Below are 70,815 nucleotides of genomic sequence, written 5' to 3'. Positions count from 1 at the left end.
GAAAAGTTCCCCGGTGTCCCTTTGCAGTCAAGTGCCTCCCATCCCCCCTCCACATTCCTACCTGCTATCTGGGAGCCAGGAGGATAGATGTGTACTAGCCCAGATAAAGGACCACAGCCCAGTGGGGTCTCCTAACATGAAGCTTATTTTCGTTTATGGTTTTCATCATTATTATTATTAATTTAAAAAATATTTGGGGTCACCTGAATGGCTCAGTCGGTTGAGCATCTGACTGCTGGTTTCGGCTCAGATCACAATCTCATGGGTGTGTGGGATCGAGCCCCACGTCAGGCTCTGCGCTGACAGCACAGAGCCTGCTTGCAATTCTCTCTTGCGCCCTCTGTGCCCCTTCCCCATGCTCACTCTCTCTCTGAAAAGAAATAAATATATATATATATATTTTTAGCGATGTACTCTAGGTCAGTAGAGGTCACAGAGCACCGCAAGTGTAGGCAGGTTTCCAAGGGACATTTCCCCACCTGCCAGTCCCACCCAACAGCCTTGCCACCTGTTTTGGACTTCTGGCCTCCAGAATGAGAGATAATAAACGTGTGATGTTTTAAGCTACTAAGTTTATGGTAATTTGTTACAGCAGAAGTAGGAAACAAATGCAGTAATTGATATGAATATATTCATTATATTAATAGTGTCTCACACGCATATTGTGCTCCACTAATTATCAAGCATTTTACATCCTTGTCTCCCCACTTAGATAATAAATGCCTTAAGGGTGTGTGTCACCTTCTACCCTTCTCTTGCACCCCAATAGCGCCTAACACTGCTCTAGGAACTTAGGACGTGAGGAGGAAAGGAAGGAAAAGAGTAGTGTTTATCCAGTATACGTTATGTCCCAGACACTATCCTAAGCATTTCATATGCTTTATCTCATTACATCTTCACACTCCTTAAAAAAAAAAAAAAAAGAAAAAAGAATCTATTTTACAAATTCAACATTTTATAAGTCCTCATGTTTCCCTTGTTTATTTCCCTTTGGCTTTGCGGGTTGTCAGTAAAGTTCCATTTTGAAAACCCCTGCCGGTGTCCTTTAAGCCAAGGAAAACACAGAAACGGGAACCACTTTGCCCATGCTTGGCCAGAGAGAAGAAGGAGCCGGGGGCCGGCGTGGGGCTGAGCCTGGGGCTTTGAGCAAAGAGAGCTGGTGCAAGACCGAGCTCTGCAACCTACTGGCTCCAGGACGTTGGGCAGGTCACCTCCAGTCCCTACATCTAAATCTCTTCCTCTGTCAAACCCATGCAACAGTCCCTCTGCGGTGTTTATTGAACTATTGCATGCCAGGCACTGTCTCTGGCCCTAGAGATACAGCAATGAACCAAAGAAGCCAAAGTCGCAGCATTAAGGGGGCTGGTCCTCCAGAGGGGGTATGGGAAATAAATAAGACACATGAATAAACACAAAGTCTGTTTGTCAAAAACGCTAAGGAGAGAACAATAAAGCAGGGAAACAAATGCCTTTTGATAAGTGAACGGATAAATACACTGTGGTACATCCGATATCATGGAATACTACTCAGCAAGAAAAAGTATCTATACTTACAACCTGGATGGATCTCAAGGGGATTATGCGTCATTCGCAAATTCTAGAGATGGGAGACAGGTTAGAGGTTTCCAGAGCTTGAGGGGGCGTGGTTGTAAAGGGTGGCATGAGAGAGATGTCTGTGATGATGGAATAGTTCTGTACCTTGGTTGTAGTGGTGAATACACAGATCGACACATGGATAAAAATGGCGCAAAACTACACACACACATTGGACCAACGTCAATTTCCTGGCTCTGGTATTGTATTATCATGACGTGAGATGCAGCCATTGGGGGATACTGGCGAGAGGGTACCAGAGACCCCTCTGTACTCTCTTGCCACTTGCTGTGAATCTATAATCATTTCAAAATTAAAAGTTTTTATTTAATATGTAAGAAAAAGTAAACTAAAGTAGGGAGGAAGTATAGGCACTGTCTCTGTGGGCAGCCAGTGTTGAAATTTCATCTAGGGCATAACATTATGTGACCACTACAGAGGGCAGGTAGGTGGTTTAAATGAGATATGATGTGAATCCAGAATGCTGCAAATACTGAATGCTAGTGTATTATTATTCTTGTTAGAGAATGTAGTGTTGTGTTTGAAAACCTCCATTCATATTGCTGTGGTCGCGTTTCTTTTAAAAGTCCCTAACTTTTGGAGATGCATACAGAAACGCTTACAAATGACATGACACACGGTCTGGGATTTCAAAATGAAAAAGAAGAGAAGCGGATGGAGAATGGATGCACACAGGGTTGGCGATGGCTTGGGGCTGGGCTGGGCTGGGTTGTGAAGACAGTGGTGACCTTCCTTGAATTCTGTCGCAAGGACACAGCAGCCTCCCTTCCCGATCCCAATCCGAGCCCAGCAGAGGTCGTGTCTTCTGCACGCCCGTGAGGTCATATCGTTGGCTCCCGGTGTTACTCTCATGGACTCCCAGTGGACCCACATCTTTGTGGGGGGTCGGTAGAGGTACATCTAAAAGGGCCCCTCTTTCTCCTTTTCCAGCTCAGGCCGTTTCTTTGGTTCGTTGTTTGGAACTGTTGTCAGTTCATCGCTGTTTTCTTTCTCAATGATCTGTTCACTAGAAAGCCAGAGTTGGAGAGGAGGCAGGGCAGCGGAACGGTGTTCCAGCAAACTTGTTCTAGCAAACAGAACCTTCCCCACCCCGCAACGAATCCTCATGAGTCATCCAAATGCCAGAAGCAGACAGCCTTTCGATATTTTTGTTGTGTGATCTTGGGGAAAGTGCTTCTTCTGGGTTTTGGTGTCTTTTGCAAAGCACTTTATAGTTTGGCCCCAAATGCAAAGAACTGCTCAGCTCCAGATGGCAGGCAGTCTGGGAGGGCACGCCTGTCTTGGAGCTGGGAAACTGGGCACAGAGGGTGCTGTTGTTTGCTCTGAACTGCATGGTAGGTGATGGTGAAACCACATATGTCTTCCACCACGCCCCACGGAGGGCAGACGGGCAGCCTCGCCCCTGCAGCCCCAGGCGCCAAGTCCAGTGATGCGGGCAGGCATCTGCCAGTGTGCCCTCGAGGCAGTCAGAGCCTGACAGCCCCCACATGGAGAGAACCACCTAGTGTCAGACTTGTCTGCCCCCTGACCACCCAGGGGATAGTCACAGCACCCCAGCCAGGTATCTTAAGGAAAAGGGGGTTTCCGCTTCCTGCGGCCCTCTAAGGAACAGTGGCCTAGGTGAGAAGTCTTTATTTTCTATAATTTTTTTTATGTTTATTTCTGAGACAGAGAGAGACAGAGCATGAGCGGGGGAGGGGCAGAGAGAGAGGGAGACACAGAATCGGAAGCAGGCTCCAGGCTCTGAGCTGTCGGCACAGAGCCCGACTCGGGGGCTCGAACTCACGGACCGCGAGATCATGACCTGAGCCGAAGTCAGCCGCTTAACCGACTGAGCCACCTAGGCGCCCTAAGGGGGCTTTATTAATAACGACAATGCTAACGATACTTTGTGGGTCATGTGCTTAGTGCATTTCTTACTCAATTCTCCCAACTACCCAGACTGTTTGGACGTCATTATGATTATTACCTTTATTTCACAGATCGGGACACTGAGGTCTGTAGATGTAAAATAATCTACCCAAAATCATCTCGCCAGCAAGGAACACAACCAGGACACAAAGCCCAGGTCTGTCTGATTCCCTAGGCCTCACTTTTTTTTTCTTTTCTTCTCTTTTCTTTTTTCTTTTCTCCCCTCCCCCCCCCTTTTTTTTAATTATCCCTTTATCAGTGGAGGACAGTTGTTATTTCTCCTGAAGCTCTCCGGAGATACTCTCTGCATACGTATTCCTATCTTACTCAAAACAGGGGCTCTGTAGACACTCTCCACCCGGCTTTTCCCCTTAACAACACACTGTGAAGACAGATCCGTACCAGCACATACAGATTTGCCTCTTCAGTTCTCATCTGCGTGGTGTTCTGTACGTACGGGCATACAGATTCTTTCCATCAGTCTCCTATAAATGACCACTTAGGTGGGCTCCAGAGATTTCTGACCCCAACACCACTAATGCCGACGCTCACACCCTGCCCACCTTGCGAATGCCTCTCGTCAAACAATGTGGCCGCATCTTCTCCCTGGGCTGGGTGTCTACAAGTCCTTCCAGTCCCCACTGCAGCCTGTGATCCTTCCGTTGGAGAAGGGCTGAGTGCCTGTTCTCAGTCCCTCCTGGTTTGGGGGGAAGGCCCTCCAGGAGGGCGGGAGGGCAGTGAAGCATCTGCTGGTCCCTTTGCCCTCCTCCTCCAGACAGGGCCCTGTGCAGACCCCCCCCCCCCCCCAGAAGACCCGCCTGCTCCCTTGGAAGAAGAAACCCACTTGGCACTTTGTGCCCTCATCATCCTTTCTTACCCTTCCTACCTGGGCCTGAGCCTCTCTCACTTTTTCCTGTTTTGTAACCTCAGGACAACTTTCCTCCCTTATGCTCCCTCTGCAGAGAGCTGATGCTGTCACAGGATGGGGTGGACGGAGACCGGTCAGGGTCAGCACCGCCTCTCCGGGGAGGTGGCCCTCGGATGGCGTGGGGACTCTGTGTTGGCAGGCAGCAGGCCCGGGGCCTGTGACAGGAGCCGCCTGGACATAAAGCCACGGCAGGACAGCAAGGCCACAGTCAGGCTGGTGAGTCACCCCAAACCCAGAAGTGCCCCCTTGTCCTGACCAAATCAAATTCATCGCTGATTGAACCGCACCAAAGCTTCCAGTAGTTTCCCTCTACTCTTACAAGACTTAAGAGAAAAGCAGGAAGGGGAAGAGAAAAGAAGCGTCAGGGTGGCACTAAAGAATGTGGGCCTTGGGAGCCGTGAGAACTGGCTTTGAGTCTGGAGCACAGCAGCGACATGACCTGGGAATTAGTTACCCACTCTAGGCCTCAGTCTTATCAGCTGTGACATGGGGGCAAGAGTATCCACCTCATGGGGCACCTGGGGGGCTCAGTCCATTAAGCATCTGACTCTTGATCTGAGCGCAGGTCATGATCTCACGGTTTGTGAGTTCGAGCCCTGCATCGGACTCTGAGCTCATGGCTCAGAGCCTGCTTAGAATTCTCTCTCCCTCTCTCTGCTCCTACCCTGCTCATGCTCTGTCTCTCTCTCTCTCTCTCAAAAAATAAATACACTTTAAAAAAAAAAGTGCCAAATCACACATGAGTGAGCCCACGGTTCTGTCACTGACAGTCATTCGATAAGGTCTGCCAGGAAGGGCTGTGTTTTCCAGTAATACAAAACCAGTCTCGAATCTAAACCTACACAATTAAGTCCTTGGATTTTGTTCATTTCCTCTTAACGTATGTTCAATTCTTTGGGCCCCTTCCATTGTTCTCCAGGTGGTGTACAACATGTTTATTACAAGATCCAGCTTTGGATAAAGAGAGAGAGTGGATCATGGCGTTGCCACGTGCTAGCTGTGTGACCTTGGGCAGGTTACTTAATTTCTCTGAGTCTGTTCCTTGTCTGTTAAACTGATCGAACGGCAGCTGTCCCAAATGGCCAACATGACATTTGCTGAGGTAGGAAGCATCAAGCCCTGAGTACCATGCTTGGCAGGGAGGTTTGTCCCAAGAGGAAGAAGTGTTTCTGCAGAAGGGGGACCTCCCAGCCCGCTAAGGACACTTTGGGAGTAAGAGAGGCTGGTGTGATGGCCCCCAGGGGCTGGGAAGGGTGGGGCCACCCAGGCTAACTTCTCTTCCAGCTTGCTGGCCGTCAGGTATCTACTACTGCCTCTGAGATCCGAGAGCCCAGCCCCCAGCAGGCCATGATTTTAATCACTCAGCAGTCAGGTAAGTCTCTGTTTCCTCAGTGCTCACAGGGCTCCTGAACCCTGAGGGAGGCTCTTGGTACAATCCCAGACCTGGTGGGGGCTTGGCGAGCCGGGCAGAGCCTGGAGGGTCACTCACCCGCTGCTGTCCCAGTGAGAGGGACTAGGGAGGCAGCCAGACTTGCTTCTCTCCGGGAGGTGCCCAGGAGTGGGGGAGAGGTAGTGATGGGGGGGGGGGGGGGTGTTAACGATACTTTGGGGGTCATGTGGGCTGGAGGCACCCCTGAGCCTCTAAGTGCCCTACACCCTTCCCAGTGGCCTCTTGGGATGAGGAGGGGTGGCTGCATTCATTCTCCAAACTGCCTCCACCCCCCAGGATACATTCCAGGGTCAAAGACTCCAGAGACCCCACCTGCCTCCCCGCCAGCTGCTGGGAGGACCACTGTCAGGAAGGGCAGGACCAGTCCAAGAAAAGCCTCAGTGCCTCCTTCCTTCTCCATCCCACAGTCTGTCCTGCTCTCTTTGTCTCTGTCTGGTCTGTCTTTCTCTCCCATGCTCTCCTCCGGCCCCACCTCCCCTCAGCCCTCCCCTCACTCCTGGGGTTTTCTCTCTCTGAAACGAAGCCCGTTCCCTGTGCGCCAAAACCCCAACCCTCTGAGGTTTCGGGACTCAGGCCAGGCCCCCAGAAGCCGAGCAGGGAATCAGCAGCTCCCCGAGAGCTGTGGCTTTGGCCACCCTTTCATCTGGTCTCTTTAACTCATTTCTTTCTAACACATCCCACATGGAGTGACAAACAGCCAGTGCATCCTCTCCCCCAGGGCCCCTTCCTTCCAAGGCACTTCGTCATCCACAATTTCTTGTCTCCAGAGCAGGAAGAGATGAAGGAGCCTGACCCCCGCCAGCAGGGTCTGAGGGCAGCGAGCTGGGCTTTCTGGGTGTTTCCCACAGCCCATCCAGTCCACCTCGGTTTGGAATCAGCTGAATTTGCCACACACTGGGCTAGAATGGCGTAATATGTGCGGAAGATGCCCGGGGGCCAGGAGGATGGGTTATTGGGAGACCCTCTTCATCTGCAGGAACACATCTGACACCCTGGCTGTCACTGGGACTGGGGACAGAGGGTGGTCCCCAGCAGAACGTGTTGCTGGGCCCTCGGGCCCTGGCTGATGGCACAACAGGGCTCCAATTCAGTCGGTGGGATTGAGTCATGTCCATTATTACCTCTGCACCACCCTGTGGCATCTGGTGCCACCTGGCACAGCAGACCAGTGCCTCGGGCACCTCTCAGCAGCTGGCCAAGCTCTTCTGAGTTCACCCCTTTGCAATCGCCAGGCCTCCAGCTGTCCAGCCCTATTTTAACTGGAAGTAGGTTGGCACAGAGCAAACCCAGTGCCCTCTGCCAACTTCCTCACCACCTAGCTTCTGACTGCACAGCCATCTTTACGCCCGTCCCACAAAAGGGAGCCCAAACCAGCAACAACAAAGAGGAAAAAACAGCAATAAAATGGGATGGACTCGGTGGGTTTTTACACCAGGTGTTTTGGGGTGGGGGTGGGGTGGGGTTCAGAGAGGTCCTTCTGTGCAGCCCGGCCTGGGCCTGAGACAAGGACTGAGCGTCTGGGCCGAGTTACTGGCCTCGCTACAAAGGCCACCCTTCAGTGGCCCGGGCCTCACCGAGGACGCCAAAAACAACACGAGGGTTTGAGGTTGGAAAGTGTAGTTCAGGGATTTTGCTCATGTTTTTGTAAATGATACACAAGTATTCACCCAAGTGAATGGGAAAACCTTAGGTGATTTAAACATAATGTAGCAAGGAAGGCGGGGCAGTGGTGACGCCCTTGGGCTCTGTTCCTCTGGAGGAGGGGGACGGGCAGGCTGTGGGCGGTGTTTTCAGAAAAGGCTTTGTCCTCTCAGCAGCTGGTCTCGAAGTTGGGTGTTGGGGCCATTTCTAGAGGGCCAGGAGGGGTCAATGACACAACACCTCTTTGCAACCTAACTTGTGGAAATTCTGAAAAGCTGAAGAAGGAAATGAGTTTTAAGAATAATCTTTTTAGGGGCGCCTGGGTGGCTCGGTGGGTTAAGTGTCCGACTTCGGCTAGGGTCACGATCTTGCAGTCTCTGAGTTCAAGCCCTGCGTCGGGCTCTGTGCTGACAGCTCGGAGCCTGGAGCCTGCTTCAGATTCTGTGCCTCCCTCTCTCTTTGCCCCTCCTCCACTCGTGCTTTTTGTCTCTCTCTCTCTCTCTCTCTCTCTCTCAAAAATAAACATTAAGAAAATTTTTTTAAAACGATATTTTTATCTTCTAAAGAATTGATCTGAACTTCATCTCTGTCCTAAATCTGCTTAATAGGTGTTTCTCTGTTCATTTCCTCCTGTTCTTCACTGACCACTGCTCTGTTCTGAGTTCACCGCTTCCCCGTTTTGTCCTATTTGCCCGTTGCCCAACGGAGGATGTGTTTCTGTCCTACGAATGAACCCCACCCCCACCCCCGGGCCTATGAATTAGATGGGTAGGTAGATAGATGCTAGATAGGCAGCCCTATCTATGAGAGAGAGCACCTGTGCCTGGGAGTGCTCAGTGATGTGCTGATACGTGTTTAGCGACAGGTTCTTCGGGGAGGGCGGCGAAAAGCCCTAACACCGGCCATCCCTGGGGTTAAGTATTCCCACCACAGCCGACTGTACCACCGACGTGATGTCCCGGAAGGCGGCCCTCAGAAGACATGCACGTGATTGGCTCTCACGGGCTGTATTAGCTGCATCCAGACACCACATGGGACATCATTATGGGATGGATACACATGGCCTCTGGGGCCAGAAGTCCCCCTGGTTCCTTCTTCTGTCCACCATAGCCCACCGGGGGGGGGGGGGGGTGGAAGCACTTTCCTCTCAGCTAGTTTTACCCTTTCCCCTCAATTCCTGCTCCACTCTATCCCCCAGCAAGTGCAGACCAGAAGGTCAACAATCTTTATCAGCCTGTGGACCAAAGCCAGCCAGAATAACACGGCCTTTATTTGTTTAAAAACAGAACTATAAACCAAACCAAATAAATTTATTTTTTTCCAGATATGTAAAAAGGAAATATATGCTTGTTATTGAAAGTGAAGAGTGAGGAAAAGGAAATGGGTGGTGGCCACTGAAGGAACAGACTCCCGCCAAAGTGGCCAGGCTGGCGTTGGCATGAGGGGCCCCAGCCCCAGAAGGTCATGGCCTCTCACTATGCAGTTTGTGGTTCATGGGGCCTCAGGAAAGGAGGAGGGAGGCATATCTGGGCTGAAAGAGGTCAACTCGGAGCCTTAGGAAGGAAGAAAGAAGGAAAGGGAATGTATGTATGTATGTAGGGTCAGGGCTGAGGGACAGGACCCCAGGCATCATCTGAGAGCCACCGAGTACAAGATGGTCGCATCATTTTTTTATTATTATTTTTGAGAGAGAGAGAGAGAGAGCGCGCACGCACGCATGAGCAGGGGAGGGGCAGAGAGAGAGATGGAGAGAGAGAATCTCAAGCAGACTCCATCCTCTGCGCGGAGCCCGATGAGGGGCTCAAATTCACGACCGCGGGATCACGACCTGAGCTGAAATCAAGAGTTGGACACTCAACCGACTGAGCCACGCAGGTGCCCCAAGGTCACATAATTTATATGACCATTTATATAGTTGAGGCAATCCCACACCCCATCCCATGCAGGGAGGCTGGCTCCCCTGAGTAAGAGCAAGGGGGACACGGGAGTCTGATCAGCTGGCCCCACTGCCCCGCTTGGCGAGGTCATCTTGCCACTGGGTGTGATTCTGCTGTTTAAAGATGCGTATTTTTCACCAGGCCCGGGCCCTCCATCGAGGCCGACCACTCCGCTGGGCACTGGTCCTCAGACCCGGGAATCTGTCCCACCCTGGAGGGAAGCAAGACATGTTGGTCTTCAACCCAGCGCCCTCCCGGGGGGTTTCCACGGGAAATTCTGACCCAGCACGATTTTTTACCTGAGGCAAAGGAGCAGGGAGAGGGGGACGATGAGGCTCCTGGAACCAAAGGAGGGCAGACTTAGGGGTCTATCGGGTCTCGGGAACTTGAGAGAATAAAGCTGCTTCCCTCTGACCCAAAGTCTCCTCAGGCTGACCTCGCCTTGTCCGTAGGAGGCTGGACAACTACTGCTACCAACAGGTCCCCGTGGTGATTCTGGGGTGAATCCCGGGCACTTCCAGGGGTGGCCACCCCCACCCCACCTCACCCTCGCTGAGGTCTTAGCCCCTCCTCACTTTATGGCCTTAAGCCTCTGGTGAAATGGGGCATAAAGTTCTCCCCTGGAAAATTTGGGGACCCCCGAACTAGATGTCCAGCCACTTCCCCAACATAGGAGGTGCTTGTGGGTAGCATTCAGACCCAGACTTAAATAACATAAATTGACATCCTGGAAAAATCATTTCCTTTCCACGGATTTTTAAGCTTTCCTGTTACTTTACCGGGAAAGCCTGTATGGGTCCACTAGAACTGCCACCGAGTGCCACAGAGTGGGGGCTTAAACAGCAGAGATTTATTCCCTCACGGTTCTCCAGAGCTGTGGAGGCCAGAAGTCCAACAGGATGTGTCAGCAAGCTCGTTTTCTCCTGAGGCCTCTCTTCCCGACTTGCAGACGGCCGTCTTCCCCCTCAGTCCTCACGTGGTCTTCCCTCTCTGTGCCTCTGTGTCCCCATCTCCTCTTTCCGCAGGGACACCAGTCAGAACGGATTAGGTCACTCTCAGGACCTCATTTTCACTTACTCACCTCTTTAAAGGCCCTGTCTCCAAATACAGTCCCACTCTGAGGCCCTGGGGGCTGGGACTTCTACCTATGAACTTGGGGCGAGGGAGCCATAAACATTCAGACCATAGCATTTTGAGAACATGGTCTTACGAGTCTTGACCCCCCCCCCCCCCCCCCCCCGCTTCCAGGCTGCGACAAGCCAGGCAGGTCTCTTAAATTCTGTGGGCTTCTGTCAGTATCTCACAGCAGGTGGTGAGGATTAAGTGAGCTAATAATATACATGGAGTGCTTAGCCTGGTTCCAGGCCTGCAGTGAGTCCTTGATTAATATTAGGTATTGGTCATGACCAGAAACAGAACCACAAAACAGCTGAATCCAAGTGTGTGTGTGTGTGTGTGTGTGTGTGTGTGTGTGTGTGTGTGTTTCTTTTTTAAAGGAAAAAAATCTAGAAACCAACAACCCACACAATTCCAGCACAGCTAAGCAGTCACTCTGTGGAAGGAAGGGAACGTGTGCACAGCTCTCCATGGGCTCTTCCCGGGGCCATGTTGAAATGCAGGTCCCTGGGCCCATCCCAGAACAGGGACTCTCCAGGCAGGGGGGGACTTGGGAATCTACTTTAACAAGGGCTCTGGGAAATTCTGACGTCCTCTACGTGTTAGAGTCACTGACCCACAGCCAAGCTTGTCTTCCTGTAGGGCCTGTAGTCCGGTCAGCCTTTAGACAGGCCCATCGTCCCCCCTGCTAGCTTCTGAATGAAACAACCTTTCTCAAGAACATACATTGTCAGAAGTATTTCCCCATCTGGACTGTAATATGGAGACACAGGGAGTTTTGTTGCTGTTATGTTCTGTTTGTTTGTTTTTAATATTTTTAATGTTTTTATTTATTTTTGAGAGACAGAGAGGGAGCAGGGGAGGGGCAGAGAGAGAGGGAGGAAGACACAGAATCCAAAGCAGGCTCCAGGCTCGAAGCCGTCAGCACAGAGCCCGAGGTGGGGCTCCAACTCACAAGCCGTGAGATCATGACCTGAGCGAAAGTCAGACACCCAACTGACTGAGCCACCCAGGCACCCCCGCTTCTGTTTGTTTTTTAAGTCAACTTTTTTCTTTGGAGATCACCGCAGATTCATAGGCAGTGTTAAGAAGGAATAGAGAGAGATTCCATGTACCCCTCACCCTGTTCCCCCCAATGGTGGCATCTTACAAAACTCTAATACAACACCACAACCAGGATATTGACGCGGATCCAGCATACAGAGGACATCCATCACCACCAGGGTCCCTAATGATGCCGTTTTATAACCACCCCCTTACTCATGCCCCCCCCCACTGCCTCCTTAATGCCTGGCAGACACAAAGTAAGTGGCAGAAAGGGAGGCCACTGCAGAGTGCCCGTGCTTGGAACAGAGCTACCGGTCCAGAGGTAGGAGAATGCCGAGGGCTTGGCAGCATGAGCCAAAGGGGCTCATTGTTCTAGAAAAATACTCCAGAGACAAGTCTGCTAAACAAATCAGCACTGATTGAGGGATTGAGGGAAGCTGTAAGGGGGGTGTGCGTGAACTTGACCTCTACAAAGACTCAAAGGGGCAGCGGAAGGGATACAGGACGGGGCATCAGGGCTGCATGCTCTCTGCCAGCTTCTGTTGGGGAGTTGGGGGCACAGCCCATGGTGGGGGGGGGGGGAGGGTCACGGGATTTCTGCCTCTAACCCTAACCCTGCATCTGGACTGACACCAGTCAGCCCCTTCCCACTCTAGACCTCTCTGATACTTCAAGTAAGTTTCGTAGGGTAAATAGCATCTTGGAACCTGTTTTTTCTACAATACAATAAAAAATAGGCCAGTGAAGTGGTTCCACCTCTGAAGAAACTGTGTGGTTTCTTGAGCTTGAGCAACCCTGGAATATCAGGAAATTCTTTCCTTGTGGAAAGAATGTGGAAAGATGTGGCGGCTTCTCGCTCTTATTCCCTCTTCCATTTCATGCAGAAAGCAGGGCAAATGAGTTGTCTCAAAAAATACATTTTATGGTCCCTTTTTCTCATTCCTGTGCACCCTTCCAGCACCCTCGCCTCCGCTGGGACCCACAGAAGGAGGGTCTCGTGGGAGGAGCGGCACACATCCCCTCTGAAATAAGCTGCCGAAGAACCACTTGGCAGCTTATTTTGACTTAAAAAGTCAAACATAAAAAGTTGACTTAAAAAACAAACAGAAGACCCAGCACCTGCCGTCTTCCCTGACGGATCCTTTGAACTTGTTGCACGTTAAACCATGGAAGGTTCCATTTCTCAGTGGCCTTCCCCCACCCCACTGGTGTCGGAGAAACACCCTGTTCCTCTTTTTCTATCCCCCCCCCCCCCAGCAACAACAAAAATGGAAACACAAGCCTCCACAACGTGCTGGGCTCTCTGTAAACACCCGGGAGAAACCACAGCCTTGTCTCCCTTGGTCCTCTGCCTTTCACGTCTCGGCTGAGAACATCATAAACAGTAACTGTGCTGAGGGCACACGGGCGCATCCAGACGGGACAGATGTAATTAGCAGCATCGTTCCTTTGTCTGTGCAGAATAGATAGCAGAATGCCACCACCCACATGATGCTTTGGCAAAAGTACTGTCACTCATTTTCACAAACAATTCGACGGGCTTTTAAAAAATGCCTACCACAAGCAAAGAACGGCCTGGGGAAAAAAAAAAAAAAAAAAAACAACAAAGAAGAACAATTCAGTCTTGCGTTCCAAAGTTATTTGGGAGTTGTCCTGGGGACAGAGAAGCCAAACCAACTTGGTGACTCTTCAGGCCAAAGTTTGGATGGAGAGAGAGCCTGGTGCTCACAGGGCAGGCAGGGGCACAAGAGCCAGATTCGCAGTTAGAAGTGAGTTAAAACCCGGGTGTTCCTTGCACCATGATATATGCCTCTGAGCCTTGCTTTTGCCATCTGCTTAATGGGCACAGCGATACCTGTATGTTATCTCCGGACTTGCAGTGGGGCTCAAAGGAAATCATTTGGAAGAGTGAGTGCTTTATGGGGTGGGCATTGTTGGTCAGGGAGCTCCTAAGACCGTCCCGTTGCTAAGGTAAAGCAAGGGAGCAGAGCCTCCCTCACCACACCCTACAACACCAGGCACTAACTCCTCCACGGTGGCAGTGCCACCAGCCTCTCCTCGTGAACTCCAGAGTTAATGAAGTAACCTTTAGAAAACCCAGAACCTACACGGCCCAGACTCAGAGCAGAGAAGAAACACAGTCCAGTGCGTTTTCCTTCTGTTCCCCCAAAACGCTGAAGGAGCTCAAAATACCAAGTTCCCGGAACTTAATAAAATCCCTTTTTCTCTCCCACCTTCTTCCCTCACCCCTCCTCTCCCCAGTCCCCCACCCCCAGCCCTCCCCAACAATGTTTGGCATCTCCCCCTGCCCCTCCCTCCCTCCCTCTCCACCTTTCTGGGTCGTGTGGCTCAATCTAACCTCTCTGGGCCAGAAAGAACCCCTTCTTCTTTGTGTGCGGGATGGACCCAGCTGGCAAGGATGGGGTTCTTGTGGGCAGCTGGTAACCGAGGAAGGCTCCCGGGTTAATATTTATTATTCTATTGAAATTGTTTCATTTCATGGTACCCTCAAAGCTCTCCAGGGCCCAGACTTAAGAGCCTGTACAAATGTTGAAACAACTCTTGCCACTTGGGATATTTTTTCTGTCCTAAATCTTTTAAGCTCACTTCCTGCTTTCCCTCAGGGTGAAAATGAAGATGTGATTCCTGTCTTTCTTAAGAAGCATCTTCCAGGGGTGCCTGGGTGGCTCGGTGGGTTAAGCAACCGACCTCGGCTCTGGTCATGATCTCACAATTCGTGAGTTCAAGCTCCGCGTTGGGCTCTGGGCTGACAGCTCGGAGCCTGGAGGCTGTTTCGGATTCTGTGTTTCCCTATTCGTGCTCTGTCTCTCAGAAATAAATAAACGTTAAAAAAAAAAAAAAAAAAAAAAAAGCGTCTTCCAGAACATAAATCCATGGCCTCTCGGAGGTGAAAGAGGCTTCAGGGCTCAGCTAGTCCAATCGCAAGGGACGTCTGCACATTGCCACGCCACGGCCCACAGGTGAGTGCCAGGCCCCTGTGCGAATATCTCCAGAGTCAGGGGACTCTCCTCCTGCCTCCTGAGGCAGAGCAGGTGATGCCTGGCTTCTTCCCAAGCAAACCCCCCTGAAGGGTACTCTGGCCTTCGATGCCCGACTCTGCACCTCCCCTCCCCCCATCCTGGCTCCCTATGGGGGCTGGAGGAAGTCAAAAGAGATGACCCGGAAGCATCTACGCGGTGCCTGGTGGATAAGAGGTGCCCCCAAATGTTCGAGCAGATGACAATTTTGAAGGCACACAATTTCACCTCAACCAATCAGAATTCCGATGGCTTCTTCTCAGATTTGCCAAGAAGGGGACAGGAAAGTTGCTGCAGTCAAGGAGCCGCAGCAGGTCGTGGGAGCAGCCCGGCCAGCCACCAGCCACCTTTCTACCGGGGCCACATTGCTTTCCATCTATAAGATGGGGCTACCGTTCCCTACTCCTCTGGCCTCACAGCCTGCTTTTACCTTCGGTGGAGATAATGTAGGTGTATATGGGATATAAATTTATGAAGGAATGAAGAAAGAAAACCTACAAAGACCCCCGATATTTCCATTTAGAATTTTAAATAATTCACTCTGGAAATGTTAATAATTGCATAGAAAAAGAGCTCCCAGGGGCACCTGGGTGGCTTAGTCAGTTAAGCGTCCGGCTTTGACCCAGGTCATGATCTCACGGTTGGTGAGTTCAAGCCCCGAGTCGGGCTCTGTGCTGACAGCTCAGAGCCTGGAGCCTGCTTTGGATTCTGTCTCCCTCTCTCTCTGCCCCTCCCTCACTCGTGCTCTCTGTCTCTCTCAAAAATAAACAAGCATTGAAAAAAAAGAAAGAAAAAAGAAAGAAAAGAGCTCCCAATCCCTCCCCCAAGTACTGAGATTTGGGGGGAATGGCCTTATTTGGTATGGAATGGGAAGGAGAAAACACAGTGTGACATCAGTCAATAGCCCTGAAAACTGTAACACCACTGTTTAAAGCTGTCCGGACACTAAGCTGTGCCTCGAAGACACATTATCTCCATCCCTCTCATCTTACTCGGCTGGGGGACCTCAAGAGCTGAGCGGGCTTGTCCACCTCTGGGTCCCCTGCTGCCCAGAGCTCAGGAACTGCCACCTGAGATGTGCTTAATCAGTGTGCAGTTCAAGAGAACAAGCGAGTGAGAGGCATTCCCAAGGCCATGGAAGTCACTCTGTTGGCCAGAGCAAGACCCAGGCTTTGTTGGCTGACTTTCCTTTTCTGTCTTTTCCCATTTTCTTCTCTGAGAGTGAACTCTGTGTCAGTGATGAACGGGACATGTCAGTGCCACATGTGACATGTCACATGTCAGTGACATCTCTGTGTCAGAGATGAACGGGAAGTCTTGTCCTAACACCAGGGTCTCTAGATTATTTAGACCACTGGGGGGTTGCTCCCTTTTTAAACAGATACCTGAAACCTGGATCGGCTCCTCTGGGGTGGGGCTCAGGAGTCTTAGGTGGGGTCAGGAGTTTCCCAGATGTTTCTGAAGCAAAGCCGACTTAAGACAACAGCTCTAGGTTACAAGGCGGTGTTCTCTGTTCACTTAGTTGAGACAAACCTGTGCCGTTCACTGGGCCTTCAAACAGCTTAAAATCCTTGCAGAGGAAGTTACCAGGGGCTGTAGTCACACCATAGTCCCCAGCTGCCCACTGAGGCACCCAGATGCCACAGCAAACCAACAGGAATGCCCTAGGATATTTTAAATTTTCAAGGGAAATACAGTGACAGTTGATACTGTGAATTAGCTCAAGTCAGTTCACAATTTCAACATCACTTCATGCTACGTTCTTTCTGTCTTTGCAGAGCTGGGTTTTTGTGGTTGCTGTGACAAAAAAATAAGTACCACACAAAAATCACTGTGGGACGGGGGCCCCTGGGTGGCTCAGTCGATTAAGCATCCGACTTTCGGCTTCGGCTCAGGTCATGACCTTGTGGTTCCGTGAGTTCGAGCCCTGTGTGGGGCTGTGCACTGGCAGTGTGGAGTCGGCTTGGGATTCTCTCTCTCTCTCTGCCCCTCCCCTGCTCACACAGTCTCTGTCTCTCTCAAAATAAATAAACTTAAGAATTTTTGTTAAAAACCATTGTGGGACGAGACGTAAGGCTGGTGGCATCGATCTGATTCCATGGTCTGAGAAGCTGTGTGGTGCCCACAGGGGCACACATTCCGTTAGTAGTATTCTTGGTTATTTTTAAAAAGATTTTTTTAATGTTAGTTTATTTATTTGTTTGTTTGTTTATTTATTTTTGAGAGAGACAGAGTGTGAGCGGGGGATGGGCAGAGAGAGAGGGAGACACAGAATCCGAAGCAGGCTCCAGGGCTCCGAGCTGTCAGCACAGAGTCTGACGCGGGGCTCGAACCCACAAACGTGAGATCACAACCTGAGCCAAAGTCAGATGCTCAACTGACTGAGCCACCCAGGCATCCCTAGTATTCTTGGTTATTTTTGAATGAAAAAAAAAAATCTTATAAATTTTTCAATTTATGTTAGGTTTCCTTTTCTGTTTTGTTTTGTTTTTTCTCAACTAGCTACTAAGCTGTTAGAAATACTTGTGAAGTTCTGTGGACCTGTTTCATAAATGTAACAATTACATTTTTGTTTGTTTAACCTAGGGACGCTGTGAAAAATTTCCTGAGACCCCAGTGGCATCATGAACTGAGAAAATTCAGAAGCATCTGGACTAACGGGAAAGGTCAGCAGAGGTAATGTTATTTCCTTTTCAGAAGCAAAGGAGCGGCACCTGGGAAGCTCAGTTAAGCATCTGACTCTTGATTTTACCTCAGGTCATGATCTCACAGTTTGTGAGCTCGAGCCCCACATCAGGCTCTGTGCTGACAGTGTGGAGCCTGCTTGGGATTCTCTGTCTCCCTCTCTCTCCGCCCCTCTCTATCCCCTCTCAAAATAAATATATAAACTTAAAAAAAAAAAAGGAAAGGAAATATAAATTAAAGGACACAATGAAGAAACAAGAAACCAAACGAAAATGTAGGGCATTTTACACTATATTTAACCTGGTTTGTTCATTATATAAAAATTAAAAAGATTGGGAGAGTGGTCTAAATTGAGAGACATTATAATGCCTGCTCCTTGATTGTCCTGGTTTGAAAAAAGGACAATTTCCAAGTGTGCTCTAACTTGGAAAGTTTGAATATGGAGTAGGTGTTAGATGATATTGGGAATAATTAGTCATTTTATTAGATATGATAAATGTTCCTCTTTTAGGTGAACCATCATGTCTAACTTTTTTAAATGTTTGTATTTTTTTATTTTTGAGAGACAGTGAGAGAGACAGAGAGTAAGCAGGGGAGGGGCAGAGAGAGGGAGACCCAGAATCCGAAACAGGCTCCAGGCTCCGAGCTGTCAGCACAGAGCCCGACGCGGGGCTCGAACTCACGAACCGCGAGATCATGACCTGAGCCGAAGAACTCGGACGCTCAACCGACTGAGCCACCCAGGCGCCCATCATGTCTGATTTTTCAAAAAACAGTTTGGCAAAAAAAATATGAACAGATCTAGGAAATATGGCAGAGGGCCAATAATTGTTAAATACAGACAATAGTTTTATTATAATCATAATTTAACTTTTAAATATTTTGAAATTATTCCTATAAAAAGTCTTTTTTTTTTTTTTAAGTAATGGTTTAGTGGTAAGCTGAGCAAGACAACCTGTCAGCCCTGAAGAAGCAGGGGTCTAAAGACATGGACAAGTTCCCTGAAAATCCCTCCCAAATCCCACAAGATTGTACGAGGGCAAAATGGCACCTTGACTGCTAAAGATTTTGCCAAGCGGCTAATTTCCCTCATGGAAAAAAATCAGATGAAAGTCTCAAAGAGCTCCGTGCATGAGGGAGAGGCCACTTCGTTCTCGCTCCGCACAGCTGGACAAGGAGTCGGGGACGGGGGACGGACGGTCCCCCTCTGCTGAGATGCTGGGAGCGGAGACGTAAAATGGGAAGGTAGAAGGATGACAAGCAGAGTGGGAACCCTGGCTTCCTCAACACCCCGCCCCTCAGGTCCCAGGGTTCAGGTTATTGTTCCTTAAGAAGACGCCCCTTAAAAACTATACTCCGGATGCCGGCGGTATTCTGTAGCTGGACCCAGTGGTGGCTCCAAGTGTGTAAACAAACATTCACATTCACTGAGCTGCCCACCTGAGATTTGTCTCCTTTACCGAACATTAGTTTTATCTCACTTAATGCCCCCTCCCCAAATAGCGCATCCCAGAGAACAGGGTTGGAAAGAGTAAAATTTTAGCCTTTTATCTTAGAAGCTTCAGAAACAATAACTACATTTCAGAACAAACACCAGAGATGAAAGATGGGGATTTAGAGAAAAATGTTAAAATCCAGCAATGGGAGAGGCAGAGATTTAATATCTCTACCATTTTAAACCTTTAAGCCTCTGTGCACACAGCCAGTCATTTCTTGATCTCGTTAATATAACTTTTAGTACCGGGCAGTTTATTGCACAAAGTCCTGCAGGTCTTTAAGTAATAAACTCACATCAAAACATTGTTACCAAGTGTTTTTAAAAAATTAGCAGTGGGGCATCTGGGTGTCACAGTCTGTTAAGCGTCAGAGTCTTGACCTTGGCTCAGGTCGTGATCTCGCAGTTCGTGAGTTCAAGCCCTGCATCTGGCTCTGCGCTCACAGTGCAGAGCCTGCTTGGGATTCTGTCTATCCTCTCTGCCTCTCCCCAACTTGTTCTCTCTCTCTCTCTCTCTCTCTCTCTCTCTCTCTCTCTATCTCTTTCTGTCTCTCTCTCAAAATAAATAAATAAACTTTTAAACAATTTAAAAATAATTAGCAGTGACTTTAGAAATGAATGAAATGAAGACAACAGTCTCTCACTGATGGCCCGGTGGGATATCTGGGGTCTCTGGAGCCAGCAGAGGTCAAGGGCAGAGGTCAAGGTGGCAGGTGAGGGGGACAGGTGGGGGATCAAGAACCAGTGAAAGGAGAAAGAAGACCTCAGAGCAAGCCCAGAACTGCCTCGTCCTCCTGCCTGAACAGCCATGGAACCATGGGGGCTGGGAAGGATACGGCAGCTGTCCCACCATCCTGCCCAGTCCCAGCCTCGGTGCCACTCACACCTGGAAGCCTTGGTCAGGTGGCACAGACCTCGTAGTGCCAGGACTGCCCCATCCCTGGGCCCATGCTCTCTGAAGCTGATTGGCACAAATACACCTTTACAACTGGACCTGGGCAGGAGCCACCCCAGTGCACTTAGACGTCGTGATGCCCGGGTCTTCAGAGGGTCCTGTGCTGCAGGGACCCAGCCACTCACTCCCTCTACAGCTCACCAGCTCCCCCGTGAGCCCGAGACAGGAACTTCAGGAAGGCTGTCCCGCCAGGTTCCTCCCCTTGGAGGAATCTGGGGTGCCCAGGCTATCCTGCAAAGCACGAGGGCAGGTCCTCCCTGGCATGCCTGCCAAGGGAAAGTCACTGAAGATACGACGGGCTCCCCAAAGGATGTCTGGTCCCAAAGGACCGTTCCCTATCCTTCCGATGCAAAATAATGCCTCCAGAGGAGACTACTGGCTCCCTATTTTCACTGCTTTTTCCTTGTGGGGTGGGCATCCCACTGCTGTCAGTGACCCCTCTCAAACTTCCTTCCCTTTAGCTTGGCCACTTGGCTGGCCTAGGAACCTGGCTCTAGGTTAGCAGTGGAGCTATCCCCCGGCCTCGTTACCAAATCCCAGGCCGGCTCAGGTCTCCCCCCACCTTCCTGGCTGCCGTCTGCTAGGACCTCCTCCTGGGTCCTCACCCTCTCCTGCTTGGAGACCCACCTACTTCAACTTCAGTCATTTTAAGGACGTTTGGATCCTGCTCCCTGACCCTGGGCCTCCTCTTGCTGCCAAACAGCAGGGGAAAGAGCCCCAGCCAAGGAGTTAGAAATCAGCCCAGCCTAGGAATCTGGTATGCCTTCCCTGTGTGACCTTGGACAGACCACACAACCTCTCTGGATCACCAATATTTATTGACCTGCTAGGGACCAGGCACTGTGTTATGCACATTATGTGTCTTATCTCCTTGCATCTTATGTCGGGACCAATGTTATCCCCATCAAACAGGTGCAGACACAGGCTTGGAAAGATATGTGACTTTCCCAAGATCCCACGGCTAAAAAGTGACAGACCTGGGTTAGAATTTTGGTCGTCAAATTCCAGGACACGACCTTTTTTTAATTTTTTTTTTTTTTTTTTTTTAGTAGGCTGCATGCCCAATGTGGGGCATGAACTCATGACCCTGAGATTGAGAATCCCATTCTCTACGGACTGCACCAGCCAGGTGCCCCTTCATGACATGATCTAAACCAAAATTCTCATGCTAACCAATAGTAAAAAAAATAATAATAATAATTAGAGATAACTGAGAGAGTTTCTTCCACTGCTAAGATTCTGGGGAGAGCTACACATTTAGTAAAAATGGGCCTACATTTCACATCTCCGGATCATGGACAGTGACCTCACCCGCCTAGAAAAATTCAGAGAAATACTCCCTCCAGGAGCAGCAGGGTCAAACTTCCCAGGGGACCAGGGTCTCCCCTCTACCATCACCAGGATCTGTGATATTCACAGATATTCACCAAGCAGCCTGCAACACTATATCTCTTTCCCCTTTTTCTTAGGAGGGTTTGGGGGCGGGGGGCGGCTTGTGGACCAAAAGCCACATATTTGCAAAGGCATCCTTCCTCTGGAGACCGAGAAGCAGCAGATTCTTTTCCTGGGAACATCTCTATCAAGCAGACATCTGTTACTCTTAGGCGATCTGTATGCCATAACAGTTTAAAAAGCAGAGTTTAAATGCTTAAATAAGAAGAAAACAGTTTGCCCGTGTTGCAAAACAGCATATAAACTGTACTGGAATTAGCACAAGGGAAACATTTATCTTCCCTAGATAATCTTGAAACTGGACTTTTTTGGAGGATGGTGTATAATTATGTTTACTGGCACAGAAAGATGGTCATGATACATTGCTAAAGAAAAAAAAAAACTGGTTGTAAACACAAAACCAGTCTATTTAAAGGAGCATTTTGACTCTACCTCCCCAGATGGGGTGAAGCCCCCTCTGCATGTCCTAGAGAAGAAAAGAAAGAACGGGTCAGGAGTGGCTGGACGGCGGCCTTTTCCCTGGGAGAACCGAGAAGAAACTCTATTTTCTAGTTGGAATGGCCAAAGATTTCCCTGAGCTGAAATCTGGCCCCACTCGGTAGAGCGAAAGGTGGTGCCCTGTGGGGTCTGAAAGACCTGTGTTCTAATCCTGCCAAGGCCAGCCGTGAACCGTGGCCACCTGGTACAGGATGGGTTCCTCTGCAGATCATTTCCGGAGGGATCCCGGGGAAGTGCGCCACTGTCTGCAGTGGGCCTCACACAAGCCCAACATGTGGGAGACACTCAGGAGATGGTAGGTCTCTCCTGTCCCTCCCGATTCTGCGCTTTTATGACAATCACAAGCTTTGGCCATTACAAGGGGCAACAGCAAGGTGCCAGACTATGCATGAAATCAACCAAAATTCAAGACATTGACCCATTTGGCATTCATGCGCTCACACTGGAAACATTTACAGAGGGCCCGCTGTGAGGCTGCTCCGGGCCAGGCACTCCAGGAACACAGTGAAACACGCCGGGTCCTCATCCTTGGGGAGAGGGGGACACACATGGGCAACAGACGAACAGTCGTGTGCCAGGGCTCCCCAGGGACCAGGAATGGACCTAAGGTGGGGGGGGGGGGCTGCTTAGCGAGGTCCTCGGGAAAGACCTCTCCCGGGAGATAACATGTGGCCCGAGACAAGGGAAGGAGCCATCCACACCAAGGTCAACGCGTGAGAGGCTGTGGAAAGCAGCGTGTGTGCCCTGCTCGCGAATCCGAACCGAGTCCCGGAACGGAGATCCTCGGAGGGGCAGAAGGTGAGGTGGGGCTGGGCTCGAATGTTTATTCTGAGGGCAAGGAGAGGCACGGCGGGGGCTTATGCAGGTGAGCAGCACGGACACGGGGAGGTCTGTGCTTCTACAGGATGAATGGTGACACGGTGACATGGTGACAGGCAGGGGAGTGCAGTGAGGAGGTCGGACCATCGGGGAGGCTGGTGTGGGGACTGGAGATGAAGAAGGCAGTGTGGCTGGGCCCCGGGCTGTAGAGATGAGGGGGCGTGGGCACCTTCGTGCTAGCTTTTGGAGAAAATCTAGAGAACCAACTGATGAATCAGACAGAGAAGTGCAGGAAGGGGGAGGCGCTTAGGCCACTGCCAGGTGCCCCTACTCGGTGGCTTTGTGGGAATTGCCAAAGCTCCCCCCCACCATCCCCAGACGGATGCAGCACCGTGAACACCCTCCACCCAAGCACCCAGGGAGGGCACGACCCGCAAGCCCCTCACTCACAGGCCCCAGGAGGGTGCCCCCCGCCCCAGGTTTGTGCTCGAGCAACTTTGGACTTGCAAAACTTGCACAGCCTATGGGAATCCGAGCAGAGCCCAGCTCCTCTGCCCAGGGTTTGGGAACCATTTGGGCAGCTGTCTCTCCCCCTCTGCCCGGGCGCCAGCCCCTCTTACTGTGCCCGCTGCCTTGTGTGCAACTAACCTTGAGAAGAAACACAAATTTTAAAAAACCTGGACGCTAATGGTATCACAAGCCCATTTAGCACTTAAATAAATGCAAGTTCTAGAACACGTGCAAATGAAGGTAAATAATGAGAGAATGCGGGTCGTGACCGCCTGCATAGCAGTTTACAAAGCTTGTAAACAAAGCGCGCTCCCAAATTCAGAGCTGGGACCTGGCAGTTGGTGCCAATTCATCAGGCCCCGACTCTGTCACACAGGAAGGGACATGTGTCCCCGTGAGCAAAACCACAAGGGGAAACTGCACCAACTAATTCTACATTTCCCAGAATTCACCTGACACTGAGGGAAAGCTTACGCTCACAAGGACAGAGCAACCGTTCTCATGTTTCTGAAAGAGATCATTTCACCGGCGTGAACATAACACTGGATGTCCTGATATTTAGGGGGAAGACAAGACAACTGGGTTTGTAACCTTAAAAGATGAACACAAGCAGCCAATCACATGCCATTGGCCCTTCTCCAGTCACTTCCTTGTAGCAGGGTTTTTGGGAAAAGACTCCACCTCATCTCGTGACCAGCTGTTCCCCGAAGGCAGGGTTTGCGCCTCATTCTTTCCTCTCCTACGTTCCTGTGTCTCGTATTTGGTCTGGGGCATAGTGGGTGGTCATTAAGTCTCTGTCCAGGCACAGGGTGGGCCTGAAAGGGAGCTGGGGGCAGGGAGCATGTGCCTGTTTGAGTCATGTCATTGGTTTTGGTTTTCCCATCTGGAAACTGGGAGACATAGCTGTTCTCCCACTTTTTAAGCTTTGGTGGGTGAAGCAGTGGGAAAGAAGCAAAGCCCCCGCCCCCCGCCCCCACCCCTGCCTGAGAGGGAGAGCTGCCATTCAGAAGGCAGGGTAGGCAGGACGGTGTGCGGGGGACACACAGACCACGGTCTACTCTTAGAAAGCCACATAGGTCAGGGGCAAGTGGGTGGCTCAGTCAGTTAAGCGTCTAACTCCTGATTTTGGCTCATGTTCTCATGGTTCGTGAGATCGAACCCCGCATTGGGCTCTGCACTGACAGCGCGGAGCATACCCGGGATTCCTTCTCTCTCTCTCTTCCCCTCCCTCTCCTTCTCTCTTTTCTCTCTCTCAAAATAAACTTTTACAACAAAAAAAAGAAAGAAAAGAAAGAAAGAAGGAAAAGGAAGGGAAGGGAAGGAGAAAGAAAAGAAAAGGGAGGAAAGAAAGGAAGGAAAGAAAGAGAGAGAAAAGAAAGAAAAGAATGGAAAGAAGGAAGGGAGGAAGGAAGGGAGAAAGGAAGGAAGGAAAGCAAGAAAGAAAGAAAGAGAAAGAAGAAAGAAAGAAAGAAAGAAAGAGAAAGAAGAAAGAAAGAAAGAAAGAAAGAAAGAAAGAAAGAAAGAAAGAAAGAAGGAAAGAAAAAAAAAGAAAGGCAGGTTGGAGAGTGGATCTGAAGTATCTCATTAAGGCCTAAGAAGTCACCGAGACAATGCTCTCTGCACAAGGGAAGTGGAGTTCGGGGCCCAAACCATGGAGTGACCAGAGAATATAAATATGTGAGTGGCCTGTCATAGGCAACAGGGAGCGACAGGTCCTACAGCCAACTGGAGGGGACTCTCATGCTCTGCCTCAGGCATTTGCATTGGAAGATTTAAAACACGTGCCCCATCAGACACATCTACGGCCTGCAGGTTGAGAGTCTGAGACCCCACAGACTGTTGTGTTAAGCATGGTTTTGTTTTGTTCTGATGTCTTGACATCCAGGGCCCTGCTGGCCCCGGAGGGATGTCCTTCCCAGGGCTCACCAATTCCTAGACCTAGCAAACAACCGGGGCTAACTCACCAACCCAGAGCTCATACTCCAACCACCTCCTTTATCAGGTTGTCACAGGGCTCTCACACTCTGGGCCACCTGCCCTCATCACCTAGGCCCAGGTACCAGGCAGCTAGGGACAGCCCCTGGGCCCCAGAGCCTGCGGGGGTTATTCAAACGGGCCAATAATCCCATGCCTGCTTACCTTGCTTTGCTTTTCCCAAGGAAACCGTAATAAGTGCCCCGGTCCACAGTTTCCACTTTCTCCCTCTGTCTCCTGACTGGCCCCCAGTGGTTCTCCACGTCACCCTGGCCTGCCCCAGCTCTTAGGACCTGAAACAAACTCTGCAGTGTTCATCATCTCCTGATCTCCTCCCCATACCTGGATAACAACAAAACCTACATTTTATAACACTTGTGAATGCCACGAGAGCACGAGTCCTCGTGGCTGCTCTATTCCCCCACCCCTAGCCCCATTGAATCTTGGCATATAACACAGTCCCTAGCACGTTGCAGACACGGTTGAAATACTCATCAACAAATGGAGGGATGGTCAGATAGATGGGGTGAGAGTAAAAGCTGGGCAGAAGCATCTTTCTGGCTACCTGGTTTCCCCGGAAGTTCCGGCTCGCTTGTGCAGGGGCTTCAGGAAGCTGAATGCTGTATGCGCCTCAGTTTTGCAGCTGGCAGAGACGCGGGCAGCCGGGCAGGAGCAAAGCCAGAGGAAGTGGCGTGAGTTCATGCTGGTAGGAGTGATCTGTGGTTAAACGTACATGGCTCACATCCCACTGGCGCTCAGTTTTCCGGGCAACTCCTACGTGATAGGCTTTTCTTTTGGTAGATAATCTTCTGGCTAACTCGAGCTGTTTCCTTTAGTCAAGCACTTACAAAGAGACCACCACTCTTAAGGGGTTCTGAGCCCAGTGGTAAAAGGGTAAAAAGCCAGAAAGAGGGTTCCCAGCCCACCTGCAGTGCCTAGGACCAGCTCTGAAGGGAGCACCGAGCTGGTTGCTCAGCTCTCTGATGCTCCCCAATTACCTTACATCAGCAACGGTGGGGTGGGGTGGGCTCGCGTCCCTGCACCTTTCTGGTTAAGAAACTGCTCGTTGAGGATGGCCTGTCCCTTGGGTGTCTATCTCAGTGTCACTACCTCGTCCCAAGCAGAGAGAAGGCCTGTCTGGGATGTCCCGGTCCCAGGGAAGGCAGAGAACCCCATGTAAGGGGATCAAGCATTTGCTGTTTCTGATGAATGCTGAATGCTCAGACTTCGTTCTCAGCAGTGAATGACTCCCTGAAGGCATCCCTTCCCCAGGCCTGAGATGGAAGGACAGGAAACATTCCGACCACAGTGAATGGACAATGATATGAGGGAATCTGGGGAAGAGCAGAGAGGTCACACTAGGGGAGGGTCACCATTGCAAACTGGTTCAATCAGAAGAGAACCAGTCTATGTCTATTATCCCAGGCAACTGCTAAACTGACTTCCCTTCTCTCTCAAAAGTTTCCTGGTTTGCTTAATAAACTACACAGCCACCCTCGACATCAGGGAATTTTGCAAATGGAAAAGTCTGAGTCGGAAAGCTCACAAGTAACAGTGTCTGGTCGCTCTGTTTGTACAAACATGAGTTTAAGGTTTGGCAAACATGCTGGAGAGGCCTGACAGCAGCAGATGGCGGGAGCAAGTAGCAGAAGGGAACTGTGTCTGACCTTGGGCTTTGTGGGCTCTGCTTGCAAAAGCGGGGGTGGGGGGGGGGGGTGGGAGGGGAACCTGGGCTCACTGGGACAGCCCCAGCCAAGCAAGATTTCACTCAAGCTTCTCTACCCAAGAAGAAACTTTCAAAGAGGACTTCTTTCCTCTCGTTGAAGTGTCAAGCCCAGAGTCAACAAGTCTAGCAAAAGGGTAGGCACAGAGAAGCAAGGGTTCCAATGTGCCCTCAGATGGGCTATGGGGGAACAGAATACCCGTATCCCACCAACTCCAACATCGGCACAGGCCACGGGCCACGAGCCCATTCAACACCACCTTGTGGTGTCACGGGGACCCTGAACAATTTCCCATTTGTCTTTCTTCCTGGTCGAGATCTTGTTTCTGTCAAGATGAACTGTTTATCTGTGTGGCATGAAATGTCACGGATTATAGGCAAAACCGGGACAAATCCCCACACAAGGAGCAAGAACCCTCTGAGGATGCTCACATACAGCTCCCCAAATCTGTACAGGCTGTCAGTGATGAATTTTCTTTTCCCAGCACTGAACTCATTCCCGAGAAGTATTCAACCACAAAGGTACTTGACCACCAGCACCCCCGGGGGCCTGAGTTTGTCAGATCAATTCTTTCTTGAGCTGATTTGCCCAAGTGAATCTGTGGACTTGCATGACCCTTCCCACAGAGGCCGGGCAATGACCTAAAATGTAAGAGGTGGCTCTAAGTTCACCTGGTGGCCTCGCAGGACATTTAATCAAGATGCTCAAGGTGTCCAGTGTTTAAGGATTCTTCTGCGCGTGTGTGTGTGTGTGTGTATGTGAACTAAAACTTCAAAGCTATTTGTTTTTTTATGTAAGATTAGCCATCATGCAAAACTTACTGGTCAAGCAGTTAATAAAATACACATATCCCACGGAGGGGTTTTGCACATTTCAGTCCTTACAGATAACAAAGCAATTATAAACCCTGCATGGTCCTGAGAGCAAGTTCCTTCGCTTCTGAAAGCCAGTCCTGCCAGCTCTTTGGGGACTCATGTGTTATAAATTCTCGAAGCCCTTTTAGCTGCAGTTTGGGCATCGGGCGGATCTTCTTCCTCTTCCTCGGTTCGCTTGTGTTTTAAAAACAAGTCAGACTTCAAGAAGCGGCTGTAGCTGTCATACTTCATGAGGTTGAAGATCTAAGGGGAAAATGAAAAAGAGTCTAAAGGAGGAGGCTAATCGGGCCGCGAATCATCCTATCAAGTGTTTATTTCGTACCTATCGGGTGCCAAAGAAGACACATTCGTACAAGACGCACAAAGCAAGTAAGTCGTGTCCTAGACCAGGAGGATTTCCAGGGTGGTTTCGGTCATTTTCAAATAGTCTCAATGGACATTTAAATAACCACACGAACAAATCTACCCTTATTTTCCACGGAAGTGTAAATGCACACAGCATTGACTCACACCCTTGTAGCAGGAGGTCCGTTAAGAACTTCCACTTTATTTGGATAGGTAACACAGGGATGCCTTTTTCCAGAAACCTGAGATGGCAGAGCACAAACCGTTTCTGTAGAGATGGTCATATTGTAAAGGCCGCTTTTGGTCATTGTCAGATGATGCCAATATGGCAAGACCCCCAGAAGTCTGGAATCCAGGATCTCAAACAAACCTATTATTGTGCCAAGAAGCAAAATGGGGCTTGTTTAATGCAAGCAGGGGAGTGAAACCACAGCCCTAGCAAGGAGAGGCTCTGGGAACAGGCTCTAATTTAAAAAAGCAACAGCTGGCTGCAGCCTGCGGCCACCTGCACACTCACATAGGCCCAGGAGCCTGTCTCTGGGAAAGAAACAACTCTCAGGACCCCCGATAGAGCCTAAGTCCTCGGATTAGAGTGCTGCCTCCTGCACCACAGGGCAGAAAGTTGCCCTCTCTTCTTAGCCACGGCCCCTACTCCTGGTATCCCCTCTCCTATCCTCCCACCTGATCTTTCCCCATCCTCCACCCTTGCACTACAAAAAACGGTGGGGAAGAGAGAAGCAAACACAAAAGCATTTTCTGGCTGTCGAGGAGTACAGTCTCTTCAGAAATCTCCCTCATCATCTCTCTCTCAAACCTTTCAACCGAATTTTCAGGACATTCTGCCGATGAAAAATCCACACCACGTACCCTGGTGTCTTCACTGACTGCACTACCATGGGCTCAACAAGTGGAAAGTTCCAGAGGCATCTAGAATGTCGCTCACTGCCAGGCGGGGTTATAAAGTGGGTGGTAAAACCCTGACATCTTTTAAATTCGACCTCCCCCAACACACACACACACACACACACACACACACACACACACGAACTATTTTGAAAACTAAATGTCTGATGGAGTCTCAGGACTCAGAACATCTGCTTGGGGATGGGAGAACTGGACCCTTCCACCTTTACACGTTCATTTTCCCAAGATGGCTTCGCTCACAGGAGAAGCGCCTAAATCATTTTTGCTATCCTCAGAGGCCACGACTCGGGCAAGATTTAGGACTTTGTGTTTTCCCGAAACTCTTACACTATTGCCTGCCCTTCCCTGGGTGTCCCCTCTGGTCTTGCCTCAGATCTGCAGCTGTTGAGGAAGAGCACGCCTCCCGTAGGTCCCCACCTGGTGCCTCTCCGTAGCCGTCACCTATTTTAGAGCAATCTTGCAACCCTGGACTGATTTTGCCAAGGTTTGGAGACATTACTCCTTTTAAAACAACAAGGACAACAAAATAGCTCCCAGAAAACAACATAAAAATCATAGCCAAGGGCAAGGCAGGGGATGAGGAATGCCGCTATCTATGCTATCTATTCGTGGCCTCTCACAAAGGCGCCAAGCAGGTGTTACCATCCCTCACCACCTGCATTATTCAGCTTTTCCAGGCATGGAGCTCCCAGAGGGAACCCTGTCATGCCCACCTTGCTGGAATTCTGGAATGAGGCTCAGAGTGACTAGCGAGAACCCCTTCGTGAGTACCCCTCCTGGCACCCAGCCCTGCACCCCCTCCCACACCAGGTCCGCGGCAGATGGGACCCACCACTGCCAGCAGGATGCGGTTCGACCCAAGTGTCTCGTCTGAAGTCTCTGCGTGTGGGAGGGGAGCATCCTGTTTGCCTGTCGTGCCTCTGAGGCTCACACTTCAAAGAAGAGAAGAAAAAAGGCCAAGGCTGGAGGCACCCAGGGATGGAGGAGGCGGGGGCAGAGGGCAGGAGGTCGCTGCAGCTGAGGGGAGTGCTCAGGGGCTGGCAGGACTCAGCCTCCAGGAGAGGCCTCGGGCTCCTGGCACTCCACCAGTGCCCACAAGCTCGAGGGGAGGGGAGGCCACAAACTATTTAACAGGAGCATAATGGCCACTCCCTGACATGGGCAGGTGTGAAATGCCCCTGAAGGCTTTCGGGTGAGGGCTTCCTCTGCCAAGAGCCTCCGCCTGCCTCCTGGTGCAGCTCCTGGTGCCATAAAGTCACCAGGTGGCGGCTGCAGCCATCAGACCCTGGACAGGTTTGAAAAAGGAAAGGGACGTCGCTCCCAATGACAACATTTTCCGGGCATGTGAGCTGCCTAATGGTTCATCACTGCCACCGGCAAATGGGTCCCCTGGGCACTGGCCTAGGAGCGCATGGCAACAGGCTGCTCCCATCACAGGGCCCCCCATGGGAGGTGCTCAGTGAAAATAGCTTGGAGGATAGAGCAAGCACCTAAAAATCCCTTCCAGGGGCACCTGGGTGGCTCAGTCAGTGGAGCGTCTCTTGGTTTCATCTCAGGTCATGATCTCAAGGTCTTTGACATCGAGCCCCACGTCAGGCTCCGCATGGCACACAGAGCCTGCTTGGGACTCTCTCTGTCTCTCCCTCTGCCCCTCCCCTGCTCACACTCTCTCTGTCTCTCTCAAAATAAATAAATAAACGTTAAAAAAAAAATCCTTCCCAAGAAAGTAGCCAAAAACAGTGTGCTCAGCTGCTGACCACAGGCCACAGCCTCATTTATCACAGGGCAAATGGCCACGACCGGGGTCCAGTAAATATTCGCCCCGTGCATGGACAGAAAGCACCCAACGTGCAACCACAGAGGGCGGGCAAATTCGACCAGGGCGGTACCAACTCTGCCTGGAGCACCTTCCAACAAGCCCCAGGGAGCACGCAGAGTATTCTCTCATTTACTCCTCACGAGCCCCTAAGAGGACCTGACTGTAGAGAAAAGGAAAGAGGCCTCAGAGGTTCGGGGCTTTGCCCCAGCGGTCAGGGTACCCATCTGCCGGGGCTGTGACGCAGACTGCGGGGCTGAAACAACAGAACTTTCTCTCCTCACGGTTCTGGAGGCCAGGAGTTTAGACGACTTCTCTAGATGGCCTCAACTTAATGATTTTTTGACTTCACACGCTGGGCAGTGGCCATCACAGCTTGCAGTCATGCCCGGGACCACGAGAGCCGACAGCTCCTATGCCGACAACCGTCCTACAGCCGTGCAGCTGTCCTGTTTTCACTTTCGGCACAGTCTTCGATGCACAACATGTGATAATCTAACACCGCATTGTAAAACAGGCTTTGTGTTCCATGATTTTGCCCAGCTGTCGGCTCCTGTAAGTGTTCAGAGCACGTTCAAGGGAGGCTGGGCCAAGCTACGAGGTTCGGCACGTTAGATGTGCTAAATGCCATCTTCAACTTGCAATATTTTCAACTTACTGTCAGAAGGTACCTCCATATCGAGTCGAGGAAGATCTGTACATGGCCGTCTCTCCCCTGTGTCCCCACACAGCCTTCTCTCTGTGTGTGGCTGTGTCCTCGTCACCTCTTCTTAGAAGGACACCAGTCATATTGGATTAGGGCCCACCCCAATGACCTCATTTCACATTAATTGCCTCCCCATCGTTAAACACAGTCACATTCTGAGGCCCTGGGGCTTAGGACTCCAACGTCGGATTCTGGAGGGGGCCGTAGCCCTTCACAGCCCAAGACAGACGTGGGGGATGCAAACGCTGGCCACCTCGATCTCCAGCCCGCACTCCTAACCACTAGACTGTCCCGCCACTCACCTGGCAGACCAATAGGACAGTCACTGAAAATGAAATCTGTAAAGAGTTAAACATGAAAAAAAGGTAATAATATGTGAATGTTATGTGACTGAACACTGAATTTTAAAAATTCAATAAAACAAAACACAATGACCCCAAATATGTTCTTCAAGAGTGAATTTGTGGGGGAGTGGGAGGCACATGGGTGGCTCTGTCAGTTAAGCATCCAACTTTGGCTCAGGTCACGGTCTCACGGTCTCACGGCACGTGAGTTCAAACCCCACGTCAGGCTCTCCGTCCTCAGCACAAAGCCCACTTCAGATCCTCTGTCTCCCTCTCTCTCTGCCTATCCCCAGCTCATGCTCTCTCTCTCTCTGTCTCTGTCAAAAAATAAATAAACATTTTTTAAAAAAGTATTTGTGGGGGCACCTGACTGGCTCAGTCAGAAGAGCATGTGACTCTTAATCTCAGGGTTATGAGCCCAAGCCCTATGCTGGGTGTAGAGATTACTTTTAAAAAATTAAAAATGTTTAAAAAAAGACATGTACTTGTGTATATAAATGGGAAACAAATATCCCTAAAAGTCAGTGCGGTGGGTTGAATGGTGTACCCCCAAAGTGTACATCCACCTGGAACCTCAGAATGTGACCTTATTTGGAATAAGGTTCGTTGAGGATCTCGAGATGACATCATCATTCAAGGAGTGGTATCTTCATGAGAAGGAAGGACACCACGGAGGGACACAGAGGGAAGAGACCATAGGTCTGAAGACAGAAGCATAGATCTGAGTGATGCTGCTATAAGCCAGGAACACCAAGGAATGCTAGCCCCTGCCAGGAGGAGGCAGGAAAATATTCCTCCGTAGAACCTTCCAGAGGGGCACAGCCTTGCCGACACCTTGATTTTGGATTTCTGTCCTCCTGAACTTAGAAAATAGATTTCTGTTGTTTTAAGTGACTCAGTTCGAGATAGCTTGTTAGGATGGCCCTTGGAAACTAACAGTTGGCTTACTGATTTCAGCTCACTCCTACTTGAGCACGGAAAAGGAGATGGCCCTAGGTGTTCCAGAAGGTTCTACAAAACAAGGACTCTCAGATGGGGAGAACCGGCCTCACCGGGCCTGAACTGACAGCACACCTCAACTTGTCTGCAGGGAAGAGAAAGTAAGAAGGTGGAGACAAATCGAGCAGGGGGGGTGAGGAGGGCTCCAGGTAGGCAGACGGCATCAGAGCAGAGCTGGACAGCAGACAGACGGTCCTTCTCAGAGACAGGCGGCCGATGAAGCAGAAAACTTGAGTTGGCAGCTAAACTGCATTCCGTACTTTTTTTTTTTTTTTTGGCCAAGGCAGCTGTGGCTCAGCAGGTTTCAGGTTTTGGCTGCCCCACATCTGTAAGTGGCATGCCTGGACTGTAAACTATTTAGCGTCGTCGTCTTGGGATCCATTCCTGCAGGCGACTGGAGGTGGAACTCTAGGTGATAAAGGCAAGGGAGCCTTTCCACCCGTGGGCATCCTTGCACAAGGTCCCATTACACAGCCACGGCACCCCCCCCCCCCTCCAGATCCCAGGGCGATGATTGATTAGGATTTGCCTTTCTGCAAGGGAAAATATCCACGCGGTGCTCCAACTGGAGGTTGTGCCGAATCTGCGGCTCCAGGAAAGGACACGCTCCCCGAGGCACCCTCATCTGTGCAGAAAATGGGACGCTTAACTAGGCTTGAGGGCTTCTCGGTGAAGATTACGTCCCTGTGTCGATTAAGTGGGTTTCAAGCCTAATTTTTTAACGCTTCTCAGACGATAGGAACATTAAAAGACCAAAACAAGCATCCTCCCTCCTTTTCAAACCTCTCTGCTGTGTTATTTCAACTGGGTCCTTCAATGCAGCAGAGAGTTTCAGTAATGAGTTTTCATGTTTGCTTCAGGAGCTGGGTTCAAGAAGGTGGCCAGTGCTACGGTCTCTGAGCAGCACTTCTAGAATGTGCTGTCTCCCCCCACACCCAGACCCCAGACATGCCTTCATACCTACACGTACAAAGTGTGAAAAAAGCAAGCCCCCTCCCTCCAGCCCTCAAGCCACGAAACGATGCAGAATCAGCTGGGCGTTGCAGATGCTGTCGGGCAGGGCACACACAGGGATGTCCCACCCCCCAAGTTCAAGACCATCTCCCCATCTTCTGAGTGGGAATGGGGTGAAATCAAGAGAAGGTCTGAGGGCAGCCTGCAGACAGCAGCTGAGGTCAGCCCTCGTCCCAACGTGCCAGGCTGGGCCATGGAAGTTTCTTGTCACCCTGGACAGTGCTTCCTGGACAGGCTGCCAAAGACGGATGCCATGCTGGGTGGGATCAGAACTCCAGAAAGAGGGTGGACATGGACGGAAAAGGAGGGAGGCCTGCCCTCACAGGCCCACAAGGCTGTGCTATCTCACTGAGCAGGGGACAATTGGTCAAATGCTCAAATCCCAGGCCCAAATGACATGCTTTCTACATGAGGTGAAAGTATTTCACTTTTGCCTTTTGCCATAAAGAAGAGAGTTAAAAGCTATTCTAGCACCCACCCACCTTCTTCCCCTAAATACCTTTTTAGAGTTACTAAAAAAAAAACTTTTTTTTAAATCTCAAAGTATTTAAATACTACCCTTCCTGCCCCTGCCCCGCCCCTCATAAGGCAAACGGCTGTGGTGGACGCAGGGAGCCAACTTTTCTTCCATTTGAATGAAAACCCACGACCTGCCCTCTCTGGCTTTGCACGCTGGAAAATGCCGACTTCGGGAGTGGACAAATCTGAATCTTTGGGGGCAGAGGTCAGCTGGCACCCACAAGATGGAGGCGCCCAGAATCCCCGCTCCAGCCACCACCGCAGACTTGGAGGCGCAGGGGGGTGGGGGAGGGAGCGGACCCCCTATGACCCCGGAGGCATGGGTCCCCACCAGCCGGTCCACCCCTTCTTCTTGATGTCTAAAAAGGAAGTGTTTCTCTCTACTTGGGTTCTGGGGAAACTCAAAGAAACGACACTGCTAAAAAGGCGCCAGACGCACACGGTTCCTTTCTCTGTCAAGGATGTGGCTGGGAGCACTGACATCTCGATGAAGTCTTTTCTACATTGTTTTTAAACATCAGAGGCTGAGGGCTTCCTTTTCCGTGGAGGAGGCTGCCTCCACTGTGCCTTCCCCAGACAGACTTAGCACCAAGCCTGGGCGAGATTTAAGGAAGAAGAATGAGCAGCCTTGCTCCACCCCCCCTCCCCCCCCAACCTCCTTCATGGTCCAAGAAAGCCATGGTCTCAAGTTGCCATGTGCAATGACCTTGGCCCTTCCATCGTCTCCAGTCATGCTCTTCTGTGGAATTCAAACAAGAGGCTTCAGAGCAAGACAGGTATATAAACAAGATGGTGCTGAGAAACTTACAGGAGCAGAGTTTTGTTTTAAATCACCGACATGGTCGGGGCGCCTGGGTGGCTCAGTCGGTTAAGCGGCTGACTTCGGCTCGGGTCATGATCTATGGTCTGGGTGACCGTGGGGTTCGAGCCCCACGTCGGGCTCTGTGCTGACAGCTCAGAGCCTGGAGCCTGTTTCGGATTCTGTGTCTCCCTCTCTCTCTGCCCCTCCCCTGTTCATGCTCTCTCTCTCTCTCTGTCTCAAAAATAAATAAATGTTAAAAAAAAAATTAAAAAAAAAAATCACTGACATGGCACAATCTCAAGTCACTGAGCAGATTTCAAAGCGTTCCATTCTTACACGTTCGGGGAAGGGTCTGGAAGGATCCGAAACATACGAGAGTTCCCACCAGGGAGTGAGAGGGAAGGCACGCCCTGGGGGGTTTTAGCTTCTTACTTCAGACCCTCTGGGTTATGTGAATTTTCTTTTCTTCTCAGCAATGAACATGCAGTTATTTAACAGTTAAAAATAATTTTTAAAATTAACCTGCTCAGCATCGTGAGTGACACGGTAACAGGGTATGCTCACGGATAGTGCTGGCTCACTGGGCCCCTGGGCCGGCCTTGTTCCCTGGAGTTCCTAGCCCTGCAGGCGAGCAGGACACATGGGTCCAGCCCACTGAGCTGACAAGACCAGCACAGACGGACGTTGTCATTTCTTGTACAGAGATACGCTTGCCAGGCTGCTGTGACCGGTTTGATCCCTTCATGTTGTAACTGGCTCTCGGTACCTGAGTAACTGACAGGGAGGTTCTAGAATCAGCCAGGCTGGAGGTGCAAAAGAGCACAACTGAGCCAGGGAGACGAAGTGGGAATGGAGAAGGTAAGAGCCCTGGCAGGTCTTTCAATGCCAAAGGCAGTGTCGCTGTAAAGCAAGTGTGAAAGGAAAATGGAGGCCCAGACCAGGAGGAGCTAAGAACAAATACCACTGCTTTGCGCGAGGCGCGTTCCCATGGGGTGATGGGGTGATGGGGAGGTGGGAAGAGTCCGGCTGTGCCAGAAGCCCTGAGCCCAAGCTGTTGCCCCCTCTCCCAGCACTGTGACCTCAGGCTAGTCAACATCACCTTCCCAGGGAGCAAACTCTCTCACTGGTAAACTGAGGTGCCGGGTGCCACCTTCCCCAAGACTCCTCCAGAGTCAAATGAGAGGTACCCACGAAAGCACTGTGTAAACTGTGTAAACTTAATGTTTTCCCAGAATTCCAGTGTGGAAACCAGACATATACATTCTTTGCTGCTTTTTAGTTGGGGACCCGAGGCACGTGAGGGGAAGGTTGCGTGAACTCTGCTATGGTTCTGGAAGTCCATTTATATCAGGATTTCTCCACCTCAGCACCACTGATACCTTGGGCCAGAGAACTCTGTGTCCCGTGTGGGGCTGTCCTGTCACCATATTCAGCAGCATCCTGGCCTCTACCCGCTAGGTGCCAATGGAGCCCCCACCCCAGCTGTGACAGCCAGAAAGGTCTCCACACACTCCCCAGTATCCCTAGGGGGCAAAATCATCCCCAGTTAAGAACGACTGCACGAAATCAGAGGCGCCTGGGTGGCTCAGTCGGGTAAGTGTCCAGCTCTTGCTTTCGGCCCAGGTCACGATCTCACGGTTTGTGAGTTTGAGCCCCACGTCGGGCTCCATGCTGTGTGGAGCCTGCTTGGGATTCTCCCTCCCTCTCTCTGTTGCTCCCATGCGCGCGCACTCTCTCTCTCTCTAAATAAATAAATAAACTTAAAAAAAAAGAAAAAAAACTACTGCCTGAAATTAAAGTTATCTTCACGTGACGTTCCGAAGGACACACGCAGTTAATACTTACGGAGTAAGTAAGCACTAAGTAAGCACTTCACGGATGCGACTGCGTTTCACCCTCACAACTGCCTTATTGTAACCTCTGTTTCAAAACAAATGAGGACACTGAGGCATACAGAGGGATTGCATCTTGCCCAGTGTTTCACAGCTACTAAATTCTAAAGTCGAAGAAAAGGCGGACAAAATCAGGTCTAAGGAAATCAGGTGGTGGCTAGCAGGCAGCCACTTTTTAACGTCAGGTTAAAAAGGTTTATGGACGTTGAAGGTTTGTAGACTGCTTCGCTGTGCAGCTCCGAGAGGGAACAGAGCTTGCCAAAACCCCATGTTACAGATGAGGACACAGAGGCCACACTAAGAAAGGGACTCACCGGGGGCCAGAGGGAGGCCAGACTGGAACATGAGCTCCCCCTTCCCCATCCTGGCTAACCCAACATACAGTGACAATGACAGTAAATCTGAGCTCAGCACCCAGGAAGCGATGGGCAGTGGGGGAGGGGAAGACGGCAGGTGTCAGGCCATCGGGGTACAGATGATGAGCCTCGGTGAGGAGGCTGCAGGTTCACAGCTGGTAGAGATGGCCCTGCACCGAGGTACCATCCCTCTCTTGCACGGGCTGGTGAGGGACGGGTACAGCTGGAGCCGGGGATCACAGCCAAGGTGCCCAGCTTTTAAGAGGCCCAAATCTTATTAGCCTAACTGGCACAGTCTATAAATAGTGACCGTTCAAGAGGCAGCTTGAATGGTTGGCTCAGTCGGTTAAGCCTTCAACTTCGGCTCAGTTCATGATCTCACGGTTTGCGGGTTCGAGCCCCATGTCAGGCTCTGTACTGACGGCTAAGAGCCTGGAGCCTGCTTCGGACTCTGTGTCTCCCTCTCCCTCTTCCCCTCCCTGGGCTTATGCTCTGTCTGTCTGTCTGTCTGCCTCTCTCTCTCAAAAATAAATAAACATAAAAAAAATTTTTTTTGAGGGGTGCCTGGGTGGCTCAGTCAGTTAAGCATCCGATCAGCTCAGGTCATGATCTCACAGTTTGTGGGTTCGAGTCCTGCATCGGGCTCTGTGCTAACAGCTCGGAGCCTGGAGCCTGCTTCACATTCTGTGTCTCCCTCTCCCTCTCTGCCCCTCCCCTGCTCATACTCTGTCTCTCTCTCTCTCTCCAAAAATGATTAAACTTAAAAAATTTTGTAAATAATTTTTTTAAATAAATAAATAAATAAATAAATAAATAGTTACCATTCAAAATCCTTGGGAGTAAACTGGTTACCGCAGCCTCGGGGCCTAACCCCTGCCAGTCGCTCCTGACTTACTTCCAGCCACACTGACCTCCTCCAACACACCTAGTGGATCCCCACCCCAGGGCCTTTGTACTTGCTGTTGCCTCTCCTTGGAAGGTCCTGCCGCCTTTTCACCTGTCTTCCCCTGACCACTCAGGTCTCAGTCACCTCTTCAGGGAGCCCTCCCTGACCACTAGCTCCAAAGTAGACCCCTCCCAGTCTCTCTTAGCCCATCACCTGTAGTCTTTCCTTCATAGCACCTGTTCTCCTCTGTCTTCACGGTCAGACGGATGCCGATTTCCTTGCTGCGCACACAGTTCCTAACACGGTGCCCGGCACATAGCGGGGCTCTCCCTCAATATTGCAGCATAAGGGAGTGAAGGAAAGAAGAAATAACCAGCAAACCAACCACAACTGAAATAAACCTGCTAGTAAGTGCATTTTTAAGAGAAAAAAAAAAAAAAAAGACACTGCAGGAAATAGCACTTCATTGAAAAAAACCAACTCTTTGTAAGGTCGCCTCCTCCTTCCTGCTTCCCACAACTTAAATTTGTCCAACAGCAGCCTTTGATTCTAGGCTGAGGCTCCAAGGAAACAGCCACAGAACTACCCCCAACTCTCCTGGCCTTACCAGCATGTGCTGAGTACACGACTGGGCCATGTTTGCAGAACCGAGTTAAATCAGAGAAGGAGGGGCACCTGGGTGGCTCAGTAGGTTTAATGTCCGACTCCTGGTTCTGCCTCAGGTCATGATCTCACAGTCTGTGAGTTCGAGCCCCATGTCAGGCTCCTCGCTGACGGCATGGAGTCTGCTTGGGATTTCTCTCTCCCTCTGCCCCTCCCTGGTTTGCTCTCTCTCTCAAAAACTAAATTAATAAACATTGAAAATAAATAAAATAAATCAGAGAAGGATCTCTCCACTTCCATAGGTTTTCAAAGTAATTGTTTAAAGTTTAATTATTTGAGAAAGAGAGAGAGAGAGAGAGCACGTTCGCGAGCAAGTGGGGGAGGGTAGAGAAAAAGACAGAGGGAGAGAATCCCAAGCAGGCTCTGCAGTGCCAGCGCGGAGCACGATGTGGGGCTCGAAACCACAAATCTCGAGATCATGACCTAAGCCGAAGCTGGACATTCAACTGCTTGAGCCACCCAGACGCCCCTCAGAGTAACAGAGTTTTATGCCCCAAACTTCTCTTAAGATCTCAAACTTAAGATATTAAAATGTCTAACCCGTTCTTCACAGAATACGCTGACCACAATTTAAGTTTTGCCTGACGCTCTGGGGTATCAGGATCACTCATGGTGTCACCATCCCGTAGCACAGGGATGCCCCCGGGGCGGTGCGTGGGGCTGAGGGCCCCCGCGCTTGGTGGCTCCAGATATCGCTGTGCTGCGGTTTTATGCTGACTTTCGCTTTTCTGTCTCCTCCCTGCCCGTCAGCTGTCGCCTCTTGCTGTCCAATCTGCCGTGACCTGAGGACCAGAGCCCGCTAGAACTGTGTGTAAACCAAGAGTAAATAGGACTTGAATGAAGACCCGAGAAGATGCACGGATGTCAGGTCTGCTCAGGGAGGATTTGTCCCCCTTCCAGGTTCCAGCTGCACCCTAAAGCCCACGCTGCCCTATCAGCACCTCCAGGGCTGGAGTGCTGCTGCCGTGACAAGGGGCTGAGGTTCCCTGGAGTCTTCCTGGTGAACGGGGTGTCCGGGAGCACGAGGCAGGCTGCTCAGACGGCATTGCAATGAAGCCAACAGCATGGAAGGAAGCCAGAGCCGCTGAGGGGAGGGGGGGCTTAAGTTAGGTGAAATCTTGTGGTTCCGAATGCGCTCCTCCCAGCTTCCAACTCCTTCACTCAGAAAAACAGGGCCTTCCTGGGGGCCTTCTAGGAGCAGAGAACCACAGGCCATGCTGAGCACACATGTTGATGGTTACCAGCAAGGCCCCTGAGAGGCAGTTTTCTGAAGTGAAACAGAACCCAAAGCCCTTCCCAGGGACTCACTGTGGAATCAGCTCAGAGTCCAAATACTTTGTTTTCACCCCGTTGTACCTTTGGAAGATAGTTAATGCCTCTTTCTCCCTCTCAAATAAATAAAATTTTTTAATGTTTATTTTTGAGAGAGAGAGAGAGAGAGAGAGAGAGCAAGTGAGCATGAGTGGGGGAGGGGCAGAGAGAGAGGGAGACACAGAATCCAAAGCAGGATTCAGGCTCTGAGCCGTCAGCACGGAGCCCGACGCGGGGCTCGAACTCACAGACTGAGAGATCATGACCTGAGCCGAAGTGGGACGCTTAACCAACTGAGCCATCCAGACGCCCCTCAAATAAATGAATTTTAACAACAGCGTACAAAAATACTTTCTTTACATTAAGAACTCTGAACTGCATTGTGGCACAACAGTTACATGCACGTGCATGTGTGTACTTATAGGAAAGAAAAGGAGGGGAAAATCTAGAGATCAGATGTTATTTGTGGGTTTTTTTCCAGGTATGGAATTATGAATTTTTTTCATCTTTATATTTTGATTTCCCAAGCTTCTTTGGTTAAGCATGTATGCCTTTTACAGTTAAGTAAATAAAAGTAACCTTAAAACATATTTTTGTCACTTAAAAAAAAAAAAATCTGCCTCTGTCCCTTGTGGTTCCTCCCAACATATGCCCGGCAAAATGAGGCCCAGGCCCATTTTGAGACGTGCTGCAGACCTAACTGTAGCAGGTCTGGGTCCTTGGGAGCCCGAGGTCCCACCGTGTGGACGGACGTCAGCCTGGTGCATTCCTCACTGCTACCTTGGCTCCTGCAGTCCCAGGAAATGGGACTGTCTATTCACACAGCCTCCAATCTGTCTGCATCAGTTGGTCTGTTGGGGCTTTGAGGAGCTGGGAGAGCCCTCCAGGCTGTGAGCCTGCCATAGAGAGTGCGGTCTTTGAAGGCAGGTGGACCAGAATGAATCTGGCCTCCAGCACTTCCTGCTACCTGCATGACTTTGGAATAACAAACCACTCAGTCTCCCTGAACCTCGCTTTTCGCTTTTCGCATCATCAAAATGGGAATAATAATAATACTCACTGGAGATTAACGAGAGAATACATGCCAAGTGGGCATCAGGCACTGACAGGCACCTCTGAACAGCAGATACTGTTAGTACTGACAATACCTAGAACATGGGGCGTTCAGCACAGGTTCTCAACCCTGGCTGTGCTTTAAGGTTTATTTATTTATTTTGAGAGAGAGAGAAAGAAAGTGCGGGCAGGGGCAGGGCAGAGAGAGAGAGGGTGAGAGAGTGAATACCAAGCAGGCTCTGTAAGCACGGAGCCCAATTCGAGACTTGAACTCATCAACCGTGAGATCATGACCCGAGCCAAAAGCAAGAGTCGGGTGCTCAACTGACTGAGCCACCCAGGCGCCCCTTTAGCTGTACTTTAAAGTACCCTAGGGAGCTTTAAAAGACTCTGAGGTCCAGGTAGGATAGATATCCTTAGACGGCTACAGCCACAAATTGCCTTTTCACTATATACTCTGCTTCCTTTCCCTCCATAAATCCATGTCCGTGGCATCCTTCCCATTGGTTCCAAACCACCACCTCCAGGAAGCCCTCAGCACGGCTCCCACACTCACTGGACTTCCTTCAATGCCAAAATTTCATTCAGGATTCATGCGGAATTTGCACCTGCCACTGTGTCGGTTGGAAAACATTGCCAAACCACTTGTCATATTTGTATTTTCTACCTGTATACTTGTTTCCTAATCTGATGCTGAGGAAAGATGGGGCGTCCTGGGTGCTGGGACATGCTCTGGGCTTGTGCACACTCCAGGCGATCAAAAAAGGGCCAACCAATGCATTGCACGGTTCTTAGATTGCAGTCCCAGGACCTGGAGCATCAGAGACCTTGTTAGGAAGGCAAAGTCTCAGGCCACATGGGAACCATGAAAGTTGAAGATTACCTCTGGGGGTGGGGCCCAGGTCTGTTTTAGCAAGCCCTCCAGATGGGCTTGCTCACCTTTGAGGGCTGCTGAATTAAGCTAAAAGCTAACTTCCAACTGTGTGCCAAGGAAGGCCTTCGCCCCCTCAGTAAGGCTAGGGTCAGCAGAAGTTGGATGTTCGTCTGCGTTCCATCACCTACAAGTGTGCAGATAACATTTTATAAGAACAGAGCACCCTCTGAATAGTCACATCTGCAAATTCCCGTCTAAGAAATCTCTGGAGTGTATTTTCATCCCTTTTCCTATTACCACTGGCATATCTCATAAAAAAAGCTTGCCAAAAAACTAATTTAGCCCTCAGAGGTCCATTTTTTAAACTCAATTTTTCCTGGTTTAAATGGAATAACGTGTCAAACATTAACCTTTTCATTATAACTCAGGAGCCTCATTATGAACTAGCTTATGGTCTTGGGCCACCAGAAATAGGCGGCAATGTGTAGATATTTGCATAAAAACAGCCTCAGGTCCCCTACCGCTTTGAGTGTTGCTTTCTAGATTTTTCCGTCTGTTCCTACCTTCAGCAGTTACATGCTGCTTCCTCAGTGTGGGCTCCTCAGATAGCTCCACCTCCCTTTTAATCTGGGTTGAGAAGGCAGATAACCCTGTTGGTTCAAACTGTGTGTAGACCAAAAGTAAGCAGGCCTGAGGGAGGTTCCTATGGATCAGATTCTGAGCCTGGCATTCTAGTCTCCTCTTGTTCACTGACCATGGCCCTTCAGCGTGCCTCAGTTTACCCAGCTGGAGGGGGCAGCTTCTGGGGTGTCTAACATTTAGTTTTAACTGAACTCTTCCAGCCTGGGAATAAATGTCAAATCAAGATGCAGGTAGGAAAGTTAGGTTACCTGGTCCTGGAGTTTCTGGAACATCAGTGGGTGTGGTTCTTCCAGTATCTTCTCATTGAGCCGGGACTGCCCCTCCACGTTGACTTGCGATGAGGCCTTACTGGACAGAAAGGTCATGTAGATCTCTTTTGCCTTTTCCTGCATCTGGAGGAGACACAGGGAGCCTGTTATCTGAGAGCCCAGCCCTTCCCACCCGAGCCGGGTTCTCTACTCTGGCCAGGCCCAGAACTTGCCGTTGCTGCAAGAGAAGCAGCTTCGTAGCCCCTGGGGGCTCTGGCTGCTGCCTCGGAGCTAAGCTCTACCTGGGAGGGCTCATGCTTGGCCTAGCCCCTTCCCTCCCCCCTTCCATGCATCTGTACCCACACCTCCTGTCTGGAAATTGCTACACTATCCATTCGGAAATGAAGACAGAAAGAATCCTGGCCCAGAGTGAATGACAATTCTACACCATTCAGGACCGTCCTGTGAAGTCTCCAAATTAAGGACTCAATCATTCATATATTGTTCAATCATAAAAAGAAATGAAGTTCTGATACAGGATACAGCACGGAATAACCTTGGAAACATTATGCCGAGTGAAAGAAGCCAGTGACTAAAGGCCATATACTACACGGTTCCATGTGTATTAAATAGCCAGAACAGGCAAATCCATAGGGACAGAAAGATGAGTGGTTGTCCAGGGCTGGGGGAAGGGGGAGATGGAAAGTGACTGCAAATGGGTAAGAGGTTTCTCTTTAGGGTGATAAAAAAGTTCTGGAACTGGATGGTGGTGATGGCTCTACCACATTGAGAATGTACTTAATGCTGCTGAATGGTGTACTTTAAGATGATTAAAACAGCAAAAACGAGAGCCCTAAAAAGCGATTAAGTGGTAAGATTTATGCTGTGTGTATTTTATCACAATTTAAAAGCAAGTAAAACCATGCACACAGATGCCAATCGGTTATCTAGCACCTACTATGCCCCAGACACATGCTAGGGGTTTTACAGCCCTGAGCATCCAGCAGAGTGTCACTTCCTGTTGGAGCCACTTCCGTGATGAGGACACAGAGGAGAGGTTATGTGGCTTATTTGAGGAGCCTGCAGGGAGACTGGGGGCTATTTGGCTCCAAAGCCTTGCATCCCCCCAATTCCACGCCTGGTGAGATACATCACCCCCTCCAGGTATACAGTCTGTCACATTCCAGGACACGGATTCTTTGGTACTGGGATGTGGGCATAAGCAAAGGGGAGAATGTTCGCTGCTCACACTGAGAGCAGTCCCGCTGGAAAGCATCAGTCCTAAGTAGATGCAGGCCCTTAAAAGGCTTGTGAGCACAGCTGGACGAGGGGCACCCATCGGCACTCACGTTGCAATGAAAACCTACGTGGCTGGAGCAAACAAAAACACTCACGGTAAGTGCTCTGTCTTGAAAACAGCAGGGCATCCCCGGAGGGTTCTATTTTCTCCCAAAGAAAGGAGGCACCTCGCTGGCAGCAAAGATGGGGGTTGGTTCTCTGAACATTACAGCCTGACTAGTACTTCACCCCCCAGAGCTGGAAACAAATGCTTCGGACATGCAGCCACGGAGCCATGATGGGGGCGGGGGAGGAGGGGCCACGGGGGCTTCGTGGGGCCTAAAAAACTGCCATTCTCTCCAGAGAGCCCATCTGGGATCCCACATAGGCTGCAGAGCTTGGCTCAGAAAGCCCAGGCTCTGGAAACCTTTGGCCTTATAGAAACCACCAGAAGGCTTCACTGCCTGGTGCTTGAAAGGAGGGAGAAGGCAGTTCTGTAACCTATTTTGGTTCCAGGCACTTGTTGACAAAAGACGCCATGGGGCAGAGGCCTGACCATCGGGTCCTCCAGAAAGTCTGGGCTGTATATGCAGGAAGATTACCTATGTGGGGGCCAACGCCCAAGGCCATGGTGTCATTTCTCGATCAACTATTACTGTAAACAATTAATTGATGCCAAACTCAATGACGCAGCTTAAGTTAACCATGGCTATTCCGAGGGACAGGCCTGGAGATGATCAGAGACCCAGATAGGGCAGAACTTTGGAGTTGCTTGCCTTTCAAAGACCCCCACTCCACAAAGTCGTGAGCCTCACTCCCACCCCACACTCCGTCAGGGAGGAACATTCTTGGAAAACCACTTCCTGCTTGAACAATACTTTGCGAAAGTACACGAAATTTCAGCTAGTCTGGTGAACTCCATGCAGAGCTCTGGAAATAGAAATCTCTTTGGGTCTCCCCTCCCCCTTGAACATTCACACACATACACACACACGTTTTCCAGATGAGTCCAGGCTATCCTGGGTCTTCTGCAAAGGAGAAGTGCAATGAGTAGCCTGAGGCTTGGAGGGGCGGGGGGCGGGAGAGGTGGTGGAATTGGGAGAGGAGGCGGGTTGGGGGGCCTGTAGGTATCCAAGCTCTGGGTGGCTCAGCACCACCCAGAGGTCCCCAGCCACCGCTCCTGAGTCTGTCTGGGAACGGTGTGGGGTCCCCGAGGCACCCAGCCCAGGGCTGACCCGGCCCATGGCTGCCCCCACCTCCGACTGAACACATATAGGGGACCGGCTGCAGTAGCAGAGCTTATCTGGGCCAGGATAGGAAGCGTGACTGAAAAGGGAAACCCTCAGACTGCAGACCACAAGCCAGTCACGGGAAGGCCTGGTGTCCATGCTGAGAATCTTAACAAAAAAGAAGAACCAGGTCTCTCGAGTTATTCTGGTAGATGTTCCATAGCTTTGTTAACCCTATCCTAGCTCCTGTTGGAACAGGAACAGAACATCCACCCCTGGGGAGCTGCCAGGGCCTACGGCTCTGGTTGTGATGGCCAGCTTCTCTTCTCCAGCCTTTACGGCCTCCGCCACAGCACCTGCCCTGCAGACAGCACCCCTGCCCAGCATCTGGCCCTGCCCCACCTGGGCCCCTCTGACGACTCCTGACATCAACCTGAGGACTGCCTGTGGGCACATCTACACTCACAGGAGCTTCTCCCAGCCACCCCGAGAGTCTGGGGCCCTTCTTCTTGCCTGGCAATGCGTCAGCCATAACAGTGCTCGGGCAGAAGTCAGCAGTCAAACGCCACTCCCCACAAATGCATGGTTAGGAGAAGCAAGTTCGCTTTAACGTCAGCCCCAGAAATCTACCCAGAAGAAGGACAAGGCAGCAGCACTGTGAAGCTCAGAAGATTGTTGCTTCGTATGGTCTGGCTCCTTGTCCTCATCCATTAAGTGAGCTGAAACTTTTTCCATTGGGAAAATAAAACAAAACCTCCTTCTACTCCACGTGCCCCTGGAGTCGATGACTTCCCCACTCATGACTTCTGGTTGAAACATCTCCAAGGAAGAGCGTGCATTTTGTGTCTCCATTTTCTCTGTGCCGCCCCTCCCTCCTCAACCCACTCAGCCTGGCTTCCTCCCACCTGCCAGCTGGGCCTCCCAGCAGCTCACTGATGGGCACCGGTGCCTAAGCCCCTCAGACCTTCTTCTGGTTCGCTCTCTGGCCGCTGGCCACCCTCTCGGGATCCTCTAACACCTTCCTGTTTCTATCTGTCTCCTTTGTAGGCTCCTGTCTCTCTGTTCCCCCATAAATTCCAGGGTTCCCGGACTTCTGCCCTAGGAAGACTGCTTTCCTAACCACATGCTCTCCCAAGATTTCAGCCCACCCTCTCCCCTCAACCTACTGACCATATAGAGCCAACTGATCTCTAGAAACGTGGGGCTGGATGTCCCGCAGACACCTCCAGCTTAACAGCATGGAATGAAGTGGCCCATCCTGGCCAGCGGGTCCTGTAATCTCTATTCCCAGAAGCTGGGACCCACGGTCCCCAACACCTGTCACCAAGATCTATTCACTCTGCCTCACGCACATATCCACCTGGCCCGTTCTCCACTCCCGCTGCTCTGCCAGAGATGCAGACAACGGGAGAGGCCACACGAGAGAAATAAAGGGTCGAGCCACTACCTTCAGTCATATCAGCTTCAGACAAAGAATGATGCAAAGAAAATATCAAGCAGATGATTCGAGAATATTTCCGAGAACTGGCTCAGGAAATGGAAAGCAGTTGGAGGGACAGCAGATGACTCTGCAGAAAGCAACAAAAACAAACCTTTACCTGCAGGCGTGGGGAGGGAGTGCCGGCAAGGAAGGTCTGAAAATGGCAGGAACTCGGGGCATCAGGTAACCCAGACGGGAGGGATGAGGAGGACAGCAGAAAGAAGCCACTAGACTCCCAAGTCTCTGAGCCCCCAACCCTGAGCTGTTATCCCCGTCCCTTCTCCATGGGAGGCTAGACTTTTCTCCTCTACAGAAATTGACTCAGGGTGGGTGGGGGTTGGGGGGGGGGGGGTTGCCTGTGTGGCTCAGTCAGTTGAGTGTCTGACTCTTGATATCAGCTCAGGTCTTGATCTCAGGGTTGTGAGTTCAAGCCCCCCCCACTGGGCTCCACATCCAGCATGGAACCTACTGAAAAGAAGGAAGGAAGGAAGGAAGGAAGGAAGGAAGGAAGGAAGGAAGAAAGGAAGGAAGGAAAGAAGAAAGGAAGGAAGGAAAGAAGAAAGGAAGGAAGGGAAGGAGGAAGGAAGAAAGGAAGAAAGAAAAATATTGACTCAGGAAAGCTGCAGAACAGAGGCATGAAGAGGACAAAGATGAGACACCAAACAGTTAAATGGAATTCTACCATAGGCCTACCAGCAAAATCGTCCCAACCCAATGCATTGGAGATACGTATGGTTTGTAAGCATATCAGGCTTGTGGCCACCAGGAAGATACTACGGGGGGCCCCAGTCTAGAGAAAATAAAAGCAGAAAAAAATTCTACAGAAGGATGTGGAAATGAAGTTGAAATCTCCAAAAGAGAAGTAGGAACTAACAGCCAAAGAGATTAAAAAAAAAAAAAAAAAAAATAGGAGGGGGAAAAAAGATAAAATGAAGGGCTCAGTCCAGGCTGGGGAGAACCATCATTGGGAAAGAGGCCAGAGAAAGTGGAGGGAAAGGAGTCAAAAAGGTAACGATAAACATAATAACACAGCATTCCCCAGAACTGCACACTGCCAGATTGAAAGGCTCCACCAAGTACCCACACGGTAAAGGAACCCCACCCCACCCCCAAGCCTCTGACTGTACAGTTTTAGAATATTGGTGACGGGAGTGCCTGACTGGCTCAGTTGGTGGAGCACGTGACTCTTGATTTCAGGGTTCTGAGTTTGAGCCCCATGTTGGTTGTGGAGATTACTTAACAATAAAATCTTAAAAAAAAAAAAAAAAAGAATATCAGTGATGAAAAGAACCTATACTCTTCCCGAGGAGAGAAAAGCAAAAGAAACCAAACAGGTTACATATAAAATTCTAACTCCTGACAAAAACGGAAGACAAAGGGACAGTGTTTTCGAAGTTCTGAGGGACTTTCAACCTAGAATTCAATGCTGTGTTCTATCACATTATCAGTGAATGGGGAAAGTAGAAAAAAATTCACTCAACCGGATCTATAAATGTCCACCTGTCACGTCCCCTGTCTCAAGAAGCTACTGCTGGCCGTGCTGCACCAGAATGAGGGAGTGACTCAGGATGGAGGAGGGTCTGGGTCCCCGAAGCAGCCGAGGGGCCAGGGGATGCTGGTGGTGGCTGAGGAAGACCCGGGGATGCCTGGGTGGGAGCTGTGGTCAGAAGAGGATGGCCCTGGGTGAACTCCAGCTGCAGAGATAAACCAAGAGGCCCGAGCCCATGCAACACTGTTGAGAAGCGTTTCAGAGGGCTACTGGAGATTATGATGTTTTTCACGTTTATTTATTTTTGAGAGAGAGAGAGAGAGAGCATGAACAGGGGAGGGGCAGAGAGGGGAGGGACAGAACCCGAAGCAGGCTCCAGGCTCTAGGCTCTGAGCTGTCAGCACAGAGCCCCACGCAGGGCTCAAACCCACGAACCGTGAGATCATGACCTGAGCCCTTCGGCTCAGCAGCAGACAAGAAAGAATAGTCTTAACCGTGAAAATACAGTCAACAGCGATGTGAGTGAAAGCTTAGCTATAGCAAGAGGAAGCTGGTAGATAGCATCCAAAAGTGCTGAGTTAGCTCAGAAGGAACAGGGGCACAGGGCAGGCCAACGCCAGACCTCAACCACACCGGGAGCAGCTGAGCTCCGGTCAGACCAGCCCGGACCCAGCCAAGTTCATGCTGAAAGGCACAGCCCGAACCACAGGGAGAATGAAATCTGGGGGGATGCTGTGGGGTAAAGGGAATCAGCCCATCTTACTCCTGAAGGAACATGGGTCACTTTTGAATTTTTATTTAGTTTTTTTTTTTTTAAGTCTGTTTATTTATTTTGAGAGAGAGAGAGCAAGCAAGAGCAGGGGAGGGGAGAGAGAGAGAGGGAGAAAGAGAATCCCAAGCAGGCTCCATGCTGTCAGCTCGGAGCCCAGCTTGGGGCTTGATCCCATCAATCATGAGACCATGACCTGAGCTGAAACCAAGAGCTGGATGCTCAACCGCCCGAGCCAGCCAGGCGTCCCCACTTTTGGATTTTTAAATATTTTTTTTTAATTTTTTTAATGTTTATTTATTTTTGAGAGAAAGAGAGAGACAGAGCATGAACAGGGGAGGGGCAGAGAGAGAGGGAGATACAGAATCTGAAGCAGGCTCCGGGCTCTGAACTGTCAGCACAGAGCCCGATGCGGGGCTCAAGCTCACGAGCCGTGAGATCATGCCCTGAGCCGAAGTCGGACGCCCAACCGACGGAGCCACCCAGGCGCCCCCAATAATTTCTTTTTTAATAAAGAATATGGCATTTAGCCTTTTAGAAAAACCTTCACTGGTACTTTAAATAAGAAGCTCAAACACTCTGAATCCTGGATCAAATTTTAGTGTTAAATAATATACGATAAAAATCATGAATACCATAGACCCCTTTCCCCATAACCCTGTAATTCTAAAACACTGTAAAAATGCAAGGTATCATTATACTTAATTGCCAGTGCAAGTTCCTCTTGGAGCAATGGCTTTTGCAAATCTGTGCAAACCGCCATATCCATCTCAATCTCTGTCACACAGTGAACAAGCCTGGTGTGCACATGCTGCCAGATGAATGAATGAGTGAAGGAATGAAGGAAGGAAGGAAGGAATTCAGGGATACCCAAAGAATGAACACTTGGTTGCAGCTTTTCCTGAAGTTTTATAACTCATAAATGCTCCCTGTTTTTTTTTTTTAATTTCTTTTTAATGTTCATTTATTTTTGAGAGAGAGAGAAAGACACAGAGTGTGAGCAGGGGAGGGGCAGAAAGAGGGAGACACAGAACTTGAAGCAGGCTCCAGGCTCTGAGCTGTCAGCACAGAGCCCGACGCGGGGCTCGAACTCACGAACTGCAAGATCATGACCCGAGCCAAAATCGGACGCTTAACGGACTGAGCCACCCAGGCGCCCCAGTGCTGCTTGGTTTTAGAAGACAGACCCATCTCTCATGATAATTCATGGGGAAGAGGCACTTGATAGAAAAATTTCAAGCCATAAAGACATTGGGAAGGGAGAGAAGTGCTTTAAACGCTGCCCGAGGGGCGCCTGGGTGGCGCAGTCGGTTAAGCGTCCGACTTCAGCCAGGTCACGATCTCGCGGTCCGGTCCGTGAGTTCGAGTCCCGCGTCAGGCTCTGGGCTGATGGCTCGGAGCCTGGAGCCTGTTTCCGATTCTGTGTCTCCCTCTCTCTCTGACCCTCCCCCGTTCATGCTCTGTCTCTCTCTGTCCCAAAAATAAATAAAAAAAAAAAAACAAAAAAAAAAAACGTTGAGAAACGCTGCCCGAGTATGAACACCCCAAAAGGTACAACCACCCCAGGAATCCCAAGGAGGGCAGAGGTATGGGGCGTCACCCTCCCAACTTCCTAAAGCCCAGCATCCCTGCCACACATGCACAGTGTCAAGACCGTCCCGATCTAAGGGGCCTGCCAGGAGGCGAAGCACAGGCCAGGGAAGACAGCGGGAGCACAGCACTGTTCCACTGTTTGGAGTTCTGAGAATACATGTCCGTCCCTAAGGCTGTAACTGCAGTGTGAGGGGAGGGGAGGGGGGTGGGCTCCCATCCCTGGTGGGTCCTCAGGTGCCAGCTGACCTGAGTAGGGAGAACCAGAAGTCCACACTGCACCAGGCTGCTCTGGGTACTTGGAGACAGTGGGGAGAAAACAGACAACCATCTCAGACCCACAGAGCCTGCATGATAGAGGGACGAGAAGACAGTATCGAAAGGAAATAAAGAAATTATACACACAAGATGCCAAATAAGTTGGTAAGTGCTCTGGAGAGTTCTAGCTGGATAATCCTAGTAAAAGCATGAAAAAACAAGCCAGCACGGGTCCTATTTAAAATAATGGGGCAGGGGCACCTGGGCGGCTCAGTCACTTGGACGTCCGATTCTTGATTTCGGCTCAGGTCACGATCCTAGGGGCATGAGATCAAACCCCACATTGGGCTGAACGTGGAGCCTGCTTGGGATTCTCCCTCCCTCTCTTTCTCTCTCCTCCTGCCCCTCACCCCAACTTGTGCTCTCTCTTTCAAAATTAATACACATTTAAAAAAATACATAAAAAGAGGCAAAGTAAGATTCGCATCCATCCTGCCACCACCTTGGCTCACTGTAGAGTTACCCCCTCCACAGACTCCCCGCTGGACCAGACGTGACAAGTCTTGTGAAATTCGCTTGGGCCCACTTCCCACCCTCCACTTTTTAAAATTAGTGATTTAGAGTTTACTCCTGGTTTTACTTCCCCTGTAGCCAGACGCACTAGAGAATACCCAAGCCCTGCAGTCGGAGACCTGGGTCTGCACCAAGCTGGGCAGCCTCGGCAACTTCTGTGTAACCTCCCAAACCACAGCCCACACATCTGGAAGGATGGGGCCAGTCATGAGGCTCAGTGTGATAACCCAGACTGACGACTGAGCCACACGGGCCTCACTGATGCTTCCTCTCTCCCTCCCTCCCTCCCTCCCTTCCTTCCTTCCTCCCTTCCTTCCCAACACCATCTGCATTCACTGCCCCAGACCAATCGCCAGGCACGTTCCAGGCTTAAGGACACTAAACCTCCAAGGGGTTTTAGGCTGGGCACCAGGAGAAGGAGTGCGGCGAGGGGCTCCCAGATTCTGGAAGCTCTGTCTGTAGGGTGTGGATGTGCAACCCGACACTGGGGGCTTTCCAGTGTCCACCTTGGCCCCAGGCTCTCCAGGTGTGGGCTCCCCTCCCTCCCCAGCCTCACACACAGCAGAACCACCCTGCCCCTCAAGCACCACTGTCCCGCCACCCATTCTTCCTTCGCCCTTCTCGCCAGGCCTTCCTCCTCACATGCTGGCCCCTCTTCCAGGAACACTACCCCCACCCCCAAAGTCCACTTTGGTGTTACCTTCCCCACCGACCCCCACCTGTGCTCCCACAGAACCCACACTTCCCATTTCTCTGCTCAGCACACTTGGCAAGGCTTATTTAACAAGTTGCTTTGCCAATCGATGCCTGTTCCCTAAAGTAGCTCATCTGTCTTGTCCCTGGCTGTCTCTTCACAAGGCCTGGCCCTGAGCGGGCATTCCACAAAGATCAGGTCAACTCGGCTGAACCAAAGGACAGACCAGCCCGGTGTGCAGGGAGAGCAGCTTGGGGGACCTCAGAATGCTGGTCTAAGTCCCAGCTCAGCCGCAGGGGGATCTCAGCCTCCCGATGAGGACAATGTGGCAGGAGGGGCCAGGGGAGAGGGCTGGCTGATCTGTAGGCCCCCCTCACCCTCAACACACAAAGAATACAGCAGAAAAATGAACATCATCTGTTTGCCTGCTTGACTGTCAGCCCGGGTTTTAGACTGAGGCTGGGCAAATCAATTACACGGTGCAGCATTTATGAACAGTGGTCCCTGGGCCCTGTCCTGGATATGGGGCCAAAGGGAAACTGAGTGCTTCTGCCTCCAGGGTGGCATCCTAGCTTTCCAAGGCAGGCCAGGCCATCTGCTCCCTTTTCCCCAGAGGCCATTCACCACCCGGGAGGCTCAGACAAAATCATCCAAGGAGGAGAAGAAGCTTGAAAGAAGCAAATGCCAAGAGTCCTGCCTGGGAAGGCTTTCTAGGCTGACCTAAGAAATGTGAGCTAAAGAGAACAAATCTTAGCATCCGTCCTTGCCCCCACTGAGAGGAAAGCAGCGGAAAGAAGGCCCCTTTGCTCCATCTTGGGAGAAGTGTGTCTGAGTCAGGAAAAGGCTTTGAATAAACCAGTGATGAACACTTTCCGAGTTGTCGTCTACAAACACATAACGGCTGCTGGCCTCGTGGAGTCCGGCTTTTGGAGACAGAGGCTCAAGACCGGCAGCCCACAGGCTGCATCTGCCCAGGGATGTGTTTCGTTTGGCAGGCAAGGTTTTCCATCTTTTGAAAATCAGTTCCAACATTTATAGAATCGAGTGGTTCCATAAGAATCCGAACGCCCGATTTCTCTGGAAAACCAGGCAGTACCGGGCTGAAGAAGGTAGAAGGGGCCTCAGGAAGAAAGGCCCGCCCCTCAGGGTTCTGGGGGCAAGGGTGGGCAAGTGAAGACGTAGGTGGGCAGAACTCGAAGCATGGGGAAGCCCAGAGAGCCACAGGCCCCCAAGCGCTCACTGCCAAAGTCAGCTACACTCAGCCGCAGCCGCTGGAGGCAATGCTGGCTGCCCACAGTGGCCCCAGTCCCCACTACTCCCTATAGCCTCACACCAAAAGCCTTGCGGATTCATGTTCCTCACCAGCCCCTGTAGGCATTTAGCTGGGAGCCTCTGAGACATACACAGGCACAGGCTTCACGAACACACCCGATCCACAGGCCTCCTTCCCCATAATCTCCTCCACCTCCCCTCGCACTCAACCTTCAAGGACAGGAAATCCACTGACGTCAGAGTTAAAGGCGACCTCCTGCAGAGAGCACACATATACCCAGGAGAACAGTCAGAAACTCTCTCTGCGGGACCCCTGCCAACGGCAGGATGTTTTGTAAAGATACGTTGAATAATTGACAATCTATCTGATTCGAGTACCACTTTTATTGCCACACATCTGCTTAGCGTTTTACTACATCCGTACAAAATGCCAACACGTCCAACTCTGGGGAAGCATCCTCGTAACTTATTCATGAAGAAAAAAACCGTGTGCGATGATGAACTTGAAACGACATAAATTGTCATTTTTGCTTTAAATATTTGTCCATCTGAACTGCTCCATTCAAAAATTAACACACTTTTTAAAACTATTAATATTTGATCCACCCAAGAGACCTAATCTGAAGCTTCAGTCTTTCCCCAAATCCAGTATGGATCTGATTTCTTTAGGCAATTTCTTTTCTTCTTAAACAATTTTTTAATGTTTATTATTTTTGAGAGAGAGAGCATGTTGTGCGCGCATGTGTGCGCTCGAGTCGGGGAGGGGCAGAGAGAGAGGCAGAATCTGAAGCAGACTCCAGGCTCCGAGCTCTGAGCTGTCAGCACAGAGCCCAACACGGGGCTGGAACTCACGAACCATTAAGATCGTGACCTGAGCTGAAGTCGGACACTTAACCGACTGAGCCACCCAGGCAGGCACCCCTCTTTAGGCAATTTCAAAGTCTATTGGAAAGGCAGCTGAACTATTTTTTTTTAATTCTTTTTTAACGTTTATTCATTTTTGAGAGACAGAGGGAAACAGAGCGCAGGCAGGGGAGGGGCAGAGAGAGAGTGAGACACAGAATCTGAAGCAGACTCCAGGCTCTGAACTATCAGCACAGAGCCCGACGCACGGTTTGAACCCACGAACCGTGAGATCATGACCTGAGCCAAAGTCGGACGCTTAACTGACTGAGCCACCCAGGCACCCCAAGGCAGCTGAACTTTATAAGAAGAGAAAAAAATCATCAAGAATGTGATTACAGACTGGAAGAAATACCTGCTTCTTATCCTGTGTTTTCTTAAAATCTTCACACGCTAGCCAAAATAAAACATTTTCTTCACTGAATTCCTTTTTTAAAAATTCCTGTGGATAAAAAGAAGAAACAACATCAAGCAGTATTCCACTTTAACAACAAACAAACAAACAAACAAACAAATAATGTGTTTCTCTCCAAGGACTGGTTTGGCAAAATTCAACAAATGAGTATGGTGCAGTCACCCTGCGAAAAACTCCATCCTGAAAAACAAAGTGCATGTTTAATGTTAAAGCTAGAATTTCATACGCATTTGAACTTAATGACTTTGACATTGTGAGGAAGAGTAAAAATGAAGCAAGAATCTACTCACTAAGGCTAAGCTGGCAATAAATTACCAAAGAGTAAATTAAAGTGGGAGATATATTAGTTCCTTCCAGACAGTGTTTAGACAAAGTACATTCCTCTAAAATCAGCCCCATTTATTTAAACAAAAGAAAAGAAAACCTATTAAGCATGTCTGAAAATGCCACGATGAAAACGATTTTAAGTTGGAGGTGAGTTTTCGTTTGGCAGACGCTGGGGAGTTAGCAGTACACCCTGTTATCCCGCTGTGCACAGGAAAGCGTCCTCTGTGAGATCCAGACAGGGCTCGCAATGGCCTGGTGTCCGGGAATGGCAGTAGACCAGCCCGTCACCCCTCCCTCGGCACCAAAACAGGGACCGACAGCATCAGGGCTTGCCCTGACCTGGCCCAAGACTTAAAGACAGGAGTTGGTGGGACTCAGGCAGATACCGGGCATTCTCAGAAGTCACACGCGGGTCTTCTGACACCTGGGGTTTCTGCGAGCCAGAGCAGTTCTTTGTCGGCAGGACTGACACTTCCCATCCATCCACCCTCCTCTCTGGGTTCAACCTCACTTTTCTAGCTGTTGTCCACCCCTCTCACTCTATTAATAATGAGTCCTGGGAATCCCCAATGCACAAGGGAACAAACCTTCACATCAGAGAGACCCAGACCGCCCCCTCCCAGGTGTCACAGAGCTGGAAATTCTTTGTAGATTCTGCCAGCGAGCACGGTACCTCGTCCCCATCACCCCTACCCGCTCCCATCCAGCCAGATGAAAACCAGAAACAGTCTGTGTATGCCCCTCAGTTCTGGTCCATGGCCATCCAGGAAAGCCATCTCGGCCATGACAACTGAGAAGTCCTTACTCTCAGTGTTAAACAGTGTTTAACATTTTCAGTGTTAAAAAAAAAAAAAAACCATCCTGTGTTTCCCCCACAGACATCTAAACTTCTTCGTGGGTTGCATCAATCCCGGTCAACAATGAAAAAGGCAAACCCTAAATCTTTTCACGCCTTCTGGGTCTTCAAGCAGATTCTCCAGAGAGGCTGCCCATTTGGCTGTGCTCTTGGGGTTCTGGTGGCTGCTGCTGGGACTCCCATCACTGCTGTGGATGTCTGCAAAGCAAAGTTCAGGATGTGTTTGTGGCTCAAAGATACTTTCATTTTAAAATATCTGCATATAATGGTCATCAAATTCATCATCATCAACAACATCATCATCATCAAATATATATTATGTGCCAGGATAATTATATTCTAGGCACTTAACCCAGGGAAATCATTCCAGTCCTGATAATGACCTTATGAAGTAGGCACTGCCATTTTCTCCATGTTACAGGTTAGGGAAACTGAGGCTCAGAGCAATGACAAAAGGGCCTTGCCATTTTCTACCACTCTCCATCCATCCTTCCTCCATCCACATGACCACTGGCCAACCCTCAGGCAGCCCTCAAGTCTCATTCAAGCCATCTTCCCAGGGACCCCAACTCAATGGCTACTCCTTCCCCATCACACTTTGTGCACAGTCTTGTAATTATCGTGCTGTGTTGTGATTATTTGTACGACTGACTCAATCGTCTGAAAGCTTCTGTAGATCTTTACCTTGAATCTGCAACATGTGGCTCATTGCCTGGCACATAAATAAAAGTATGTACCAGGGCTGGGATGGAGTGGGAAAAGGGAGCACTGGCTGCAGGTACAAAATTTCAGGGGGTTGCCCCCCCCCAAAAAAAAAAAAAAAACCTCAGGCATGAACATAAATGGTATTTTCATGCATGATTTTGAAAAATCAAAATTAATGGAAAGAATTCCATCATGAGCAAAATATCAAAATTTTAAATAAAGACAGGATGGGTATTACTGATTTTTCGTTTTGCCTCAGGCTCCAATATGGCTCAGCATCACACTGTTCCTCTGTGTGTAGACTGAATGAATGAATGACTGTCTGCACCTGCACATCTGATGCATTCTCTTCCTCAAGACACCTGCAAAGTCCCTTGACTGAAGGAAAGGGGACAGGGGACCTCCAGCTAACACACTGTGGCTACTCGCCTGAGAGGAAGTGACAGCACAAACATGCCTCGTTCTCCAGAATTTGGCCCCTTCCTGGAGTCAAGGAAAAACCATGGAATGCCACTTCGGGTGGGCCCAGGTTCCAAACCCAGTTCGGCCAATTCAAACTGTGTGGTAAGGGGCAACATTCTGTGTGGAAGGTAAAGATAATCCTCCTATCTCTCCCATTATCCAAGGACTAAAAGAGGAAGCACACCAGCCATCTAGAAGCTCACACTGCACTCTCAACAAACGTTAGTTCCTCTCTCCTCTTCCCTAAAATAATGATCTATCAAGTGAACTATTTTTATACCTAATATTTTTTTCTCCATTGCCTTTTTGTTTTCAAAGTAGAAACATGTTTCTATAAAGAAAAGTTTGAACGTAGGAGAAAATAAGCTTTTAACTAAAAAATCGGCAAAGCAAACCATTCGAAAAGGATAAATGAAAAAAAGTCTTATGAATATTAATTGCTGCAAATAGCCAGGATGCCATACAGTTTAAAATGTTTTTGCTTTTGTTGTTGTTGTTTTTTTTTAATGTTTATTTATTTATTTTGAGAAAGAGAGAGACAGAGAGCGCACAAGCAGGGGAGGGACAGAGAGGGAGACACATCTGAAGCAGGCCCCAGGTTCCAAGTTGTCAGCACAGAGCCTGAGGCGGGGCTCGAACTCACGGAGCTGTGAAATCATGACCTGAACGGAAGCTGGATGCTTAACCAACTGAGCCACCCAGGTGCCCCTCAAATGTTTTTGGAGGGAAGTCATATCATGATACATTGTACTTAATAGTAACTCAGCTCCCATGATCTTTCATGTTCTATTGGGGATCAACACACGTGTTAATTTCTCAAGCAGCTGACACCGTCTCCCAGCATCTGGGAAAACTACCTGGATTTATTTTATTTATTTATTTTTAAAGTTTATTTTTATTTATTTTAAGAGAGAGAGAGCAAACAGGGGAAGGGGGGTGGGGGGGACAGACCCCAAGCAGGCTTCTCACTGTCGGTGCAGAGCCTGATGCAGGGCTTGAACTCACAAACTGTGAGATCATAACCTGAGCCGAAATCAAGAGTCAGATGCTTAACGACTAAGCCACCCAGGCGCCCAACCACCTGGATTTTAGACATTCAGTGGCTGACTCCGGCTGAACAAAACAGAAGCCAGAAACCCCAGCTGGGCGCTGTGTTTCAATACGCATTGGTGATGGAGCACATAAGAGAATTATTTGGGACAAATCTACTCCTCTAATCGCGAAGCAAACTCACTCGAACACATCACAAATGGACCCAACGCTTCTCTAAAGTGAATCTTCAGTTCGTGGATATTAAATTAGTCCCCCACTCTCTTTGCAAATGCTAGAATGGCAAGCATCTAAACACCGAGTTTCTTCCCCACAAACTATAAATCAAGTTAAAAGGTCATTATTTAAGAAAGTTCTGCAAGAGGGTTCATTCTGCCAAGCATTTCACCAATTTACGGTCCTGTCCTTGAATACAGCTTGACAATTTACTCCATTTCCTCAGCAGACCTTCTCTTAAGTAAATAAATGCAGAGACACAAGTGGGCTATTCCGGGAACAGTCTTAGGCAGCCACAAATTCCTCTCCGTGTCGCAGAACACCTACTTTGCCCATAAGTTTTCAACCTAGGTCTGAAAGGATTCCAAGACTCCTGGCATTCTTTTCAATAATAAACCAAACCACCCTTGGGCTTTCGCTGCCACGCTGTCTTGAAAATAAATACACTTGGTGCATTCTCATGTAGCCAAAAGAGTTAACCAGATTGTCTGGTTAACTGAGAGATAGGATATCTGGCCCCACCATGAGATAACTGTACCTCCCCTACCCTTTATTTCATACTCTAATCGTTTGGCATGTTAGGCTTCTGTGCCAGCTTTCACTCGAACAAAAAGTCTTAGAATTCAATGCCTACTAGTCTGGTCTAGTCCCCTTATTTTCCTTACTGGGAAATAAAGGTTCAGGGGGTAAAATGAACTAGAACTCCTTGATGGAACCAGTATTGGGACTTACGTGTGAAGGCGACTGTCCCTATAAGGACCACCTCCACAGAACCCCAGACTGCTCCAGAACCCGGGGACTTTGCAAAATAAGTGGCCCTTCCTCTCAGTTCTCTGTGGGGCTACCACTTCCGTGCCACCAAGAGTAAAGGAATACATCTCCCACGACACTGTTACAGAAGGGCACAGAATTTCCAGAGCTGGCTCAGAAAGGACACCAAGATATAGCTCACTACTCTCCTTGGCCGTGGTTACTAGTGTCTGGGTTTGCTGCCCTGGACAGAGACAAAATCCGGGGCACCCGGGGAGCTCAGTCAGTTAAGTGTCAGACTTCAGCTCAGGTCATGATCTCAAGATTTGTGGGTTCGAGCCCCGCATGGGCTCTGTGCTGACAGCTCGGAGCCTGGAGGCTGCTTCAGATTCTGTGCCTCTCTCTCTGCCCCTCCCCAACTCGTGCTGTCTCTCTCTCTGTCTCTCTGTCTCTCTCTCAAAAATAAACACACACTATGAAAACCAATTTGACAATAAATTATATTTTTAAAAAACAACAAAAAAGAAAAAAATAATAAACATGCATTAAAAAACAAACAAACAAACAAGTTCCTTCTTGCCTTTCTGCCCACCTTCTGCCCCAACCATCCTGACCATAGGAATCTTCTACCCACACTCTGTCTGCCATGTTTTCTCACTTTCCCCAGAAATATTGGTTTGAATTTTTCCAAGACTTCCTGATTGTCTTTCAAAAGCCTGATGAAGGCTTCTGGCTACGCCTGTTTTTCTTAATCCTTCTTGATTGGTAGCAACATGCATAGATAGCTCTGGAGAGAGCAGCATTTGCACACTCCATTCATTTAATGATGTATCTCTTTTCCAAGTCATTATCCTGACCTCCAGCGAGACTGAGCAGAGGCCCGCCCCATTTGGTACTACTCTAGACATTGCCCCTTAACTCAGGGTATTTCTACTCAGGGTCCCCTGCTCAGGAGACTTTCACTACTTACCAATGCACATATGTAAAGGCGTCCTAAGACAAGTTCACCTTCAATGTAACAATCAGTCCAATAATTATAAGAAAAAGAAATAACCTCTCTCCATAGCAAGCAGGTTTACATCTGAACTTAAGAATAAAACAAAATCAAGAGTTCCCAGCTTCTCAGCTCCCGGCACTTGGAGCCATAAAGGTGTAATATTCCCCTTTGCTTTTTCATTGACAAAAGTTGCCGGTTGGGGTGGATTACACAAGAAAGCAAGCTTGGAATGCACAGGTGGGAAAAAACAGTCAAACATATTTTTCTAGCAGCTTTAAGATCACTCAAGCTAGTAACGAATTACCGCTGATAACATTTGTTTGTTTCAATTTTGTCCAGATCTGTTTATCTTTTCTTATTGTTTTTCACCTATAAAACATTTTCGCAATGGAAAAAATTTTTTTTTAATTTTTTAAGCTTATTTATTTTTAGAAAGAGAGACAGAGAGCAAGAAGGGGAGGGACAGAGAGAGGGAGAGAGAGAGAATCCCAAGTAGGCTCCAGGCCGTCAGTGTGGGGCTTGAACTCACAAACCGTGAGATCATGACCTGAGCTGAAATCAAGGGTCAGACACTTTACCGACTGGGCCACCCAGGCACCCCTGGAAAAAAATTTTTTTAATCTCCTGGGCTCTTTAAAGCATTTCAGATCGGGGCGCCTGGGCGGTTCAGTCAGTTGAGCATCCGGCTTCCGCTCAGGTCACGATCTCACAGTTCGTGGGTTCAAGCCCTGCATCAGGCTCTTTGCTGACAGCTCAGAGCCTGGAGCCTGCTTCGGATTCTGTATCTCCCTCTCTCTCTGCCCCTCCCCTGCTCGCTCTCTGTCTCTTAAAAAAAAAAAAAAAAAAAAAAAAGTTAAAGCATTTTAAATCAAATTTTTGTAGGCATAATACTTATTTGTCAATACATTGATCTTCACACTAATCCATCATCAGCTAATAACAACAGTGAACACTTATAAATTGCTTATAGTGCGCTGGGTACTGTTCCAAGCTTTTTCTGTGAGTTAAATCATCCACTTCTCACAAGGACCCTGTGGTGTGATTGATATTACCCCACTTCACAGATGAGGAAACACAGATGAAGCATGGTAACTTGCAAGGGTCACCCAGCTAGGAAAGGGGCGGGGGGTGGGGGTGTCAGGGTCCAAGCACGACCTTCACCATGAGACTCGAGTGCCATTTTTAGTTTTGACATCTGCCGGTCCTCACACTCACCAAGGCCAGAACATAGCAGCCTTGAAGAGAAAGATACCATCTGCACCGCGGGGAAAGCCTGAGAAAACTGAGAAGGAATTCTACGTAGACAAAAACCCACACGAGACCGGGCCAGCATCATCTAACACTCAAACACAGTGTCCATACACTCTCCATTTACATTTATGCGGTTCTATGTGGTTTCTGGCTTCAGTAAAAGCCAGTATTTCAAAGATACAGATGGCGGAGGCTGGTTGCTTGCCGCGTATTTCGTAATGCATTATTTATAGATGCTATGATGTCATATCTATCAGGGGCTTCGCCAGACATTAACTCCTTGGAAATCCATACTCAAAAGGCATCCGTAACACTCATCGAAACTGAATGCTTGCAGCCTGGATTCCTGCTATTAGTCTGCAGGAAGGTCTGGGTAATTATCCTGCCTAGACAGTTTTCCCAGTCAAATAATGTTCTAATAAAATCTCAATACCAACTTCCTCAAAGCAGAGTCAACGTCCAAAATCAAAGAGTCTCTCCTAAGTACCCCCCAAAACTTACAGCATCATTAAGGAAACAAGCCAAATATTCAAGCCTAGGAAGAGGCAGAAATGTTCACTCCAAAATTCTGAAGTGGTTTGGTACAACACACACACACACACACACACACACTCACAGTCACACGCCATACTCCCATAAATATTCAAGGAAAGTGCACCCCCAAGGAGCTTATTTAAAACTTCATATCAACTATGCCACATCAAACATATTACATTTAAAAAAAAAAAAAAAAAAAGACTTTTTCTTTTTTCCAAACTTAGAAGCAGAGAATCAGTTTGTTACAACTGGTGATCTATGTAAGGCTCCAGAGAAACTGGGTCATGGAAACACTCTATCTAAATATTACTTAAGTGTTTTTCGGCTCCAGTATCTAACTTCTGAGAATAACTATCCTTCAAGCATGCAATTCCCTTGGTGCGGAGGTCTGCATGAATGGCAATTAGCAGAATATAATAACAAAAATGAAAAAGCTTAAAAATAATCCTACTAATAGCAAGCATCAAAGACCAGAGAGGGTGACAGGGCTGCAGAGGGTTGGCTGGGCTCAGAAAAGGCATCATGGCGTTTTTCACGTGAAGCCAGAGACCTCAGAGAAAGCTGACTGCTCAGGCAGTGCCTCCAAAGGTCACCTGTGCACCTGTGCCTGCACTCCTCGCTCCCCCCAGCCCCTGCCCTGCCCCGCTGTCACCCGGGCAACACACAAGCTGAGGTCATCGCCAAAGGAGGTGGGGGTCACTCCTTACATTCCATGCTCCAGGGTCCACTTGAGGAGCTTCACACAGCCCAAAAACCCACTGCCTTCTCAGAGACGCTTCGTGGGAGACAGGCCAGGGGGCTGCGGGTCTCCTGAACACCCTTGGGTCTGGAGGAAAAACAAGCCTCCACATCCTCTTTTGAGTGGACTAAACAACAGATGGCCACTGGTTTCCAGTTTCTACCAGAGGGAAGGAAATAAGAACGCCAGACTGTTATTTGTAGACTCCCTAGAATCTTCACTTTCTAGGCAAAGACCCAGAAAAAATAAAATTACCCGGGAGCCCTATCCTGGGGGTGAAAATGAAGACCCTGTCATTATTTTCTTCACTTCCCAGAAGCCCCTGTGCTTCCCCTGGGGGCCTGACAGTCATGCATAAATGTGCCCTCACTCCCCCCCCCGCCCCCCCCCCGCCCCCGCTGCCCCCGGCCCCTATCGAGAGGCAAGTAAATGACATCCCCCCCTCCAGGATCAGAGAGACTGTGCATTTCTTGAGTAAGAGCTGCGTCGTCCTCAGGGTCAGCAGTGCCTGGCGCTCATGGTCATGTTTACATTGATGAACGTTTTCTGATAGATTGGGGGCGAGACAGTGAGGATGACAGCTGTAAAAATAGCTGCTTGACTGAGCACTTACTATATCCTGTCTCAACTTCCCAGTGACCCGTAGAGGTCGGGCTCATCTTTGGCCCATTTTACAGAGAAGGAAACAGAGGCACAACGAGGTTCAATAAACCGGCTCCAAGGAGCAAGTGAAGAAGGAGACGAGGTAGGATTCAACCCCAAGTTGGCATCAGAGCCTAGAAAGGGAAGGGCCGTGACAGACGCAAGAAGTGAAAGGCGGGGCCCTCTTTCTCACGGAACTTAAAATTAATTGACAAGGTGAGACCAGGAGTTCCCAGATGGCCGTCTGCCCACAATGCCACAGGCTGGCACGGAGTTTATTTCACTGGTTCGTGAAGAAATGAGAATAAGGATAAGGAAACATTTACCAAGTGAGCTGTCTTGATGCAGTAAGGACAGCCCTGGGTTATTCTTAGGAAAGAGATCATTATTTACATAGTACAAAATTCAAGAGGCCGAAGAGGGAGCACAGTAGAACAGGGCTTCCTCTCAGCTCTGTCCCTTGCCTACCCAGGGCCTCTCCCTAGATGCAACAACTTCTAGAAGATTCCTGAGTATCAGGACATTTCTTTTTAAAGTTTATTTATGTATGTAAGTATGCATGTATGTATATATGTATGTATGTATGTATTATGAGAGAGACAAAGAGAGTGTGAGCAGGGGAGGGGCAGAGAGAGAGAGGAGATGGAGAATCCCAAGCAGGCCCCATGCAATCAGTGCACACAGCCCAACGCAGGGCTCGAACCTATGAACCGTGAGATCATGACCTGAACCGAAATCAAGAGTCGGATGCTCACCGGACTGAGTCACCCAGGCGTCCCCAGGACATTTCTTTACACAAGATTATATCTTTACTATTCAGGGTGTTAAAATGCCCTTTTGTTCATGGGATGATAAAGATGGCTGATGATGGCTTTGTTTATAATGTCCTGACTGGAGAAAGGAAGAAGGGAGACAGGAAAGAAAATTTAGCAGCTCCCCATTACATATATATACATACATACATATATATATATATATATATATATATATATATATATATATACACACACACACATATTTCAGCTCTAAATATATATTTTTTAATGTTTACTTATTTTTGAGAGACAGAGTGTGAGCAGGTGAGGGGTAGAGAGAGGGAGACACAGGATCCGAAGCAGGCTCCAGGCTTCAAACTGTCAGCACAGAGCCCGATGCAGGGCTCGAACTCATGAACTATAAGATCATGACCTGAGCCCGAGTCGGATGCTTAACCGACGGAGCCACCCAGGCGCCCCACCCCAAATATATTTGAACAAAACGACCAAGTGGATCCTGAGCGAGGCCATGCAGATAGCTCTGGACTTGGGTCAGGGAGCTGAGTTCTCTGGTCTGTCCCCTCCTAAATGGGCTGCTCCTGTCAAGTCCCTGCCCCTTGGTGGCCTCTGCAGCTGTCCAGGAAAAGACAAAGTGGACAGGCTGCATTTCGGGGGCAGAGAGGGAGGGAGGCATGAGGCTGGAGAGAGCGGCAGGGAGCAGGGAGACCCAGCTTTGGGAGAAGACTTAGGACAGAGGACACCCTCGGGAAGCAAAGGGGCAGAAGTGGGAATGCCCAGCCGCCCAAGGGCACAGCAAGAACGGGGAAACGGGGCCAGGAGAGAAGGCGGGCCAGATGAGGGGTCCCTGAGCACCGCGCAGAGGGGGCAGCACAGCTGACCCAAGGGCACTCGGCGAGGCCTGGAGGGATGCGAACTGGCTTAGAAGGGAAATGAGTCCCCGGGAGCCTGCGTGGGGCTGTTTCCTCCCAGTGGACGCCTCCTGACAGCTCTTATCAGGGAGCTGCTGCTGTCGCCTGCCCAGGCCCCCTCCGCCCCCACCGTCCCTCCTGGGGCCTGCTGCAGTGGAGAGCTATCTGAGGGAAGCAGAAGATACCAAGGAGAGTAAATTTAGTACAATTTAAACAGCAAGCTTCCGAGCCCAGCGCCTGAGGCGGAGGGCATTACTCAAGCCCAGCGGGGGAAGTGGCTCAGTTCATCCAGGAAGTCCCAGGAAATGGCCCCCCCAGGCACCTGCTTAGGTTCCCCAAATGCCTAACAGTGACAAAAGGAGACATCCGTCCCACACAAAGTCAATGAAGGCATAAAAATAAAAAAAAAAAAAAAGAGCATCATTAGCACCTGACCCCCACCGTCTACAGGCTGCTCTTCGCGGCATTCAGAGCTGGCGCTGACCACGTGGCTGACCACACTGGTTTAAATCAACACCCCTTCCGCGGCCCAGCCCCGCCACTCTGTCCTTGCGTTGCTCTCCCTGAACCCACAGTCCTGGGCCAGTGATGTTCTGCAGGGAAAGTTTCCCTGGGGGGCCAAGACTGCCCGGCTGCTGGGTTGTTAAAACAAAGACATTAAATTGCGATGCTGACTGTCACCTCTAAGTGAAAACTTAAGCCCAGCAATAAATCTGAAACTGGTCCCAAGGGTTTAATGGGATCATGTACAACAGGCCCCCTGCCCTGGGGAGGGCCATGGTCTGCCCGGCAGGGTGGGGATTCCCTCAACGGGTCACCCCTCAATCTGCTGGCCGACGGAAGGCTGTGGCTTTGGCTTTGCTTTTCAGGTGAGTAGCGTCAGTTACCATCAACAGCGTAAGTGGTTGTGAGGGGCAAAGGGTGGTCAGAGTCCCTCAAGGGGTCCTTGCACTTCAGTGGCATCAGAATCACTGGGGGCACTTGTTGAAAATGCAGCCTCCTCTCCCTCCCACCTTGGGTCCCCAAGACTGAACCAGTGGGCCCAGGGTGTGGCCTGGGAAGCTGCATTTTATCGATGCCCTCCCCACCCCCAGGTGGCTCACGAACACACTTTGAGAAATCTCAGAAAGCAGAATAAGGAACAGCATTTTGAGCCTCGGAATTAGGGGTTAGGAACTCCAAATCCTCAGCTTGAAGAGCCTGTCTCCAATGCGGTTTTGCTGAAAAGCAGGAAAAGTCTACAGTAGAAGGTTCTGGGAGGCAGGAGTGTAGCCGGGTCCATATTAGGGGTCTGCAGGAGTGGATCCAGCACTTGTGGGGCTGGAAGCTTATACAATTTGGAGAGCCACTTTAGAAAAAACAATTCAAAATGACCAAATAAAAATGTTGCACAGGGTCTCATGGATCACTCGGCTGGCTTCCCGGTACCTCCACCCCAGGCCCACAGTCCCCCCTTCTCACTTGACTCCTTCTTTTCTCACTGCTGGATGGTGATGCCCAAATGGCAGGGCCTCATTTGCCCTTTCCCATCAGTGGGGCATACTTTCAACCTAAAAATCCTAAGGACATTGGGCTCTCAGATCAGGCATCAAATACCCATCCATGATGCTTAGCTACTAATCTTTGTATTTGTGGCCGAACCCTATTTCATAAGGCTGAAAAGTTGCCGCCCTAAAAGAGGTACACTCCACTGGTATCCCTAAAACCGCCCCAGTCTTTCTGGAGTGAACCTACACACATACAACACCCTCTCCCCAAAACCATGTATGCCCCCAAATGAGAGCAAAGCAATGAATAACTCAGGCAGAGAAGTCCAGAGCAGCTCTGTTTATCATAGGAAAGGGGGAAGCTAACCATTATTATTCATTTATTACGTGCCAGGCAATGCACTGGGGACTTCATATGTTTTAGTGTGTTTGATCCCACAACTCTATGAAACCCACTTTACAGGCGGGAAAACAGACACAGAGGTGTGCTAGTAAACCAGCTCTCCTGCGGGGGGAGGGGAAGCTTGATTTTTAACATTTGTCGATTTCCATGGTATAAATACCCACCAACAGCCAATTTCAAGCTATCCATGACTTAGCAGCCAGTTCTCAGATTTCCCGATAATTTAGCAATTGGCTCAGAGGTCAAGTAACTTGCCCAAGATCGCTAAATGATAGAGTCAGGGCGGGAACCAGGAGTTTAACTCCAGAGTCCAGGCTCTGACTACCACTCCCCAGGCCTATGAATACTCAACAACAGGGATCGGCTGAAATGAACCCCCACAAAGGAATCCTTTGACCCTCAGACAACACGGCAAGATTTACGTGACCACTAACACTAATACAAGCTCTTTACCATGACCCTACGAAGTCTTACTTTATAAGGATTGTCCTGTTAACGCAATGATTTGCATAATGGACGGGAAACCAGCTCCATGTAAGCGCTCAAAGAGGGATAGCTATTTTATTCCCATTTTGCAGATCCTTATCTGCACAAAGTTTCCACAGCAGTGGAGGTGGGATTTGGTCCCAGCCTGTCTGGTCCCAGTTCATCCTCTTAACTGCAATGTCCCTCATAAAATATGATAGTCAGTGAGAAGAGGACACGGACCAACCAGCACAGACTCTTAGCACCATGAAGTCAGTTTGGGAGTGGAACACTGCAGAAAAGCCTACCAACTCCAGAATCAGGCAAACCTGGGTTTCAGCTTCTCCATCGCCTCCTAAGTGTGACTTGGGGCGAGTTACCTAACGACTCTTGGCTTCCGTTCCCTCCTCTGGAACGTGGCCAATACCAGGAGACAGTACCTGTCTCATGAGGTCGTCCTACGGGTGGAGAGACAACACAGAACTGGGTGAACAGAGACCCGGGCCCACATGACGAGCTCAGAGGGGCACAGCTATTATTCTGCACAAAAACGGTAAGATGGTTGGAATCAAAGGCATGGTCCCGTCTCCACCGTGGATTCTTTGTCCTATCAAATTGCTCCGAATTGTGGCTCAGGCTGGTCCGTTGGGACAGCCAAGCCCAGTGCACGGTAATGTCAGCGCTCCCCGGCGCCAACTACAGATGTGCATTCTCCACCCTGCTGTTCACCCTCCTCGGCGCGCCCACATTTGGGCTCCGCAGCGCAGAACTGAAGGCGCCGGGCAGCCCAGGCCCCGCTGCCAGTCCGGTGCCCCGGGGTCCGGTCGTGCCTCCTCTGGGCGCCGCGCGGGCATCATTCGCAACGACGCCCGCAGCGGACAGAGAGGCAGAGAGCTCCAGGGGAGAAGGGCCCCGCGCGACGTTCTGCTTTCGGATCTAGAGCCCACACTCCCTCCAAAGTTTCGGGTGTTTGGGATCTCCTTTCTCCTCGCAGACCATCACTAAAAAGAAAACTGCTGTTGTTCCCCCTTTTGTCCAAACTTCCTCCCCGCAGCGCCTCTCGGGGGGGTGGGGGGGGGGGGGGACTTTGCGCTCCCGCAGCGGCGGCGGCCGCAGGGACGCTGAAAGGAGCGAGGAGAAGTGGCGCGGTCCGCGGCGACTGTCGTCGGGTGGCATCGCCAAGCCGCGCCCGAACACAGGAGGGAGGGAAGGATGCCCGGGACCCCGGGCGGGCAGCGGCGGCCGAGGCGGCTCCTCGGAGGCCCCGAACCCCAGCCCGCCGGCCCGGGAGCCGCTTACCTGACGGCGGCCGCTTCCTGCTGAGCCGGCTCACGGCGCGGTTAAACATCGCCGCGGTCGCCCGGGGAGGAAGGAGGAGCGGCCGGGCGGCGCGGCGGCTGAGCCTGAGGACGGAGGGGAGGTGGAGGCCAAGGAGGAGGAGGAGCCGGCTCGGCACCGCCCCGGCGCGCCCGCCCCCGCCCCGCCGCCCTCCTCCCAGCCAGGCGCCGCGTGGCGCGCTCGGTGCGCCCTGCCCGCCCGCCCCGGTGGGGGCCCCGCGGTCCCGCCTCGGGGTCCCGGGCGGGCCAGGGCGGCCCCCGGGCGATCAAACGCCGGGACCCGACCCCGTGCCCGGGGTGGGGCTCACTGCCCCGGAGGGAGCCCGCGCCGCCCGTGGCTTAGGAGCTCTCTCCTGGCGCCCGTGCGCCCCGGGGCCCCCCGCCGCCCAGCGGAGCTCGCCGAAGAGGTCGCCCCGGGCCCCGCCCCGCCCGCCTCGCGACTCCGCGTCCAAACCGGTCTCCCGCCCTCTTCCTGCAGCCGCGGGAAACGGGCACGGCGCCGCCGGCGCACAGCGCTCCGCGGCTCCGCGCGCCTTGGCCGGGCGGTAGTCGGGGGTCCCCTCTCGCTACACGGACCCGGAAGCCTCGGCTTCACGGTTCTGCAAAACCCGGGCGCGGCCCACGGCCTTCGCCTTCTCGCCCCCGGGATCCAGGTTCCCCGAGGGCCCGGGCCTGCCCGCCCCGCGACTCCGCGGGTGCCGGGCCCTCCCACGGCCGCGAAGCCGGTGGCGCGTCGCCAGGGTCCCGGCCGCCGGGCCGCGCGCGCAGCGAGCCCAGCCGAGCTGCGCGGCGCGGGCGCCGGAACTTGGGCGCCTTCTGCCCGTGGCCTGGAGGTTCCAGGAGCGGGCCTCGGCGGAATTCTGCAGGAACCCTCCGGGTTCCAGCGCCGCGTGATGCCTCTGCCCCCAAGCGCGGCCGGCCGGGGACACATCTCTAACTTTGGGGACACGTGCTGCAGCTTCCGGCAGGGCCTTTCGCTCAGCGTTCGGGATCACTCCGGTCCACGCTGCGCTCCGGTTCCGATTTCTCCTCTCCCACCACCAATCACCTGCTCAGCACCACCACCCCCCCGCCCCCCGCTCTATCTATTGTCTCCTTCCCCTGCAAAACAGCCCCAAAGGGAGTGTCGTTAGCCTCATTTTCTTGAGCGTTCCGTTTGCGAAGCACTGTCTTTCTGGCGAGTCTTATTTTCCTCCTTGTGTATCTGGCTTTGTCTCCAAATTGGTCTTTATTTTTAGCTGTGCTAATTGCTATTTTTCTAAACCGCTCCCCAGTCGCCGGGCCCTGCCACCCGTCCGTTTGCAGTGTTTTCACTAGCTGGCACTTTTCTTTTGTATCTTCTATTCTGAGCTGCCCGGTGCGCTCATTTTTCCTCCCGCCTTCTACCCACCCGTTCGGTCCCAGTTCTACCCCATCCCGGGCCTCCTGTGGTTGTTTTCTCATGTCTGTCCTCACTCTAGAAGCCTCTCAAAGCCACTTTCCTCGGAGTGTTTCTGAGCACCCCCTGTCCCCGGCTGCCAGGAGAGATCGTGAAGACGACCTGGGTTTTGAGCTGCGCTGGAGGATGGAGGAGATTATGGTGACCAGGAACCAGCTCAGAACCAGCAGAAGAGCTTATTATAAAAACCCGCCTCCTCCTGTTGTTGGCCTCCTCTGGGGCTGCCCTCCCCGCAGGCTTCCAGACCCTGGTAACATACTTCAAGCCCAGGGACGCTTGGGGGTGCTCAGTGGGTTCCGTCGGATCATGATCTCATGGTCTGTGAGTTCCAGCCCCGAGTGGGGCTCTGTGCTCACCGCTGGGATCCTGGAGCCTGCTTCGGATTCTGTGTCTCCCTCTCTCTCTGCCCCTCCCCCGTTCAGGCTCTCTCTCTCTGTCTCAAAAATAAGTAAACAT

The 70,815-nt window shown here is 50.5% G+C and overlaps 1 protein-coding gene across 4 annotated transcripts; it reads right to left on the bottom strand.

Annotated features, from left to right (window-relative positions):
• Positions 1-23,600: 23,600 nt before the first annotated feature.
• On the bottom strand, positions 23,601-69,804 carry RGS10 (regulator of G protein signaling 10). Of its 4 annotated transcripts, XM_060641354.3 has the most exons (6): positions 68,884-69,804; positions 62,872-63,062; positions 56,276-56,394; positions 54,954-55,040; positions 43,064-43,207; positions 27,919-33,428 (listed from the first exon to the last, which is right to left on the bottom strand). In XM_060641354.3, exons 2-6 carry the CDS (start codon positions 62,876-62,878, stop codon positions 33,270-33,272), a joined length of 516 nt encoding a protein of 171 aa, XP_060497337.3. In that variant the 5' UTR covers positions 62,879-63,062; positions 68,884-69,804; the 3' UTR covers positions 27,919-33,269. The 4 variants fall into 4 exon arrangements, with proteins under 4 accessions (XP_060497336.1, XP_060497337.3, XP_060497335.3 ...); XM_060641353.3 differs by lacking the exons at positions 27,919-33,428; positions 62,872-63,062 and adding an exon at positions 23,601-27,912 and having other exon boundaries at positions 68,884-69,326; XM_060641352.3 differs by lacking the exon at positions 62,872-63,062 and having other exon boundaries at positions 68,884-69,801.
• Between the last annotated feature and the right edge of the window lie 1,011 nt (positions 69,805-70,815).

Source organism: Panthera onca, chromosome D2, assembly GCF_046562875.1.
Source record: "Panthera onca isolate mPanOnc1 chromosome D2, mPanOnc1 haplotype 2, whole genome shotgun sequence".
Taxonomy (NCBI): domain Eukaryota; kingdom Metazoa; phylum Chordata; class Mammalia; order Carnivora; family Felidae; genus Panthera; species Panthera onca.
The sequence above is the reverse complement of the archived record's forward strand: the minus strand, read 5'-3'. Positions and strand labels throughout refer to the sequence as shown.

Bases quoted from the DNA above. Each gene is read 5' to 3' on its own strand.
- RGS10 (XM_060641352.3), bottom strand. From the start codon at position 68,932: ATGTTTAACCGCGCCGTGAGCCGGCTCAGCAGGAAGCGGCCGCCGTCA. The intron at 55,041-56,275 runs GTTTGCCTTTTT...TTTTATCCACAG, and splicing joins AAGGCGTGAAAAGATTTAGG to GAATTTTTAAAAAAGGAATT. The intron at 33,429-43,063 runs GTAACCTAACTT...TTTTCTGCACAG, and splicing joins TCCAGAAACTCCAGGACCAG to ATGAGGGTGCCTCGGGGAGC.